We start from the raw sequence: 72,089 nt of genomic DNA, 5'->3' as shown, positions 1-72,089 counted from the left end.
AATCAAGCTTCCAGCCAGGAACTGACTGCCTGGAACCCTTTACCTGATTACTTACCTGGCATTGCTCTCGAGTACTCATCTTCAACATCTTATGTTTCCAGGGAAGATTCCGCATCTGCTTGAGGAACAGATAGGGCAAGTGCGAAGGATACAAGGAAGCATGTGGAGACAAGCGTAACAGCACACGTGCCGATACATTCATTACTCTGTCAAAAGCAAAAGTATCCCATATCAGCAGGGTGGAACGTACTCTAGATTTGATGGACTTGTTTTGACCCTCAAATTCTTCAGTCGGCCTTATACTCTGGAGGAAACCAGAAAACCCTCCAGCTCAGTTCAAGAATAAGCTTGTGGAAAGTTACTTCTTCAAAAGCAAAAGTATCTCATATCATCTCTTCTCATTTTTCTTCTCTTTATCCTTCATGCTGCTGCAAGATGGGGAGAAGGTGAACAATCAGTCGGAGCTCTGATTGCTTACCTTGTCTGTCACCTCTTTCAGCAGACCCCCTAGCTCGGCGACTTGGGGGACTCCTACTACATGGTTTGTATCGCGCTTGACCAAGCCTGAAACTACAAGTAAGCTTCAAGTGAAATTGATACATTACCTTGTGCATCTCCACCAGTTAAAGATACCACCCCTGGATGGAGGAAGAGTACTTCCAGAGAAGATGCCACATCTACCTATGAGACAGATAAGGCAAGTCAAGACGACACCACACTCCGATACTTAGAAGTTTCGTGATTACGAGATCATTCTCCCACAATATTTCCTAATGTCATTTGTACTAAATCATTCACTTGTACTCACTAAATGAGAGCTTGAACCTATGTACTTGTGTAAACCCTTCACAATTAATGAGAACTCTTCTATTTCGTGGACGTAGCCAATCTGGGTGAACCACGTACATCTTGTGTTTGCTTTCCTATCTCTATCCATTTATATACTTATCCACACTAATGACCGGAGCAATCTAGCGAAGATCACAAAAAGCGATCGTTTTCGCTACCTAGGATCTATCTTGCAAGAGAACGGAGAATTAGATGGAGATCTCAACCATAGAATACGAGCTGGATGGAAAGAGTGCATCCGGCGTGTTGTGTGACCGTCGTAGGCCACTGAAGCTCAAGGGAAAATTTTATAGGACGGCAATAAGGCTAGCGATGTTGTATGGCACAGAATGTTGGGTGGTGAAGCATCAACACGTACACAAAATGGGTGTAGCGGAGATGAGGATGCTTCGTGGGATGTGTGGGCACACGAGAAAGGATAAGATTGGGAATGAGGATATCCGAGGTAAAGTAGGAGTAGCCGAAATTGTAGGAAAGATGAGAGAAAATCGGCTCCGGTGATTTTGAACATGTGCAAAGAAGGCCGACTGACGCTCCGGTTCGAAGATGTGACTACGGGACAGAGGTTCAGGGCCGAAGGGGTAGAGGAAGACCTAGGACAACTTTGGAAGAGACTCTAAGAAAAGACTTAGAGTACTTGGATCTAACGGAGGACATGACACAAAACCGAGCGCAATGGCGTTCTAGGATTCATATAGCCGACCCCACTTAGTGGGAAAAGACTTTGTTGTTGTTGTTTATCCGTAGTATGATTCTTTGGAAGCTAAACAAATGTTATAGTGAGGGATTATATCGTTTAGAAGGTCTTTATTAAAGCTTTGTTTTTGGCCACTCATTATTATTTTTTTTTCCTCCAGGGCTAGTAGCAGAGCTTTCGTATCGACGAGGATTCGTGGCAAGTTTTAGTATTGGAGGTTACCTTCAATGGTATGATCTTCAATCCACTTAATTGGACCTTATTTATGCTCTAACGTCACGTGTGAAGTGGGTTCATTCCTGCTCACCAGCGCACTCTGGTGTTTAGGCACGTTTAGGTTTAAATTTATTCACATTTTTCCACATCATCATACTATATGGCTTCGTCACCTTCCAGGTGTCGACCAACATAGCTCGATTTGGAGTCTTAGTGGACATCCCGGTCGGGGTATGTCAAACTATCACGTGATCCTGAAGATTGTAATTTGAGGTAACCATAACTTTGAATTTAAATTTTCTTTTTCAATAATTTATTGTTAAACTAGGTTATTCAAAAATTTGATTCGCTAGTGTGTGTTGATTTTAGAAAGAACACAAGAGAACCACTTTGCGTTGTTGAATTATTATATTCGTCAATCAAATTTTATTGTTTTTTACTCTCTTGATCATCAAGTTTTATTGCTCTTCAATCTCAATCTTAGTGCATTTGCGTCTAAAGACATGTGACATGTAATATTAAGTAATGTTAGTATATCTTTTTTCTTTTGATATTATTTTTAATGATATTCGATGAAGAAATATATTTTTATGTAATTAGCGATTTTTTTTTTACTACATGCGAATATACAAATAGTCAGAGGTCCGAGAACTTTAGGGCCCCACTTTGAAGACTCACCTAGGGCCCCCAAATTCTTAGGGCCGGCCCTGGGCTATCGCATCATCTTGTTGCCCCACTTACTTTTTTATGCATCGGCCTAAAAGGCTGAATGGTTAAGAAAATAATTTATTTAATTTGTTTTTTTTTTTAGCAAAAGAAAACAAAAGTGGCCGAACCATAAAGTGGAGGAGGCCAACGATGTTTTATTCCTAGCCGAGATCTTTCAATACTAATATTGCTAATCAGATTTTGCACCAAGCCGAATAAAAAATGACCTCTAAATATTTTTGACTTGGTGAAATATTTTTCATTGGCCGCCGAATGTGTTGAACAATTATTATGCCCCCCAGGCACAATAATTTCGTCAATTTCGGCTTTTAACTCGAACAACTTAACCGAACGGGATTTCTCCATATCGGCTTTATAGCCAATAACCATATCGACTGTCATGATTTCGGCATCTAAAACCATGTTTTGGCCCTGTTCGTCATTAGAATACTCCTCTGATGAATCATTTTCTGAGTCAATTTTTGGCTCAGAAACTTGAACTTTTTCTTCTAGGCTTACCAAACTTTCAGTCTCGACTGAAAAAACAGGTGGCCTAGGTTCTTCTTCGGCCATCTTGACAATTTGCTTGGGACGAATTTTGATTGTGGCTGGAGTGAAAATTTGGCCCATGGTCTTTTGATCCAACCATTCTTCAAATGGAATTGATATAAACCTAAGACAAAAAGGCGATTTCTTATCGAGCCATTCATAAAATCGAGCACTATCTTATTTAACCATTGATCTTATAAGCTGTGATGAACCTTCACCTTTACCATTTGAAAGAAAGATTTTTGTCTTTCCTCATATGCTTCAAGGATCCGGTTAAGGAATTTTCCTTGCTTCTCGACACTTTCCTTGTATAGGTGCCAAATTTCACCCCACTGAAGCCTGATTGAGATCTTGATATATTATGTGAATTTCATAGTTTTAGCACCTGTCCCACCGGGCATGCCGAAATGTTGACCCTAAAAACTACCAAGCCTACGTGGTGCGTAGGTCGAGTAACTAATGAGCTAACTACGTCATTCGGTTGTGTGCGGGGCATGCCAACTCGACGGCCGAACTCGACCGGGGAGTAGAATGTATAGCGTGGCGTTGGGCGCGCTGCTGACTTCTTAATTTATGATTGCGGCCAAGGAAGGAACACGTCTCGGCCTTCAGGTTCTAGAGCCTGAAGACAAGGCTGCTAGTTCTGCGAAGTTCACAAATTGTCTGCGCTGGATTCAGTCATAATGATTATATTCGTAAGAGTATAAGCACGCTGAATTGACACCAAACTATATGGGCACAAGTACTCAGAGAAAATGTATGTCTTAATCATAAATGTAGTTCGGCCGTCAGAATGCCGAACTATAAATCCCACTTGAGAATAGCCAATCATAAAACAACTCGGTGTTCGATGTGCCGAGCCCAGTGATCTATAACACCTTACTTCGCCAAGAAGGCTAATGAGATGACCTCTGTAAAAAAGGATTCAAAAATCCTTCTCGACCGAGAGTTGGATAGATAATCAGTTGGCTTTGACGCAGTGCAGTTTATTCAAACTGAAGGTGCTTCACAGTCAGCTAATTCTATGACAACAGTGTTGTTTATCCAAACTGAAGGTGTTCGCCGGTTGCCTTCACAATGCTGTTTATCCAAACTGAAGATGTGTCGGCGAAAAAAAAAATAAAGATCTCAAGGTTGTTGAGAGGTTTCGCGTAGAGCGAGAGTTTGCATAAGGCAGTTCGTATGTTAAATTGGAAGGGTCTTCTCGTTGCCACTACCTTTGTTTTTATAGGGTTGATGTACTTGCTTGGCACGGCCAGATAATTTCCTAAAGTCCAACTGCAACTCTATTTCGCGGAACTGAAATTAATTCATGTCAGAGACCAAGACATATCCTTCAGATAGATGTTCGTGATTTTCCAAACCTCATAAAAGCCTATCTAACTAAAAGTTTTCTTATCATTATAGCCTAGCCTACGTAGGCTTGTCATCATTATCCAAGACGATTGTTTTCTCTTTAATTAGCCCCCTTATCTGTCTGAGTGCAGCCATGCATGCCACATGCTTTCTTCCAACTCACACGCAATCAATGCAAATCATATCACCCATTTACTGGAATATGTCGTTGCATACGGCGTCCTTCATTTTCACTCAGATGCATCCATGTAGCCAAAAACAAAACATCATCAAAAGGCGCACATCATTTGCACTTCTATGAAGATCATCCCACCTTGGATGCTTCATTATTTGAATTCAATTGGGATTTAGATAAATAGGTTTAGATAATTTAATATATTACTAAGAGATAATATCATGATTATCACAATATTATTTCTCAATATTAATTAAAAATCATTTCAACCATTTCATCATCCAACGGTCTAAAATTCTGCTCATTTAACGGCCTTGATTACTCGGGCCAATAGTGTAAAATCGGGTCCAAACAGAACTATAATATGATGCAAGACATCATGATGGAGTCCAAATTTTCTCGACTCCACCTTTTTACCGGTTCGCTGATAATCTTCCATCGTGCTTGTAGAATACCAAAAGCTTTCTTAAGATCTTTTCGATATGCCTCTTGGTGTAAGGTAAACAACTTTTCCGCGTCATTCCTAGGGTTTGGAATTGATTGGACAAGTGTCGCCCACTTTGGGTATATGTCATCTGCCAAGTAATACCTTATATTGTATTGAAGGTTGTTGATATAGTAGTCAAGTTGAGGTGCTTTACCTTCTGTCAAGTTATTGAAGAGGGATAAATGCCCAAGAACTGTAATGTCATTTTGGGATCCAGGGACTCTAAAGAAAGCATGCCAGATCCATGTGTCATATGAGGCAACCGCCTCTAACACAACAATTAGCTTTCTCGACCTTTCGCTAAAGCCTCATTGCCATCTGGTAGGACAGTTCTTCCAATCCTAATGCATGCAGTCTAATGACCCTATCATGCCTGGAAACCCACGGTCTTCAGCTTTGCGAAGGAGCCGATTCAGATCTTCTTGATTTGGCTTGTGGAGGTACTCGTCTTTGTAAAGCTGAACAATTGTGTCACAAAATTCTTCAAGAGTATCAAGGCATGTAGACTCAGACATACCATGTGTTTCATCCATCGAATCAGCTGGGGAGCCATAGGCAATTATTCGGAGTGCAACAGTAACCTTCTGATGAGGTGAGAAACTAGGGCGGCTTGCTTTGTCCCGCTTCTGTCGAAAGTACGGATGGACCTGCTGGACATCACAAAGTAAACACTCGAAGACATGACGCCTCATCCGGAAGCAACGTCTGAAATCCTCTTATGTGTACACTGAGTTGGGGTCGAAGTAGTTGTTCATCAGATTGGCATGCGTCATTGCTTTGTTTCGTGGTTTGTAAGAGCGACCAGCAATAGAGCCACCCCATTGAGGTTGTTCCTCAGTTGGCTGACACACCATGGCCATAGCCATGGCCGCTGCTCTTTTTTGTTTGTTGCGCCTTACTTGAACTTCTTCATCAGACTCCTCATCTTCTTGTCTCATTTGCGCCTATTTTGCTTCTCATTTGGAATTGGATGAGGACCCCCAGTTGGAATCTGAAGAGGATCCAAAGTTGGGATTCATTGCAAACTTGAATTGAAAGAGAATGTATTGAAATAGATTGAATTCAAAGTTGTGTGAATTATATCCCAATATCCACCCTATTTATAGCAAAAAAAAAAATATTCAAATCCAACGGCTAGCTGACGTCACTTAGCCGTTGGATTTGAATTTAAGTTGTAGTTTTTAAATAATAAATTATGTTTGGCCCTATGGTCTTTTGGCCCTCGGTTGGAGACCATTTTTTGTGATAGGGCTAAAACGAGCCCTCTGGCCCTCGGTTGGAGACGGAGGCAAATATGGCACTGTACTATTCATTAAAATATTAATATTTTGGAGAATCTTGGAGGACCAGAGGCCTAAAACGAGCTAATGTAAGGAAGTGAACACACTGCCTTAATTAATATCTCAATCTTCATTATTCCACATTAGTAATATCTCTTGATTACCAGCTAACATTTCAATATACAAACAGAAAGTGTATGGAATTGAGATTAAATTCAGTCCGGTCCTATAAAATCTCACTTTCTTCGACGAAATAATTGAGATTAATTCTGGTCCAGTTCTATATTGTCTCTCCATTTTTGAATGCACAAGTTCATTAAATATGCACGAGACCAAAGCTTCGTGCTTTAATTGTCAATATCATAGACAAATAGTTGCAGGCTAAAAACCAGCATTTCATTTAATTGGCTACGTTTCCTAATTCTCATTTATAACAATTATGCTTTGTGCATCAACAATGTCCAATTTTAACAAGCAAAAGCCTTCATGCATGTTTAATGAACTTATGTTTTCATTCCAGTTATAACAGGTGTGTGCTTTTGTGTTAATATACCTTAAAAGTGGAACATGTTAGTCACATGTAATGGTCAAGGGATCAATATTTGAAACTTATGATTAGGTGTTCAAGTTAGGGGTGGGCAAACGGGTATAGGAACCGCGGGTCGGGGCGGGTAATCAAGGTTTGGAGCAGGTATGGGCCGGTTCCAATTTTTTAATAATAGAAACGGGGTGGGGCGGGATGGGGCGATGAAATTTTAGGGGCGGGCCGATTCCAAATGTATAGAAAAACGGGGCCTCGGAAGGCCCGTTTGTAACTCCCCCCGAGACCCAACCCATTAAATGGTAGTTAGTAACTTAGTTGGACTCTAGAAAACTCCTACCATTCCACTCCCACCTACTCGCATCGAGATTCCCTCCCACCCACTATTCTCCTTCTCGACGAAACCACTATCACAAAAGTCACCGAGACCATCATCGTCGTCATGACCACAACGACTGAGCCGCCGTCACGATTCAAGACTAAAATGGACTCCCATGGCCAACATCGGCATCGCGCGTCTTAAGTTTCAATGGAACTGAAGTTGAACAAGGACTGGGGAAGCACTCATGCTGCAATCGACAATTGTTTGGCTGTTGGAGATCAATATGACGCTCAGGTCCAGGTGCTATATTCTTTATTTTTATGTTTGGTCTTATAGGCTAATTTACGAGTTTCATCTTCAAATATCAATTATGATCTTAATAGTTAACATCCATACAAACACCTTGAATGGGTATGGATTTGTAAAGCATACAATTGCTGCATTTAAAGGAAGAGAAAAGTGGGTTTTGATGAATTTTTATTGTTGCAAAAGAGGTGGTCTCTCGGAATTGGGAGGAAGAAACAAGGTGGATTTCTAGTGGATTTGCAGAAGAAACAGAGATGTCCCTCGAGTTGGACCCGTGAACCCGTCCCGAACCGGTCTGTTTCAAACGGGTCGGGTTGGGTCTGGTTCCAAATCTCAAAATCCTTTTACCCAGCTCGGCCCGCCCTGGTGTATTTTAAAACGGGTCCGGTCCGGTCCCTTCAAATTTGGGCCTGGCCTGGCCCGTGCCCACCCCTAGTTCAAGTTACACCACTTGCCACGTGGTGTATCTCCAAGAATGATAAAAAATTTCAAAATTTTCTTGCACACTTATATATTTTTTTCTTTAAAATAGTGAAGATATATTGCCATGTGGTGTATATCATAGTTGCGTGTGGTCCAATATTCTAATGAATAAGATGTTGAGTTTCTATCCATTTGTCCCAAGTGCAAAACTCCCTATCTTGTAATTTAATGAAAAAGTTCCGAATCATCTCTCTCTCCTTAATAATAATAATTTTTATTCTCCTAATTCTTGTCCTCAATATGTCCAAAATATATATGTTGTTTTTTAAAACACAAAACAACATCATTTTGAATACAAGCACGAAATCAACACAAAAGGGTAATCATATGATTCACATTATTAGGGAATGTAATAAAAGTTTTTTTCAAATAATATTTTGTTACATGAATTTGTCCATAATATGCAGTATTGCATTGTCGAATTGTATTATGACATGCATTGTCGAATTGTTCAAATACCCATGTAGCAAACATTTTGTCTTTTGGATTTTTCACTGCTGATCGATTTCTCTACCATACATGTCCTCAGTTGTATATATAACTATGAGTGTAGCGGTCTCTTTTACGTAATAAAAGAGATAAATTCATGGTTAGATACATGTTTCACCTACGATTTCTTGCAAATATACAGCCATAGATCACCTAGTGTGTGTGTTTGTGTGGGAGGGAAAGGAAAAAGATCATCTCCGGATCTCTTCCACCAAGGCCACCGGATCAAGTGATACGGGGTCTTTCAAATTTCATCCAACAACCCACTTGTTTTGACCCCTTAAAAGCTGTAATAATTTTTGGCCATTAGATGAAATTTGAAATGCCCAAATCACTTAATTTAGTGGCTTTGGTGGAAGAGATCTGGAGAGGACAGGCGTACCACCGGTTGAAAATTGGTATGAAAGGTGATGATTGATAGAAGAGGCAAACTTTTCTGGTTAATTTGTTTGCTGTTTGTTTGGATATTATGAAATCCTTTCCTTCATGTAGCTACAGGCCATCACATGTAATCTATGGAAAGCGCGATGAACATTCCAAGAAGGCCAAGGCTAAATTGCATTGCATGATTCTCTTGTACGTGCTCTACTCGGACTAGGGCAATGCCATACACACACAATTTACATGCATGTATACTGACTCTACTAGTCGATCGTATAATTTTGAACAATGAATATATAGTTCGTTCATCTATAAAAACTAAAAGAAAAAGGAAAAAGAATAGCGAAGTCGATTTTATTGTGGTTGTCATCACGAAGAAAACTTGCTAAACTATTCACACATATGCGTTGGAAGTCATCATAGATATAAGAAAAAAAGCATGATGATTATGAGAGAAAAAAAATTTGTGGTAAAATATATGTGATTAATTAGTGGCTTTAAAAGTGACTCTTGATGCATTTACTGAGGGAAGCTAAAGTTAGGGAGCTAAAACTTGAGACAAAAAAATGACGTTGTAAATGGATCCCCCCCCCCCCCCCCCCCCCCCGCCGCCGCGGGGGCGCCCCACAACCAGTGGTCACATGGGCTTTTTCTTATACAGACATTGAATTATCGAACTTTCCTCTTCATCCTTTTTCTGTCGCCCTGTTTGAACCATAATAAAACGTTGGATGCTTTATCAAGAGCTTTTTCTTATGCTGACATTGAATTATCGAACTTTCCTCTTCATCCTTTTTTTGTCGGCCTGTTTGAGCCATGTTGGATGATTTATCAGGAGTATACAAGATACCAAACTGTTTTTGGACTCCATGAACAGCAACATTGCATTGTACACATCTTAATCTTAGCTTATATTGGGAGATTACAAATTATCACTAAATAATCTAATTAATATTGTCCTTCTTCTGCAGCCACTTGATGAAATATGTATATTTGTGGATGTTTGGCCTAGGTTTCAGCTGTACAGCAGTGTAAAGAAGTTCGATTCATTGGATGCTGCATTGTATGGTTTTGTTTTGTTTACAGTATATGGGGCATAGTTCGATTCATTTCTGTTCGTTAGCTGTGTAATGAAGGAATCTCTCATATGACACTTGAGACTTCAAAGTTCTCCGCTTACAATTTTTTTAGCACATGAATTTCAGCTCAATAGTTTCTTGTTCACCCCTTAATCTTATGTAAAAGTCTTGAGTAGGTGACATTGAACACAATCCATAGTCTATTTTTTTTTTTTTAACAAATGATGTTATCCACACCAAGGAGGAAGAGGTGGGCTTAACCTCACAATGGGCAAGCAATAGTGTGGATCAAAATTCGCTATTGGCGAGAATCGAAACAAAGACCTTTCACTTACAAGTGAAGAGAAATACTATTAGACTATAGTACTAAGTGGTAAGTCTAAAAACTTTGGAATGATGAATATATATAAGGATTGTTAACAATCAAACCCTTAGCCAAAAACTTGACAATTTAACATTAAATGATAACTACTGCAATTATTGCAGTATCATGCATGCAACAATGACAACAAACAATAGGGGTTTACTTAACTGTAGTAGAAGATATTGATAGCAAGTTAATCACTTGTCTTCTCTTCTCTTGATTACGAAATTGAACACTCAATGGGACTGTTTATAGCGTGAAAGATCATACATACCCGAGAAGAGAGGCCAAAGTGATATATATATGTACTGCAACTCATCCTCCCATCATGGATGCAGTTACAAGCATTTTATCAATTTAACTGCTAATTAATTTAAATAATTATAACTTCAAGTGAGGCTCTGATCCTGTACGAGTCACACATCAACAACAACAACAACAAAGCCTTTTCCCACTAAGTGGGGTCGGCTATATGAATCCTAGAACGCCATTGCGCTCATTTGTGTCATGTCCTCCGTTAGATCCAAGTACTCAAGTCTTTTCTTAGGGTCTCTTCCAAAGTTTTCCTAGGTCTTCCTCTACTCCTTCGGCCCCGAACCTCTGTCCCGTAGTCACATTTTCGAACCGGAGCGTCAGTAGGCCTTCTTTGCACATGTCCAAACCACTGGAACCGATTTTCTCTCATATTTCCTTCAATTTTGGCTACTCCTACTTTACCTCGGATATCCTAATTCCCAATCTTATCCTTTCTCGTGTGCCCATACATCCCACGAAGCATCCTCATCTCCGCTACACCCATTTTGTGTACGTTGATGCTTCACCGCCCAACATTCTGTGCCATACAACATCGCTGGCCTTATTGCCGTCCTATAAAATTTTCCCTTGAGCTTCAGTGGCCTACGACGGTCACACAACACGCCGGATGCACTCTTACACTTCATCCATCCAGCTTGTATTCTATGGTTGAGATCTCCATCTAATTCTCCGTTCTCTTGCAAGATAGATCCTAGGTAGCGAAAACGGTCACTTTTTGTGATCTTCGCTAGATTGCTCCGGTCATTAGTGTGGATAAGTATATAAATGGATAGAGATAGGAAAGCAAACACAAGATGTACGTGGTTCACCCAGATTGGCTACGTCCACGGAATAGATGAGTTCTCATTAATTGTGAAGGGTTTACACAAGTACATAGGTTCAAGCTCTCCTTTAGTGAGTACAAGTGAATGATTTAGTACAAATGACATTAGAAAATATTGTGGGAGAATGATCTCGTAGCCACGAAACTTCTAAGTACCGGAGTGTGGTATCGTCTTGACTTGCCTTATCTGTCTCATAGGTAGATGTGGCATCTTCTCTGGAAGTACTCTTCCTCCATCCAGGGGTGGTATCTGTAACTGGTGGAGATGCACAAGGTAATGTATCAATTTCACTTGAAGCTTACTTGTAGTTTCATGCTTGGTCAAGCGAGATACAAACCATGTAGTAGGAGTCCCCCAAGTCGCCGAGCTGGGGGATCTGCTGAAAGAGGTGACAGACAAGGTAAGCAATCAGAGCTCCGGCTGATTGTTCACATTCTCCCTATCTTGCAGGCAGCATGAAGGATAAAGAGAAGAAAAATGAGGAGAGATGATATGGGATACTTTTGCTTTTGAAGAAGTAACTTTCCACAGGCTTATTCTTGAACAGGGCTAGAGGGTTTTCTGGTTTCCTCCAGAGTATAAGGCCGACTGAAGAATTTGAGGGTCAAAACAAGTCCATCAAATCTAGAGTACGTTCGACCCTGCTGATATGGGATACTTTTGCTTTTGATAGAGTAGTGGATGTATCGGCACGTGTGCTGTTACGCTTGTCTCCACATGCTTCCTTGTATCCTTCTCACTTGCCCTATCTGTTCCTCAGGCAGATGCGGTATCTTCCCTGGAAGCATAAGATGTTGAAGATGAGTACTCGAGAGCAATGCCAGGTAAGTAATCAGGTAAGGGGTTCCAGGCAATCAGTTCCTGGCTGGAAGCTTGATTCCAAGTGTTGACTGATTGCTCTCTTTCTCCTTGTCTTACAGGTAAGAACAAGGCCAAAGGAAAAGAGAGGGAAAAAGCATGATATGGGATACTCTTGCTTTTAACCCTGATGATATGAGATATTCTTGCTCTAGTATAGCTTGTTTACAAAGGTATTATCGGGGGGAAAGAAAGCTGAATATTTCGAAAGGCTTTGTTGGGAGTGCCCTCTCAGATAAGAGAAAGGGTTGAGCATTTTTGCAGGTCTGCCTGTCCGTTAGGGATGGAAGTCGACATATATAGGAGTTTCCCTAACATCAAGTAATAATGCTATTCCTTTACCCTGCTTGGTTATAGCACGGTAGTGGGAGCTACCAGCTTCACATGTTTTAACTCTGTCAGAGCACTTTGAAAAAGTGGTTTGTGGTATCTGGAAAGCTGATGTTGCGTGTGAAGATTACAGACCTGTCGGGGGTCTGGCTCTCGAGATTCGGAGAACGATGCCTCTTCGATTTTTGAGAAAGCAATCCTACTAGGGGTCTGGCTCTCGAGATTCGGAGAGCGGTGTCTCTTCGATTTTTGAGAAAGTAATCATGTTGGGAGTCTGGCTCTCGAGATTCGGAGGGCGGTGCCTCTTCGATTTTGGAGCAAGCAATCTTGTTGGGAGTGTTTTCTTGAATGTGAGTAAAGGTTGGGCATGTTTGCTAGTCTACCTTGCCACGAAGCACAAAGGTTGACACACAGGGACTTTCCAATTATCCAGCAGTGGTACTGTTCCTTTACCCTCTCTTCGATTTTTGAGAAAGTAATCATGTTGGGAGTCTGGCTCTCGAGATTCGGAGGGCGGTGCCTCTTCGATTTTGGAGCAAGCAATCTTGTTAGGAGTGTTTTCTCGAATGTGAGTAAAGGTTGGCCATGTTTGCTAGTCTACCTTGCCACGAAGCACAGAGGTTGACACACCGGGACTTTCCAATTATCCAGCAGTGGTACTGTTCCTTTACCCTTGTGGGTAATAATATGGTAGCTAGACCTTCAAAATTTATGTGTCTAAACTTTGTTAGTGTTGTTTCTTTGCAATTCTTTTACCCTTCTTGGTCAGAGCGATGTAGTGGGAGCTGCAAGCTTCACGTGTCTCAACTTTGTCAGAGAACTTTGGCAAAGTTATCTGTGGTACCCATGAGCTACTGTTGCGTGTGGGAAGTGGGTGATTGAACAGTACGATTCATGTGCTTTCTACTTCGCCAGAAATCTTCGACAGAATGCCCATAATTTCCGCAAAGCTGAGTGTGCGTGTGACAGGTGCTGACAAGGCTGGAAAAGTAGGTGCCTCTTCGATTTCTAAAATCGGCCCTCGTGGTCTCTGAGCAGCCCAGCTTTTGAGAAAGCAAGCCTCTTCGATTTCTGAGATCGGCCTTTGTGGTCTTTGAGCAGCCCAGCTTTTGAGAAAGCAAACACCTCTTCGATTTCTGAGCTCGACCCTCGTGGTCTCTGAGCTGCCCAGCTTTTGAGAAAGCAAACGCCTCTTCGATTTCTGAGCAGGCGCCTCTTCGATTTCTGAAGCTTCGTCGAGTGCAGATTTTTATAGGGGCTGACATTAAGTTCCAAAGCACACTTGAATATCCACCAGTAGAAGCTCCATTCTTGCACTTCTAAGATCTTGATTTGTCCGACCTCTTCTCTCTTCAACACCTTTGAAAATGTCTGGCCCCTCCGACCGTCGTTTTGACTTGAACCTTGTTGAAGAGGCAGCCCCGCCTTCTCCAGACAACATATGGCGCCCATCCTTCGTCTCCCTTACTGGTCCTCTTACCGTTGGGGATTCCGTGATGAAGAATGATATGACCGCTGCGGTAGTGGCCAGGAACCTTCTCACTCCCAAAGATAACAGACTACTTTCCAAACGGTCTGATGAGTTGTCTGTTAAGGATTCTCTGGCTCTCAGTGTTCAGTGTGCAGGTTCTGTGTCTAATATGGCCCAACGCCTATTTGCTCGAACCCGTCAAGTTGAATCATTGGCGGCTGAAGTGATGAGTCTCAAACAGGAGATTAGAGGGCTCAAGCATGAGAATAAACAGTTGCACCGGCTCGCACATGACTATGCTACAAACATGAAGAGGAAGCTTGACCAGATGAAGGAATCTGATGGTCAGGTTTTACTTGATCATCAGAGATTTGTGGGTTTGTTCCAAAGGCATTTATTGCCTTCGTCTTCTGGGGCTGTACCGCGTAATGAAGCTCCAAATGATCAATCTCTGATGCCTCCTCCTTCTAGGGTTTTGTCCAGTACTGAGGCTCCGAATGATCCCCCTCCGGTGCCTTCTCTTTCTGGGGCTCTACCGACTGCTGAGACTTCTCCTAAGCAACCTTTGTGAAGGCTCCCTCTTGTTTGTTTATTTTGACTCAAGTATATGTACATATTTGTAACTTATCGGGGATATCAATAAATAAGCTTTCCTTCATTTCAATGTATTGTGTTAAATACACCAAAGCCTTCTTCGCTAAGTTCTTTGAATTTTCTTTTGTTGAAGCTTGTATGTTGAAGCTTTGTGAGTGGATCATATAGGTTGAGGTAGTGTTCCCTTAATTTCCCGAGTGAGGAAAACTTCTCGGTTGGAGACTTGGAAAATCCAAGTCACTGAGTGGGATCGGCTATATGAATCTTAGAACACCATTGTGTTCTGTCATGTGTCATGTCCTCCGTTAAATCCAAGTACTCTAAGTCTTTTCTTAGGGTCTCTTCCAAAGTTTTCCTAGGTCTTCCTCTGCCCCTTCGGCCCTGAACCTCTGTCCCATAGTCGCATCTTCTAATCGGAGCGTCAGTAGGCCTTCTTTGCACATGTCCAAACCACCGTAACCGATTTTCTCTCATCTTTCCTTCAATTTCGGCTACTCCTACTTTACCCCGGATATCCTCATTCCTAATCTTATCCTTTCTTGTGTGCCCACACATCCAACGAAGCATCCTCATCTCCGCTACACCCATTTTGTGTACGTGTTGATGCTTCACCGCCCAACATTCTGTGCCGTACAGCATCGCCGGCCTTATTGCTGTCCTATAAAATTTTCCCTTGAGCTTCAGTGGCATACGGCGGTCACACAACACGCCGGATGCATTCTTCCACTTCATCCATCCAGCTTGTATTCTATGGTTGAGATCTCCATCTAATTCTCCGTTCTTTTGCAAGATAGATCCTAGGTAACGAAAACGGTCGCTCTTTGGTATTTCTTGATCTCCGATCCTCACCCCTAACTCGTTTTGGCCTCCATTTGCACTGAACTTGCACTCCATATATTCTGTCTTTGATCGGCTTAGGCGAAGACCTTTAGATTCCAACACTTCTCTCCAAAGGTTAAGCTTTGCATTTACCCCTTCCTGAGTTTCATCTATCAACACTATATCGTCTGCGAAAAGCATACACCAAGGAATATCACCTTGAATATGTCCTGTTAACTCATCCATTACCAACGCAAAAAGGTAAGGACTTAAGGATGAGCCTTGATGTAATCCTACAGTTATGGGAAAGCTTTCGGTTTGTCCTTCATGAGTTCTTACGGCAGTCTTTGCTCCTTCATACATATCCTGTATAGCTTGGATATATGCTACTCGTACTCCTTTCTTCTCTAAAATCCTCCAAAGAATGTCTCTTGGGACCCTATCATACGCTTTTTCCAAATCTATAAAGACCATGTGTAAATCCTTTTTCCCATCTCTATATCTTTCCATCAATCTTCGTAAGAGATAGATTGCCTCCATGGTTGAGCGCCCTGGCATGAACCCGAATTGGTTATCCGAAACCCGTGTCTCTTGCCTCAATCTATGCTCAATGACTCTCTCCCAGAGCTTCATTGTATGACTCATTAGCTTAATTCCCCTATAGTTCATGCAATTTTGTACATCGCCCTTATTCTTGTAGATAGGCACCAAAGTGCTCATTCGCCACTCATTCGGCATCTTCTTCGTTTTCAAAATCCTATTGAAAAGGTCAGTGAGCCATGTTATACCTGTCTCTCCCAAAACTTTCCACACTTCGATTGGTATATCGTCTGGGCCTACTGCTTTTCTATGCTTCATCTTCTTCAAAGCTACACCCACTTCTTTCTTCCGGATTCTACGATAAAAAGAGTAGTTTCTACACTCTTCTGAGTTACTCAACTCCCCTAAAGAAACACTCATTTCATGTCCTTCATTGAAAAGATTATGAAAATAACCTTTGCATCTGTCTTTAACCGCGTTCTCTGTAGCAAGAACCTTTCCATCCTCATCCTTGATGCACCTCACTTGGTTTAGGTCATTTGTCTTCTTTTCCCTTGCTCTAGCTAGTTTATAGATATCCAACTCTCCTTCTTTGGTATCTAGTCGCTTATACATATCGTCATAAGCCGTTAACTTAGCTTCTCTCACAGCTTTCTTCGCCTCTTGCTTCGCTTTTCTATACCTTTCACCATTTTCATCGGTCCTATCCTTGTATAAGGCTTTACAACATTCCTTCTTAGCCTTCACTTTTGCTTGTACCTCCTCATTCCACCACCAAGACTCCTTTTGGTGTGGGGCAAAGCCCTTGGACTCTCCTAATACCTCTTTTGCTACTTTTCGGATACAACTAGCCATGGAATCCCACATTTGGTTAGCTTCCCCCTATCTATCCCACACACACTGGGTGATTACTTTCTCTTTGAAAATGGCTTGTTTTTCTTCTTTTAGATTCCACCATCTAGTCCTTGGGCACTTCCCAGTCTTGTTCTTTTTTCTCACTCTTTTGATATGTACATCCATCACCAACAAGCGATGTTGATTAGTCACGCTCTTTCCTGGTATAACTTTGCAATCCTTACAAGTTATACGATCCCCTTTCCTCATTAGAAGAAAATCTATTTGTGTTTTTAACGACCCACTCTTGTAGGTGATCACATGTTCTTCTCTCTTCTTAAAGAAGGTGTTGGCTAAGAAGAGATCATATGCCATTGCAAAATCCAAGATAGCTTCCCCATCCTCGTTTCTCTCCCCAAAACCATGGCCACCATGAAAACCTCCATAGTTGCCTGTCTCCCTGCCCACGTGTCCATTTAAATCTCCTCCTATAAATAACTTCTCCGTCTGAGCAATTCCTTGCACCAAGTCTCCAAGGTCTTCCCAAAATTTCTCCTTCGAACTCGTATCCAACCCTACTTGAGGTGCGTACGCACTAATCACATTGATAAGTTCTTGTCCTATTACAATCTTGATTGCCATGATTCTATCTCCTACCCTCTTGACATCTACAACATCTTGTGTCAAGGTCTTGTCCACGATGATGCCAACACCGTTTCTCGTTCTATTTGTGCCCGAATACCATAGTTTAAACCCTGAGTTTTCTAGATCCTTTGCCTTACGACCAACCCACTTAGTTTCTTGTAGGCACATAATATTTATCCTTCTCCTCACCATAACTTCTACTACTTCCATAGATTTTCCCGTCAAGGTTCCTATATTCCACGTTCCTAAACGCATTTTGCTCTCTTGAACTCTACCCTTATGTCCTAGCTTCTTCACCCTTCCCCGTCTAATAGGATCAAAGTACTTCTTTTGTGTGTCCCGTGTAAAGTTGATAGGAGCATATGCTCCCAAACAACTTTGAGTGGAGTCGTTCGAAAAGAAGTTTCTATAGCCCCCTTGTTCATTTAACACTGTATCCGGGTGCCGATGGAGATACAGCGACCCTTGCTTACTTATCACTGTGCTCAGGCCACACAGCGCGCCACTTACGGGTGACGCCCTAGCTTTAGCGCGATTTCGTTCTGGATTCATTTTCATAAAGATTCGACGTGATCATGGAGTGCCGGCTGTCGACTACCTGACGCCCTCCCCCTCCTCCTTTATCCGGGCTTGGGACCGGCAATGTAAGATAAACTTACACGGCGGAGTTTGTACGAGTCACACATATAAGTCCTAAATGAAATACAAACATTTTGTTCTATATAATTACACTAAACTTAATTGCTAATATACATACAAATGTGATCGCTGATTGTATTTTCTCAATGACTTTAACAACTATATATTGAAAATTCACTAGTTGAGTTTTAGAGCTATTCAACATTGGATACAATATCAGAACTCTAAAACCACAAACTGATTAACCTTCAATATATCTATGTTGTATTCGAGAGAAAAAAATTCTTGGGACATGATTGCATGCAAGTCAAATACTCCCACATTTCTTTGGTCACAAGGTACTGTAGATACCTTGAATACTTGAATAATCATTAAGCATGTTAAGAACATTAATCTTTAACATTACAACACATGTATTAACATTATTACTTTACTGATGGCTAACACAATACATACAGATTTGTGTAGCTTACTCCTACATTTAAAGAACATCAAATGTTGACTGCAAACCCATTTTCTGTACATGTTTAGTGAAGATTGTAACATTCAAAGCCTTTGTCATTGGATCTGTAACCATGTCATATGTGCTGATATGTTGAATGTCAATCACACCCTCTCTAACTTTATCTTGAACTTTCAAATACTTAATATCCATAAGTCTTGATGCCTCTGATCTCTTGTTGTTTTTAGCAAAGAATACTGCAGATGTGTTTATCACAGTAAAGCTTGAGTGGTCTTTCAATGCTTCTCACAATCTTTATCTCATAAATTAAGTTTTTTTTTTTTATCCAGTTACGCTATTTCATTGCCTCAAAACAACCAATATATTCAGACTTCATAGTGGATATTGCTCTTGTAGTTTGTTTTTGTTCCTCTATGAGACAGCACCACCACACATTAGAAAAATATAGCCATTGGTAGATATTCTGTCATCTATACATCCACCTAAGTCTGCATCAGTATAACATACGAGTTCCAGATTGTCTACATAATGATAGCACAACACATACAACTGAGTCATTTTCATGTATCTCAACACTTTTTTTCCCTGTATACCAGTGAGCCAACCCTATATTCGATTGAAATCTTCCAAAAACACTTAACATAAAAGACAAATCAGGCCTGGTACAAACCTGTGCATACATCACACTGCCAATTAAGGAAGCATAAGGCTTATCCTTCATTGTCTGCACTTCATAGTCAGTTATAGGATACTAAGATAATGACAATTGTTGATGCACAAAATCAGCAAGGACTTTGGTACAACAGAAAGTGTCAAGTTTGTGACCTTCGCTAGATTGGTCCGGTCACTAGTGTGGATAAGTATATAAATGGATAGAGACAGGGAAGCAAACACAAGATGTACGTGGTTCACCCAGATTGGCTACGTCCACGGAGTAGAGGAGTTCTCATTAATTGTGAAGGGTTTACACAAGTACATAGGTTCAAGCTCTCCTTTAGTGAGTACTAGTGAATGATTTAGTACAAATGACATTAGGAAATATTGTGGGAGAATGAACTCCTTTTATAGAAGAGAGTTTCTAGCTTTGTTCTGACATTGACATGTGTCGTATTGTGATTGGCCTCTGATGTTGACACGTGTCGCACTATGATTGGCTTCTGATGTCGACATATGTCGCGCTGTGATTGGCCTCCTGGTTAAAGGGAAACTTTTCTGGGTCCTTGACAATATAACATTGACTGGTGCTCGGTAGTTTCGGGATTAGTCAAGTATGGTACAAACAACAACTTATCACCTTTGCCAAGTGGTAAATCTCCACCACTACAATTCTCCATGTTAAACCTTTTGAGAACCTTATCAATGTAGGCTCTCTGTGACAAGCCTAACCATCTTTTAGACCGATTTCTAGCAATCTCAATGCCTAAAACATAGTGTGCTTCACCCAAATCTTTCATGTCAAAGCTACTGGAAAGCATGCTTTTGGTTTCTTTAAGCAAATGAACGTTAGAACTGGCAAGTAAAATGTCATCCACATAGAAAACCATAAAGATAAAAGTGGACTTTACCATTTTGAAGTAAATGCAGTTGTCAATCTTGTTCTCTACAAAACGAACTTTTTATACCATTGTCTAGAGGCATGTTTGAGTCCATATATTGATTTGTTAAGTTTACAAACCATATCTTCCTTCCCCCTTTCAATGAATCCACTTGGTTGTTTCATATATATCTCTTCATCAATACCACCATTTAAGAAGCTGTTTTAACATCCATCTGGTGCAATTTAAGATCAAAGTGAGCAATGAGTGCCATGATCACTCGAAATGAATCTTTGGTTGAAAGTGGAGAGAATGTTTCATTATAATATAGACCCTCCTTTTGTGTAAAAACCTTTGCCACCAACCTTGCTTTATGTCTCTCAATCCTTCCCTGTGAATCTCTTTTAGTCTTATACACCCATTTACATCAAATAGGTTTAGCAGTTGTTGCAGGCATAACCAATGTCCAAAAATTGTTCTTGTGCATTGATTCCAATTCATCCTCCTTGGCAGCTTGCCATTGTGAAGACTTTGAACTCTCCATTGCTACTTGGTATGTGGTTGGAGGTATGTGGTTGGATCATCATGATCACCAATGTCAAATTCTACTTCCTGCAAGTAACATAGATAATCACTGGGAATAATAGACCTCTTAGGCCTACTAGACTTTCTTGTTTGAATTGGTAAAGTCTCTAGCACATGTGCTAAAATGGATGCAGGTGCAGGTACTTGTTGAGAAGAATTGGAAATTGATACAAAAAGGGATTGTTGTAATGTATGATCATGAAAATCGTGCTGCAATGGATTTGTAACAACATCTTGCACTGTATGACTTGATGAAGAAGGCACACGTGCAATATTCCCTGTTTGTGAACTCACCATTGGCATAGGTATCAAAACATTCATAATGGCATTTTTAGTCAACTCACTCTCAGTGATAGGAGGTTCTTCATTTCTCTTCAAACACATATGAAGTTTTGGAATAAGAATGCACATCACTGCAATCTTCAATGAATTTGGCATTGTTACTCTTCACTTTCCTAGTAAATGTGTTAGGACTGTAAAACTTGAAGCCTTTGGACCTTTATGCATAACTCACAAAATAACAACTAGTGGTTCTTATGTCCAATTTTCTTTCAGTTGGATTGTAAAGTCTAGCTTCACACCTACATCCCCCAGTGTGAAAATAAGATAAACTAGGCTTCCTACCTGTTCATAATTTGAATGGTGTTGATGCCACTGCTTTTGTTGGAACCCTATTCCAATGTAATTAGCTATTTTCACTACCTCTCCCTAAAGAAATTCTAGAAGCTGGCAATGAGAAAACATGCTTCTGACCATTTCCTTCAGTGTTCTATTTCTTGTTTCAACAACACCATTATGTGATGGTGTCCCAGGAGTTGTATACTATGTTGCAATGCCTTCTTGTTCCAGAAATATGGCAAATGGACCCTTTTGTTGTCCTTTCTCTGTGTACCTTCCATAATATTCATCTCTACCATCAGACCTCACAATCTTAATTGATTTTTCCAATTGTTTTTCAACTTCTAATTTGAAATTCTTAAAACAAGTTAAAAATTGGGACTTCTCAGAAATTAAATATCTAAAGGTATATCTTGAAAAGTCATCAATGATGAGAACAAAGTATGAATTTCCACAAATGGTTCTTGTTGGAAATGGTCCACATACATTTGTATGTATGATCCCTAAGAGATCATTGCTTCTTGTTGTTGCACACTTGTTTGTTGAGGTGTTAGTTTTCCCTTTGAAATAGTTAATGCATTCCACAGTATCATTAGTATTCAACTTTGGCAATATTCCATTCTTAATTAACCTTATCATCATTTCTCTCGAAATATGTCCAAGTCTTTGATGCCAAAGCATGTAAGACTTGTCATTTAGGGACATACGTTTTGAAGCAGAATGCTTAACACTGAGACATTCCTGGTGACAAGAACATTCAACTTGTCAAAGATCACCATTTGGAAATGCATAACCAAGTAGATTGTCAAACTGATTTTGAAAATAAAACTTAATTTGATTAATATCCCCTACAAATGAAAAACCATCTTTTACAAATTGTATAATAGAAAACAAATTCCTTCTCATTGAAGGAAATAAAGTACATTACTTAAAGTTAAAACACATCCAGTTGACAATCTCAGTTTGACAGAACCAACATATTCAACTGCAACTTTATTCCCATTTCCAACATAAACATTGTAGATCTCATTACTTGTTCTCTTCTGGTTTTGAAATCCCTGCAAAGAATTTGTTATATGCATAGAACAATCTGTGTCAAACCACCAAGAATTCTGGGGAATAAAAATCATATTTGACTCTACTGTCACAAAAACATTTATTGTTGTTTTACCTTTCTTGATCAACCAAGCTTTAAAGCCAGGACAATCCTTCCTCAAGTGATCTTCAGAATGATAGAAATGACATTTTTAACACTATTCTGATTGTACTTTGGTCCAGAAGCAATAGAAAGTGCATTTGTCTTCATAGTTAACATAGTGGATTTGCAGTGCTTCTTGGAACCAGAAGTTGTTCTAGCAGTTGATACTGACTTTTTGAATGCAAGCAGTTTCTTTCCTTTGTAAATCTCATTTCTGTTAACACCAATGACTTTCCTCTTGCCTTTTCCAGCATGCACAAAGTTAGCAAACTTACTGGTATGAGACCTCATTTTCTTCAATCTTTTCTCCTTTTGACAACAGATGGTTATCAATTCATTAATGCTCCAAATCTCCTTTTGAGCGTTATAGCTCACTTTCAGTTGCTCATAATCATTGGACAGTGAGTAAAGAGCCATGTGCACAAGGAAATGATCAGTGATACCAATATCCAAGGCATTTAATTTGTTGGCCATGTTAACCAATTTCAGTAAGTGTTCACAAACACTCCCTGATCCATCATGTTTATCCATGATGTTTAGTGTTTATCAATGTTGATAGATAAATACCAATCCCAACCTTGTCTGATCTTTTGAACTTCTCCTCTATTTTGTCCAAATAGTTCTTAGCCAAGTCACAACTAGGAATTCCTCCCCTCACATGCTCTTCCATTGCATTCTGCATTATGAGCAAAGACATTTGGTTGCCCTTTCCCATTTTGTGAAATGCTCATTTTCTTGTGTAGTACTTTCATCTGTCAAGGTTGCAGGTTGAGGAACTTTGAATATTAATGAGATAGTAAAGTTCTAGACTTAAGCTAGCAAAAAACAAGACTGAGGTCGGGCATTACTGGTAATTGCTAAGGTGTTTTATGAAGTATTAACCATTGGCTAGCGCTTATCTCCATCTCTGTTCCCATGCAATACTAAACTCTAGCATGCCAAGATTCATCTCGAGTTACTGCTTCCATGTTTTGAAATTGTTGCCATTCAATTTCTCCATATTTACCAGGCTCATCATATTGAAACATGTTTGAAATCAAAAGGAATTTGGAAAAGATCTCATAAATATATGACCAAGAATGAATACTTAACATCTTGTCACACTTCAATTATGGTTTCAGTTACACCTTTGGGCAAGAAACTGACTATACATAACTATGAGTTCCAAAATTGTTGCATTACCAAATCATGAAGAAAAAAAAAATCCAATACTAGATGTAAATCTCACCTTTGGGTGAGTTTGAGTACACAAATAGCATGTTTTTCATGACTCCCTATACACTGATTATACAAATGAACCCAACAAATTACTTATTTGGAAGTGTTTAACTTGTTAATATTTGCATATCACCATGATCCATGATACTACGTATCCTAAGATGATAATTTATATCCTGAGATGATAATTTAGTCCTACACTTTGGTGTTATACTGAATTAGTCTCAGAATTCATTTGTCTGATATGTTTGCAGATGCATATTTCACAGAGTTATTATCATAATCGTATTCAATTGCAAACTAGACACATTACTAAAAAGTGATAAGAATATTGTTTTTGAATAATATTTTAAACACATCATGTTAACTCAAGTAAAAATAACAGATCCAAATTTACACAAAATTAAGAAATACATGCATGCATAGTACATGTAGCAGTTATCTGAGCAGTCAATGTGTTGAACTTAATCGTATTAGCATGCAGTCACCAACGAATCAGGAGGTTATAAAAATGTCAACTTTGCATAGCGGAATACTTGAAACAAGTATGAGTTTAGATATGGTTTAAATTGTGTGGCTCTGATGACACATGATGAATATATATAAGGATCGTTGACAATCACACCCTAAGCCAAAAACTTGACAATTTAATATTAAATGATAACTACTGCAATTATTGCAGTATCATGCATGCAACAATGACAACAAACAATAAGGGTTTACTTACTTGTAGTAGAAGACATTGATAGCAAGCTAATCACTTGTCTTCTCTTCTCTTGATTATGAAACTGATCCAAGAACACTCAATGGGACTGTTTCTAGCATGAAAGATCATACATACCCGAGAAGAGAGACCACAGTGATATATATGTGTGTGTGTGTGTGTGTGTGTACTACAACTCATCCTCCCATCAAGGATGCAATTACAAGCAATTTATCAATTTAACTGTTAATTAATTTAAATAATTATAACTTCAGGTGAGGCTCTAATCTTGTACGAGTCACACCTATAAGTCCTAAATGAAATACAACCATTTTGTTCTATATAATTGCACTAAACGTGAACTGATGAAGGTCACTTCATTTTAGGGTTTCTTAAATGGAATTCCATGATTTCCACAGTAATTTCATCCAAAAATTTAGCCCGGTCCTATAAAATAGAAAGTGTATGAAATAAGATTGAGATTAAATTTAGTACTGTCTTATAAAATCTCACATTTTTCGACGAAATAATTGAGATTAATTTCGATCCAATCATATATTGTCTCTCCATTTTTTGAATGTATAAGTTCATTAAACATGCATGAGATTTGACCAAAAAAAGGTTAAAACATTGAACTCTTCTCTTCAATGCACTATACAGGATTCTCTAAAATTCTAAATATTTTTGTGTGTTGTATTGGCCAAAGTTTTGGATATGAAGAACGCGTAGCAATATTAAAAAATGTATGTTTTAAGGCCCAAGATGGTTCATCCTCATGTAATTTAGTGAATTGTTATGGAGAGAGTTCTGAAATTTGTTCATTCTTAACAAGTTTTTAATTTTTGACAATAATCGGTATTCTATTTAAATCATTTTAATTTATGTGAGAGTTAGCGAACTCGAATGTAAGGAAGTGGACACACAACCTTAATTAATATCTCAATCTACATTATTCCATACCAGTAATATCTCTTGATCACCAGTTAATAGTTCAATCATACAAATAGAAAGTGTATGGAATAAGATTGAGATTAAATTTAGTCTAGTCCTATAAAATCTCATTTTCTTTGACGAAAAAATTGAGAATAATTTCGGTCTAGTTGACACACCCCGACCCGGAATGTCCACTTGGACTCCGAATCGAGTTGTGCTGGCCGACACCTAGAAGGTAACGAAACCATAAAGTGTAGTGTAGTGAAATATGTGAATAAATTTAAACCTAAAAGTACCTAATTTAAAAGTGCGCTTGTGAGCGGGAATGAACCCATTTCACACATGATGTGAAAGCATAAGTACAGCAGAGTAGGATGAGAATTTAACCACTTATGCCAAGATTTGCTAAGAATCCTCGTCGACAAGAAAGCTCAGCTACTAAAACCTGGAGGGGCGAAAAACAAGGGTGAGTGGGCCTAAAAATAAAGTTTTGTACAAATTTTTTCGAAAACATAATAACCCCTCGCTGTAAAACAAGTGTAGTTTCCAAAATATACATACTACGTATAGTAAGAAAATACTTACTATAGCCTACAATATCTCAAGAATTCATTTCGGCACAATATCTCGTAAATAAGTGCATGACGACCATAATCACAAAATCTCGCATAAGCAAACATATTATATTGAGTGCTCATTGACACATGCTAACACACAAGTTCATGCAGAGGTATTCTGACATGAACATGACTGGGTGTAACAATGATATACGCTCTAGTACTACAATCATGTGAAGACTGGCGCTATGCGCAACACATACGAGTCAGAGTTGCCTATGGCAACTTGTACGAAAGGACTGGCACCTACAATGGATCCAAAGTGAGTGTACGGTGCGATGTGCACATCAAAGTGAAAGACTGGCCCTGGCTCGAGAAAGTACCAACACTGGTGCAGCAAACGATAAGCTGATAACATCAATATAGTCATGCCTTAGTAATTCAATAATTCTAGTCAACATAATAGTAATAAATAAGATATTACTCATGGCCGTAATTAAAACCCCATAAAAGTGCGCATACGTATGCATCCTAGAGGATTTCTAATAATTTTGAAATTTTTCCTATTTCGCTAATTCTTATAAGCATTAGTCTAATTTAGGCATGTGTAGGAAAGTTTTTTTCAAATGTATAATTGGAAACTAAATAAATATATAATATTTAAAAGTAAAGACCCAGTCTCAGATCATGTTGTCGAGTCGAACCCGTTTAAACTAGAATAGCTGAAGTCACCAATAATAATCGCACCTAAGCATAATATTAGGACTCATTAGTAAAGCTCCACTAAAATAATTAAATTTGGGAAAACGGAGTGTGGATTTGGAATCGGGGCGTCGAAATACGCTAAGGAGGGTCCCCAACAAATTTTACAAAAAGTCAACAGTCAATCCTAAAAAGTCAACCGAGACGCCTCGATGGTCAATTACATTAAACTTTAGAATTTCACAAAATGGATGCCAAAAATGGACTTAGGGCATCGAAATTATCCTAGAAGGGTTTCCGAGAAATTTTCGAAAATGCCAACATAAGGAATATTCCAAGAATATTCCAAACCTAACTCAGAAATGGGTCTAGGCCGGATCTGGCCCACGAATCTGGGCTTGGGCCATTGGCCAACGACCCAAAGGTTTGGGCTGGGTTTTGGGTTTAAGGCCCCCTTTTTTTTTTCTTTTTTTTCCCTTTTTCTTCTTCTCCGGCCGGTTGTCGCTGCAATAGTTGAGTAAAGCCCAACTCCGACCACCTAATTTCTTCACTAAACCTAGCCTTCCAATTTATCAAATCAAAGCTCGAAGAACAAGAAATCAAAATATACCTTTGGTTTCCTCAATCGTTGCCGGAAAACGGCTCGAAACCGTTTAGCTCTCTCCAGAAAATCTGGAAAAGTACACCCGAGGTGTTTCTGTGCCAAAACATTACCAAAAGTCCATAAAATTACTAGAATCACACACCACATCACGATCCACAACAATTTGAGGTGGTTTTTGGAACTTACAATCGTCGGAAATCCAAAAACTCGCTGGAGAAGGAAGATAAAAAGTGGCAGTGGCCATTGATAGTGGAAGTCCTAGTTTTTGGGCTAAAAACTTGCATATCTCTTCAGAGCAACCCAGTTAGCAGCGATGATGGAGCTAGCCGGAGTGGCGTGATGTTTGTGTGGGGGTGGTGTCTCGGTGGTTCATGGGAAGGAGAACGAGATAGATGAGGGTGCGGGAGAGATAAGAGAAAGAAAGAGTGAAAAAATGTTTTTGAAACAGAAAAAGGTTCAGGAGAGTGGGAGTGAGAGGACGTGGGGACAAGGGTGATTGGAGACCCACGTGGGTGGGTCCCATCATGCAGAAAATCTACACATAAAAATTAATAAAATAATGAAGGATGTTTATCTAGAATAATTCCAAAATGCCCTTGAACTTCGTAAGTCCATAAAATTTTTATCGTAGCTCCAAATTCAATTCCGCTTGCACCCACGCGTTTGTAGTGACGAGCACTAGGATGATTCACTAAAATAATATTTCACAACACGTTGGTCAACCAAGGTCAACATCATTGCCTATAAGGGCATTTTCGTAAATTCACTCTTTTAAAATTAATAAAATTGTAAAACTAGGGACGTGTCGTCACACTAGTCCTATATTGTCTCTCTATTTTTGAATGTATAAGTTCATTAAACATGCATGAAATTCGACCCAAAAAAAAAGGCATGCACGAGACACCATATTGATAAGAACATTTGAGCAACTATTGTGGGGAGCTTTTCATCAACCATTTGTGTGTCAAACTTTTGTTTCTCATAAATGATTTAGGTTGTGTTTTTGCTCACTGTCCTTAAGTGATAGTAATGCTCACTATTCTCTTTATCATCGTTGAATGTGTTTAAATTTTGAAATTTGTGTCTATCCACTGCACAAATCTCGAATTTTAAACTCATCTGACGATGATAAATAGGATGAGTGGTGAGCATTATCAGAGCAGTGAGTAAAAAATATTCCCAATGATTTGGGTCTTGTCTAGCTAGGACAAAAATTATAAAGCAAAGTCAATATATAATGGAGCAATTAGCCATAATATACATATTTTGACATTTAGTTGCACTTTTGATCACACTTTCTAAAAATTGATGATGATTTCGTCAATTATGCCTTTGAAAAGTCCATAGCGTCCTTTATATTGTAAAAACTTGCGTGCAATTTTTTAGAAAGGGAACAAACGCAGCAAAAAGGGAGAGTGTCGTTAGAACGACGATGTGTTTTTGTTCTTTTTCTGATTAACGAAGAACAATACGCACTTCTCACAAGCAAATTTGATTAAAAGAACAATTTTAGAAAGTGTGATCAAAAGTGCACCCAAATGCCAAAACATCTTTATTGTGACTAATTACCCTATGTAATAATATTAAGGCATGTCCCCTGTTTGGACAAGATATTCGGTGCTTTTCATTTATATTTGTTGTCTTGTTTATTGGTAGTGAGATTGTATATCAAAACAATTTTCCAAACTATGAGAGTTTCTTGAAGGGTTTGATAGTTTCTGTACAATTTTTTTTTTCTTAAAAAGAGACCAGTTGGTGGCTTCGTCATGACAATCCATTATTTCGGAAACCGGGAATACTCACATAGGCATTTCAACTTTTCTCTAGCCACTATCGTGCGATTCACCAATGATAAGAATCACACTTAGGACGTGCTGTGTGAAATATATGCTTACATTCGTTTTTAACCACTAAACCACTCCGTGGTGGTTAGTTTCTACACAATTTGATTCTTATGTTTTAGCAATGGATTTTTTCGTCGTCCTGAAAATAGAGCAAGAAAATGTAACTCAGCTCATGGGCCTTCAAAGTCGCAGGCAAAAATGTAGGTGATGGGTAAGCCCAAATTTCAGCTGGCTAATCCACAAGTATCAGAACGCAAAATCCCTGGAGCATAATTCACTCTCAAATGTCGATGAACAAAAATAAGAAGAGGAAGAGAAAGGAGGAGCGACCTGCGACCCACCTGAGAAACAAATACTCCGAGAACACACCCGACTTCGCTCACTTGGCTTCTTTGTACCCCTCTTTCGAGCCCTTCGTCTTCTTCTCCCGAGACGATCGGCCCAGAGTTGACTGGACCGACTTCAACGCCACCCGGGAACTCACTCGGGTCCTCCTCCTCCACGACCACCGCCTCAATTGGTAATTTTTTCTCATCCAATTCTGCATTTGCTTAATTGGGCAGCTCATAGAACTTGGAATACAGGGGTTTTGACTTGAAAGTTTGTATCTTTTTCGATTTTTGAGGTTACCCAGTTTCTTGTTTTAGCTGAATATTCTTTGGTTTACTTGTTTTGTGTAGCGGCTGTGTCGAAAACTTCTGATTCTGTCACTGAATTTATAACCATGCCACCTTAATTAGCTTCAAAAGTTTTACTAGGATCCCAGTAGGCATGAAAGTATGAAACATTGCAGCCTGTGAGGTTTACTTGGACGATCAAATTAAAAAGGTTCCTAATCTTGGTACCATCTTCGTTACGCAGATAAAATCGTAGGTTTAATGTTACATTGAGGACACAATTATACTTAGCTTAGTAATGTGATAAAGCTATTGCGGCTTTAGCTTTTATATCTCCAAGTCCCAGCTTATTGTAACTCCTAACTCATTGTATAGTTCCCTCTCAAGTCTCGCCTTTTTGTTACGGTGTGTAAACCCAGTTGAATACTTGATTCCTGAAGTCTATTCAGTTAATGAAGAAGCATTTTCATGGGGGTTCATAATGTAGGACGTTCAATGTGAATTTGATTTCCCAGGTGGATTCCAGATGGGCAGCTGTGCCCTACTGTGCCCAATAGATCGAATTACATTCATTGGATTGAAGATCTTCTCTCATCTGACATCATTGTGAAGACTACAAGCAATGGTGATAAAGTTAGGGGCTTTGATATTGGAACTGGAGCAAACTGCATATATCCGCTTCTTGGTGCTTCTCTTCTGGGTTGGAGCTTTGTTGGGTCAGGTTGCTTATTAGTTGTTTTAGTTAGCGTTTTCATACTTGGTTTTTTGAATACATCAATACTTTACAACCTAACAAAGCTTCATTTTCACCGACCTTGGTTGTAGATGTGAGTGATGTAGCACTAGAGTGGGCAGAAAAAAATGTTAGAGATAATCCACATATTGCGGAACTTATTGAAATTAGAAAGGTTGAAAGTGTTAAAGAGACCCTTCCCCTGGAAGGATCGCCAAATGGGATGTTGGATGGTACTGAAAGAAAAATAGAATTGACTGAGAATATGGAAAGTGAAGCAGTGACTTTGCCCTCCTCTTCATCCACATATCACGGGCCACCTATTCTCCTTGGTGTGGTTAAGGATGGTGAGGAGTTTGACTTCTGCATGTGTAACCCTCCATTTTTCGAGACCATGGAGGAAGCAGGACTAAATCCAAAAACTGCATGTGGTGGGACCCCAACCGAGATGGTTTGTCCTGGTGGAGAAAAGGCTTTCATCACTCGCATTATTGAAGATAGCGTCACATTGAAGCATACTTTTCGGTAATGTTCTTTATTACCCATTATGTTCTTTCCAAATCTCTTCTGTCTCAGGGTAATCTTCTCAGAAACTTAGCTCTTATGTCTCTCCATTGACTTGCAGGTGGTACACATCAATGGTTGGTAGGAAACTGAATGTCAAAATCCTAACATCAAAGCTTTGGGAAGTTGGAGTCACCATGGTAAAGACAACTGAATTTGTCCAAGGCCAAACTTCTCGATGGGGGCTGGCCTGGTCCTTTTTGCCTCCTGCCAAGCAGTTAGTGTCATCTCATATGGCTGTGAAGAACAACCTCTCTTTCATGCTTGAGGTTTGTTTGTCTTTCTTTTATATTGTTTCAACGATCTCTATTTTTCCAATATAAAAAATGTACCTACCTGATATTCTGAACGTTGCAAATCAGAAGTTGTGAGTTATCAACAAGAGGTCAAGGATTCCCTTAAACCCAATGACCCACCCTGACAAATACCCATCCATTTGATTGTTTGAATGACAAACCTGCTTTTAGAGAAGACTAGGAACTATTTTGGTATAAAGGTCGGTGGCAATTATGCCATTATTCTAATGTCAATTGGAGACCTACAAGATTGATATTCTTGAGTTTTTTTACGAACAATTCAAATTTTTGAAAGATGAATACTTCTTAGTCCTTCTCTGCAATAACTAGTACAACATTGCGGCTTCCCTAAAGTTGCAATTCCAGGAGCAGTGAGCTGAAAAGATTTTAAAATTCCTTCCATTTTTTATGCCACATTTTGCACTAGCATATATCGTTTGTTTCTATAATATGCAAATTCGTGCTTATTTAGGAATACAGTAAGCATCTATGAGGACCGAGAGGACTGACTTACATAGTTTCATCTCATAATTTCCATTATCTCTTGCATTTTGTCATTGTCTTGTCTGCTTTGCAGGGCCTCGACCGAAAATTTGGTGCTATACATGTATTGGAATCAACCAAATCCTTTTTCAGCTGTAGCGGTGCATCGTGTAACTTGAACACATCCTCATTTACACTCGACGTATGCTTATCTGTTAATTTGTTTTTTCGGTTTATTTATCAAGTGATATTGGTGTGTACTTACAAGCAGCACTTTCTAACTTTTAACAGATCACCGTGACAAAAGATCACTCAGATGCAATCTTGAAGGGTGGGCCACAAGATTATGATAGAGTTTTCAGTTGTGAAGATAAGCAACAGGCATCCACAAGCTCAAGCTGTTTGAACTTGCATTCAAATAATCTAGGTTTTCGTGTTTCGGTACGGTGATGTCATTAGTTGGCTTGTATATGGTGACATTGTCTTTAGAATTTGTGCTTGACTTTTACAAGTTTTCTTTCTTATAGGTCTTTCAGCAAAACCCAGGGACACTTCTGGTGAAAGGCTCACTACAGCAGAGAGATTGTCAACTTTCAGGTTTTCGCCTACCTATTTCTTAAATTTTGTTTATAAATTTTATTAATATAAACATTTGTACTACACTCTGGTGATGCTTTTACATGTTTTTTTACTAGCTTTGAGCTGTCACCAACATTAGTGCAATCTATCTTTCCTTGTGCGTGTGAATGATTTGGATCGCCAAAATGATTGACCTACAGATGTCTCAACTGCCTTGTTGCCTTGCATTCATACTGTTATGAATTATCGCCATAACTTTTTCATATGTTACTTGTTCTCATCCACTTTAGTTTCCGTTATAATCGGTTGGATGTCGCTAAATTTTTAAAGTTGTATTTTTTCAACTTGGAGGCAGCTCAAAAAAAATATGCTAAACACTCTCATTAAGAATGATAGTGATGATCACAGCATTATGTTTTTTTTTTCACCATTTGGCCAGCAAAACAACATTCGTATCTTTCGTTTACTTTCCCAAAGAAAGAATAGTTCATTACATCCAACACAGTTAACTTGCAGGAACTCTCTCCAAATGTTTTGGATGTAAAATGTATAAGATATGGTTCTATTTTAATTGCAGGAGCATTCTCACCAATATTCCAACGACTTGAGGAAGATCTGAAACAGAAATTTTGTAGAAGGAAGTAGACCACGGTAGAGCTTTCCTTGTCTAATTCCAGCAACATAGCAGCATCGGATATACAGGCATATCTGAAGTGGTTTGTTCTTAACTAGAAGATATTGAGCAGAGAATATTTTTGTTTTTGCATGCCCTGCTTTTTCCCTTGTAATCTCCGGTCCATTTTTCACATCCCCTTGTAGTTTTCCCATTGTTTTGTATGCCCCCAAACGCGTAAAACATACCTGCAATGATGTGTATATCGCACTCGTAATTGATGGTACTGACTTGAACACATCTTGTGCCGCTCTTCACTTTGTGTTGTATTGTATGCCATACTCCTAACATGAATAAATTAATGTGGCAGACATTACTTTCTTTCTTTTAGAAAAGTGATAAAGTTTTCTTCTTGGCAACCAAGTGTTTCTCAAGATGCCAATGAAAGGGGAAGCTGCATCATTACCCATCAATGTCGTCTCTTTGGTAGGTCAAATCTGATATATATTGTAGTCATGTTGAGAGTGAATCCCGGGAAAAAGAAGGACCCGCATTTTTGTGTTTTATTTTTATCATCGTGGAAGAGGGGATTCGGAGCTTCTTATAATTTGGAAGGAGGATTTACTACTAGATCAAAAGTTGGATGGTCGGAAATAACGAAAAGCTAGTGGGTGGGAAGTTTTTCTCACATTTATTTACCTCGGTTAATTATGATTCATGTAGACGAAGAAATTTGGCCTTGATTCATGTCATCAATTTTTCAAATGAATGATTATCTGAAAGCGTTTTTAGCCATTCAAAATACAGGCCTGGGCTAGTCGTGAACTCGAAATTCTTATTTTGAAGATCTTTATGCTGTCTTTGGACTCCTTGGCATGCTCAAGCTTACATGTTGCAGCTGATTAGATTCATTAGAATATTTAGCTTTACTGCAGAGACATATCAACTTTTATTCACAGAAAAGGTTTCTTCTCCAGCAAGAATGTGCGATCACTACATCTACTTTACACCCTTCATATTTTACATTACAAACACATAAATAAACCTGCAGATAATCACACTAACAGCAGAACGACGCGTGATACGTTTGGAACTCCGCCACCTTGATATTCCCGCTATCCCTTAAGAATAACAATCCAAACTCTATGGATGTAGAAAATAGTAACAAAGTAAAAAGGATCGAGTTACTGTGGGATGGAAGATTAATCAACCGGAAAACAAGAACAAGACTGCACAGACATGGAAACTTCATGCTTTCCCTTCAACTCTTGCATATGTAACCGCAACGCAAGCGTCCACGAAATCCTCGTCTATAAAATCTGTAGAAAGGATCTGCAACCTATCCGCAATACCTCTAGAGAAGCACTGAGTTATAAACAGCCTCGCGTATCCATGAATCCGTCCCGTCACAGGCTTGACACACAAAACCGGGTTATCAGCCTTGGGCGTGACCGTGTTCTCCACCCTGTAAAAGAACTTCCTTGATGAAACCGGCGGCTGATTACTCAAATGTTTCAGGTTGCTCTCGAACTTCGTGGATGGCAAGTCAGTGTCGATCCAGTTGTCCTTCAAATGCCCTGCATTCCACAGAGGACTCCCTGCCTTCGGCTGAGGTGACTTCCTCGGCTTCCACACGCATATCACTCTCTTCGGCAGCAGTTCCGAAATAGTCTTGTCGAAAACATGATCATCTTGGGGGATTAAAAACTCGCCGAGCTGATCAACCAAGTACTTATCAAATTCAGGAGGATCTTCGTGGCCGAATTCAGTTCGGATTTCGAGTATTATGATCTCATACTGCGTTTCGGACAAAAACTTCTTGACGTCGCTGATCACAGCATCAACGTTGTAAGTGAGGAGGACTCCGTGGCAGACTTTTCGGTCCTTCTGGATTCGAATATCGAGAACTCTGGCGCCCTTCTCGAGCTGCTGGTAGATGGACAGATTTTGACACTGAGCAAAAGGCCTAGTGATGAACGGAAATCCAATCTTGTTGGTTGCAGAGTCATGAGTTCCAGGCCATACAATCTTGTTTATGTGAAGTTTCTCAGGGTTGATCCCAGCCATCCAGTTTTTTTTGTCCGAAGGCTTGTAGGCACATGATGGAAACTCTTCACCACAGCTCTGGTGAAGATCACACAGTGTGTGTTTTTCCACCGCGATCGCCTTCCGACGTTCTACCTGCTTCGAGACATGGGAACCCATCTCCAATATGAAAATTGAAGAAGAAGAAGAAGAAGAAGAGAAGAAAATTTCTTCTACCCTTTGGTTGTAAATGGAGGAAGTTGTGCAGAAAAGACTTTATTGTTGCAGGACCTATTGATGTGTATAAAAACTGATTATTGTTTATATTAAATGATTTTCATCTTTAATTCTTTTTTTTTTCTTTCAGTACAGCTGTTTATTTTTTGTTTTTTAATTTTTTTTTTAATTTATTCAATTCGAAAATATAAAAATAAACAGTGAGAAAAAGGTTTTTGGAAATTATTTTCTTTGTTTTCGTGCATAAATAATAATAAAAAATATATCTTCAAGGTTTGATTAAGAAGAGGGCGAAATGTAATTATCTTTATCTTGGTGGGTCCCTGGTTTGATTGAATTATTGGTGGAGAGTCATGATCGATGTGTCTGTTTTAATTGGTTTGTACAATTGTCTGGTTGTCCTAAGCTGTATGAGCTTTTCGCTGTTAGGTTTGATATCTTTTGTTTATCTGTTGACAAGAACCGTAGTACCTAAAACATTTCTAGAACGTTTTTGCTCATCATTCTTAATCACGGTGTAACATTACTATACCACTCGATTATGCGACCTATATATATAAAAGTTACTATAACTTCATACTTTAGTTCATGAGATTGTTGACCGTCAATTATTTTGATCATTAAAAAATTTCGTTAAATTGAAGAAACCACCAGTTCAAGGAGAGAGGTTGATTTGACAACTAACCCCTCAACTTAACAGAGATTTTTCATCAAATGACCAAAATAATTGACGATGAACAATTTCATAATCACTTCTATCGATTTTAAATATTAGAGACCAAACTGAGAATTTATGCCAATCTCAGATATCATTTTAGCTAAAAAAAGCCTTATACCGAGTCGAATAGTAACATTAGGACATCTTTGTAAGTTTAAGAACTGTCTGGATTAACCATAAACTATGGCCTAGAAGGATACCCACCTGATAAAGTCAGAGCACCAAATTCCAAATAATTGAAGGAAATTGCAACAATTGCGGATTTAACACCACCGAAATTGACAAAGATAATCACTACATCTGTTGAATGTGAACTCTAAACACTGATTTGAAGGTAAAAACAATGTTTACTTGTCATCTAATCAGAAAAGACATGAATGAACTGGAAGGTCATCTGAACAATTCAATTTCAATGGTCCGCAACCACATTCCTAAATTAGACAAGCAAGAAAATTGACAAGAAGCTAAAACCATGAAGTTTCATGGGGCCTGCCGTGTGAAAATAGTTCCCGTTAGATCCGAACTCTATAGAGTAAGTTCGTATTCAGGATACGGATCACTTGTAGTCTCGATCGAAATAGAAACGGTACAGAAGCAATGAGCAAATGTTTAAAGAAATTATGAGACTTTCTTGAGAGGTTTAGCATAACATGAGCTGGCACAGTTTTAGCAGCATTAATCCAACCTAATAGTTTCCACCCATGTTCACTTCTTGTGATCGGAATGAGAAATAAGCAAACTATGCAAGTTCAAGTGTGGCAGTCCCTTATGAATAAAGAGAAGTGAATGATGCAAAAACTAAACATAATACCTTCCATGCGATCAGAAATTTAGATTTTATTGAACAATTCTCGCACGTATATCATTTTTTGAGATTCAAATCTAAAGAATCTGAAAACGGTAGCTTACAAAAATGCTATGAACTACAAAAATTGAATGGATATGTTATATCACCAGTTCTCCCTATTAAACCCCGCAAAGTAACAAATCATCAAACTTTTACCTCAAGGAATTAGGTACTGAAACATCTTCTTCCATCTGGCCAGCTAACTGTTCCAAAACTGAGTATATTTCTTCTTTCAGAGGATGCAACCGATCCGATACAGTGAAAGCATTCACTCTATTTTCAACTTCTATCCAACTAAGGGCTCGCTCTTTCCTCACTTGTCTCTCATCCATAAGCTGTCTCACCTTCTCTACCAACTCCCATTTCCCATGTTCGGCATATATACTTGAAAGTAATACATAGGCACCAGAAGATTGAGGCTCCATCTCAATAAGGTGTTCAGCCACTTTTCTTCCCATCTCTGTGTTTCCATGAATTCTACTAACACCAAGTAATGCATTCCAAACTTGATCCCCACCTTTACCTGGCATATTCTTGAGCTGGTTGATTAACTCGTCAAAACGTCCAGCTCGACCCAAGAGATCAACTAGGCATGCATAATGTTCTACATCAGGAACAATGCCATGATCACTAGTCATGGACTCGAAAAAAGTAAGCCCTTCCTGCACTAGACCAGAATGACTACATGCATTGAGAATGACCACAAAGGTGGTCCTATCCGGCTTCATTCCTGATCTGACCATGTCCTCAAACGTCTGCATTGCCTCTATACCTTTACCATGCTGTGCTAAGGCAGATATCAACGTGTTCCATAATACAGTATCTTGCTTATCACCCATGAGCTCGAAAACTCGCCTTCCTGCCCCTAAATCCCCACATTTTGAATACATGTCGATAAGAGAGCTCACAACAATTGTGTTGGGTCTAAAATTATTTCGTACTAAAGACGCATGTACTTGTTTACCATGCTTAAGTGAAGCTATACTAGCACAAGCACAAAGGCAACTACTAAACGTAAACTGATCAGGTCTAACTTGATAGAACATCATCTCTGTAAAAAATGCAAGGGCTTCATGCCCCAAACCATTTCTAGCATAGCCAGAAATCACAGCTGTCCACGATACAGGGTTCTTCTCGGGCATCCGATTGAACAATTCACTAGCTGATTCCATATCACCAAATTTTGCATACCCCGAAACCAGTGTTGTCCAAACAAGAACATCCTTCACAGGCATGTTATCGAATACTTTCCTCGCGTCTCCCATCTCCCCGCATTTGGCATAAGCATCAACAACCGAACTAGAAAGCACAACATTTGACAAAAACCCGGCAACCAAAACCTGCGCATGAACTTGCCTAGTAAGCCCCAATTCCCTCAACTTCACACAAGCAGTCAAAACACCCGCAAAACTAAACTCATTGAAACCAATTGACAACCTTCTCAACTCTCTATAAAACCTCAAAGCCTCATCACAAACTCCACTCTGGGCATAACCAATGACCATGGTGTTCCACGACACGACGTCCTTCTCCGGCATTTTATCAAACAAACTCCTGGCCTCACTCAACTTCCTCATCTTAGCATACCCAGAAAGCATATTGTTCCAAGAGTACAAATTCCTCACAGCCATTTTATCAAACACCCTGCGGGCTTCTACATCATCGGCACACTTAAAGTACATATTTATCAAATGGTTGGCTAAAAACGTAGAGGGGTGCTTGAATCCAGTGAGCTTCATATGGATGTGAACCCATTTGCCTTCTCGGAGGGACCTGGCGGCGCCGCACTGTTCCAAGAGGAAAGCGAGAGTCTTGGCGGGTAAGCGGATACCCTTTTGGACTAGAAGGTCGAGAGTGGAGAGGGCTTGCGAGAGATTTCCCTGAGAGCAGAGCTTGAGGAGAGACTGGACGACGCAGGGAGGCTTGGTGGTGGCGAGGCGTTTAGGCTTGGTCAGAGGAGGGAGAGAGGGGGAGGAGAAAGAGGGCATTGCAGAGTGAAACCATGAGAGGTTTGGATTGAAGTCTTCATCTATGGTGGGTTTGTGGCGGTAGTTGTTGGATCGGTGGGTCTTGAGGGTTCAGCTCCGGCGAGCATTGCCGATAGTGGATAGTGGTGATGATTGAATCGACAGTGACAACTGACAATGGGCTTCTGGACATTGATCCGACCATTGTTTTTTTATCCGTCCCGTATTAACTCAGTTCGGCCTTACCCGGTGACCCAATTGCTCCTTTATTTATTTATTTATTTATTATTATAATGAAAAAAAATCAATCAGACATGAATTAAGCCGGCTGGATAACACAACCATTTCATCCGAGTAAGTTAGAGTAGTTTTAAGATAATGATTGTTAAAAGACTAAGGATAGAAATCAAATATACGGGAATTACATTTGCAAATGTAGGCCTTAAACATCTCTAATGGGCATTTTAAATAAGCTCCTAGCCAAAAGACGGTAAGAATTCAGAAAATTTCATGTACGTTCACACTCCCTATCTTACTTCTAGGATAACAAAATCTCTATGAGCTCATAAATCTGTAAAATGTAAAAAGAGTTTTTAGAATTGATTACTATTGTTTTAATAATATTTTAAATAAAAGCTTAAAAAAACATGTATATGCACCCTGGTGCAGATTCGATCTATGTGCCTTCTAATAACTGACAATTTAACTCAATAACACTATTATAGGTAAAACACAAAACATATTAGAACATACATTTGACTACTTGTATTTAGTCCAATTAGTACAACTTAACAAATGACTTCCAACTCTCTGTTATTAGAAGTTCACGCTATGAACTGATTTTGACTTTCAAATGAAAAATGCAACATATATGGGTCCTGAATGACGACTCAAAACTTACAACCTACCATGCCATGGACTCACTATATAAACTTACAACCTAACATGTACATGCTTCATATGAGCATGAATGTTAGAATTAGATGCTAATCTTATGGCAAACTGATAGTTATACCATAAATCATAAGGAATTGAAGGAAAAGAACCACGTCTGGAAGATATAAACTCTTGCTTCTTAGCATACAAGAACATAAGATTTGGCACTAGAAACCACACAAATATCACTTGGGGTTCTTCTGTCAGTGGGACGCTTAATCCAGTAAGCATTGGAGAAAGCTTGAATCCCAGAAGTTGCTTTGTGAAACCAATTATCATGATCCATAATCCCTTTGAAATATTATAGAATTCGTTTTTTTAGTTCCTAAATGACATTCCTGAGGCATGTTCATATGTTAACAGGCTTGATTGACTGCAAATGAAAAATATGGAGTTGTCCAGTTGAGGTATGGCAGTGCACTTATTGTTAACTTATAAAATGTCGAATAAACTAAGTAATCTCTCTGAGAGTTTTAGAATCCCGTAGGTATAAAACATACTTTAGCTCCAAAAACGCAAGTTACTTTCAACAATCCGTATTCATATACTTGACTTGTGAAATGAAAACACCTTTATATGATCTCATGACCAAGGAAGTAATGGATTGGTTTAAGGTCTTGAGGGGGACATAATTTACCCAGATAACGGATAACCTCTTGGCAGTATTCATCATGGTAGTCGGAGAACTAGATTGATCAGCACGTCGTTGCTAACTACTAAGGCAGTGGATTTAGATCTTGATATATTTAGATTTCAATTTTCTCCGGTATCTCCACACACACACACACATATATAGCATACAGTTTAGTAAATTTCCTAAATTGTTTTGGGAAAATAGATAGACCAACATATCCATATGTTGACATTTGTAATTAGTTTTATTTTCCTTATTGTCCGATATTATATTACCACCGAAACCAAGCCTTTCGCTGCTCCAGTTGTTGTTCAGTCTGACAACTTCAATTTTAATATTGGAGTGTTGTTAAATGAACACAACTATGACAAATGGGCACCTCTCATTGAGATGCACATAGCCAGACGAAAGGAGATGGGATATTTTTTGTGGCTCGAGTAAGGTTCCAGCCAAAGACGATCCCAAGAACGATGATTGGTAATTTGAGGACCAGAAAGTCAGGAGTTAGCTTCTATCCTCCATGAAGCTGGAACTGAGGAAGCGATATATTCGTTTACTGACTGCAACTAACATCTGGAAAGCCTTGAAGACTGCCTTCTTTGATGAAAAGAAAGAAGTGCGATTTTATACCTTGAGTTAGAAGGCATCTCGCCTCCGAAAAAATGGATGACCTGTGTCTACCTACTTTGGTGAACTCACTTAAATTTTTCAAGAGTTAGATCATTACAGTAAGGTTAAGGTATCCATGCTTTGTGAAAAAGATATTAAGATTTATCATGAATCACATGAGTGGTAGGATGCCTTGCTGATAAATTTGAATAAGTTCCGAGTGAGGTTACACGCAAAGAACCAACTCGGGCCTTCAACCATCATATGCCTATGTACGTTGCAAGTCAAACATGAAGGATGTTATGAAGGGTGAGAGGGAGAAGACTGAAGCAATGGTTGTTCCTAATCGCCTCAGAATCAGTCTAATTCATCTGGTTCAGGGGGTCGACTGTACACTGATTCATCTGAACGCACTGTGCGTAGCAAGTATGCCCATTGCAATCTTCCTTGTCACTCAAAAGCTATATGCTACGAGCTAATTGGTTATCCCGAAGGGCGAGTTAAAAATTGTGATCCTCACCACAATCAACAACGTGCTGCCATTGCTGAGACAAAGGATGAACCAGAACTTATGGCTGGGCTAGCCACGACCTTAATCACTTCTATAGGTAACAAGGGTAAGGCTTTAAAAGCTTTTTATTCTGTTGAGAATAATACTTAGATAATTGACTCTGGTGCTACTGAATATATGTATGACATTTGATTCTAAACATGTTTAAAACATAAGACCATCTATTCAGACTGTTACCATGACTGATGATGGCGCCACCCCTATTTTTGGAGAGGTACGGTATCCCTTACTAATAATATTAACCTTGATACAGTTCTCATGGTTTCGTTACTTGCTTATGATTTTTTTTTTTTATTTTTTTTTTAATTTTTTAATTTTTATGGCTCAAATTGCCTCATTTTGTGTGTTTAAGGACATTCAAACTTGGAGGACAATTGGTTATGGCACTAGGAAGTGGAAGTTGTATTATCTGGACTTGACATTGGAGAGCACTCGTCGTTTGACTCAAGCTTTGTCGATTAATAGTTCTCTGGGGGAGCCAAAGTCTTATGTCTGAGATTTGGTTGTGGCATTATCATTTAGGACATGCCTCGTTTGATTATTTACAGAAACTATTTCTGAATTTGTTTTATGAAATGTGATGTTTCCAACTTTAAGTTAATGAAATTAAGGTTCCACCATAAAATCAATTGGCAATATGGAGAGTAGCCCAAGATCATATAAGCACATAGCAAACTTTGTCCCTCACCAATGTGGGGCAACTCTCAACACGCCCCTGCACGTGTGGCGGATTTTCAAGCTACACGTGGACAACAACTGGGTGATGTGGAGCGCGTGTGGTCATTGGGCTTCACACGTGGACAACCTTGCTCTGATACCATAATGAAATTAAGGTTCTACCATAAAACCAATTGGCAATATGAGGAGTAGCCCAAGATCATATAAGCACATAGAAAACCTTGTCCCTCACCAATGTGGGACAACTCTCAACATAAGTGCGATGTTTGTGAACTGGCTTATGGCCAATGTGATGTTTTCAGTTTCACCCAGTTTGACTAAAAGTTTGGTACCATTTATTTAGTTCATTACGATAGTTGGGTCTGTTTAAGCTTGCTGCTTTAGGAGGTGCTTGTTCGCTTGTAACCTTTATTGATGATTGTACTCGCATGGCGTGGGTTGTTTTGATGAAAAACAAGAGCAACATGTTTTCTGCATTTCATAAATTCCATAAAATGAGATATTTCAATATAAAAGCACAGGTACAGGTACTTTGTAATGATAATGGCTGAGAATATGTAAATAATGATCTTCGAACCTTTCTTAATGATCATAGTACTGTTCATCAGACAACTTACCTGTTTACACCACTAGTATTCCCTAGCACAAACATCGAGGCGTCATGAACGATATGCGCCTAGAACAATTATCAAAGCACATCTCAGAATTCTTATCGATAGAACATGTAATTTACATATCCTATTTGGGAAGATTCATACATCAAATTTCCAATCCATAAGTTTCTAATATCCTCAAATATTACGTAGTACAACGTATCAAAGTTTTGTGACGATCCAACGGTCGGATCGTCAATTGCTATAATAATCAACCGGCGAACCTTAATGGAACTTCGTTCAAACGACGGAAATTTGTCAATCGGACTTCACCAATGGAATCAGGGTATTCAAATTTAACCTAGGAAGGTCAAGGGACGTCTCGGCCCACGCATCGCCGCAGGTGGCAATTGGCCGCCCTAGACTCGTCAGAAAAATCAACTATTTCTAAAAATTCTCAAACTTCACATAAATGAATATCTTAGTGAGTGGAGCAACTTTCATACCTATGACTAAGGCCAATTTGGCCGGCAAAAGCCCAAATTTCATAAAAACCTGCCGGAACCCTAGATATGGGTGGTTCTTGATTCGTCCTCAAATGAACTCTAATGCTCCAACCATTAATTGGGCTTTGTTCTTGACCTCTTGTGGGGTGTTTTGGTGGTGGTAATTGAATGGAAACGCTTCAGATTTGATGGATCTGTGCCATGGGTCTCACGACACCTACGGGTGCAAAACCCCTCAATTCCAAACCCAATCCTCTCAAATTTGAAGTGGAAATGGTAAATGAGGAGTAGAATTGATGAATGGGATTGATGAATCGGCCCAATTCGACTGGAAAATGGTGAAATTCACTGGAGAACCCACCGTTTACAACCCGGGTCGCGGGTCGAAAGGAACCCGGCTGGTTCCTCCGTTTTTCCCTTTCTCTCCTTTCTCTCCTCACCCATTGGTCACCCTCTTCTATCTCTTCTCCCCACTAGTTGGTTCCTCCCTCCTTTCCCTCCTTTTTACACCATCTCTACCGCCCATTTCATATTTCTTTAAATCTGGGCCACACACGTGGCTTTCCATATTTTGCTCCAAAAATCTAGAATTTTATAGATATTAACCAATTTACTAAAATGCCCCCAACTTTAAACGTTAATAACTTCTTCGTTATAACTACAAATCACGAACGGTTTGTGCCTACGCGTCCATGAGGTCAAACTCTATCCAAACATGTCAAGAAACATGACAAAATATATGAGAATCATATATGTCCTCGAAAATCACGCTTTGCCCCCTAGGGCATTTCCGTAATTTCACGTATTAAAACTATAAAAACTATAACTTTTAGGGACGGGCTGTCACACACCATGAAACTCGTGGAAAAGAATATGAAATACATGAAATAATTATTTTTTAAAATTATTTTAGCCATTGGATTTAAATTTGAACTGTTATATTTTTTTCGTAATCGTTAGATTTGATCATATTAGATTTTAGCGGTTGAATTCAATGAATTTATAATCTCTACTAATTAATAAAACACTCATTGTCAACCAAAACCCTATGAAATTACCAATTTAACTCTCTAATTAAAACAGAATATGAATAAGAAATATAGGGCAGAAATGTAATTTCATACAACCAATTTTTTTTTTTCAAAGCATCATTTACATGTAATACTAACATATCTCTAATTAAAAAATAATAAATAAAAAAAAAAAAAAACTTTCCACTCCCACATTCTCCATCACTGTCTTCCTCTCCCCTTCTATTTCAAAACAAAAATAAAAAAATTTCACACACACTTTGTGTGTGCCTATATGCTAGTATAAAACCAAAAAAAAGTACATATACATGGTGGACTAACCTACTAACCCGGGGTGAATTCTAGGCTAAATTTGCCCCAAAAATGATTTTGGGTTAAAACTCATATTTGACTCATGGGTTGGATTGTTGGAGCAAGTTTAAGTAGATTTATAATCTAAAATTTGAGTTTTACTCTAAGAGTTAGAATATGTCTTAGCATTATCCTCTTATAAATGTGAACGGCCCAAACTCCAAAGCATATTCTTGAAAACGGAAAAGGATCCTCACCGGATTTTGTTTTTAGGGATTTGTTTGGACCCGATTTTACACCATCGGCCCGAGTAATCGAGGCCGTTGAGTGAGCATGGTTCTCAACCGTCGGATGGAAAAATTGAGATATTTTTCCTAAAGGATAATATTATGGATTTTATCATAATAATTATCTTCTCAGTATCTTCTTAAACCAGATAAATAGGATGCGATTTATATCTCAAATAAAGCGGCACAATTCAAATTAATGTGGATGTTTGGATGTGGATGTGCGGCACAATTCAAAATGAATTTAAAATTCATTTAGTTGGGGTCAGGATGCATGCAACAATAAAAATAATGGTTTTGGGTGATGGATGAGACAGGAAGTCTAGGAAAGCTAGGCTTTTGGTGATGATGTGATTCCTAGATAGGCTTTTCAATTTGTTTGAAAAGTCATAGATGACAAACGGATCAGTTTTCTTCCTAGAGTTTAAGTCGCAGTTGAACATCGTTAGCCAAGGAAATATCAACCCAGAGTCCATTTGAGATAAATACGTCTTATTAAACACGTGATCTCATCATGAAATACTGTTTGGCTTCGCATAGGCACATGATAAAGATGCGTGCGGATTATACTAAAGAGATTAAGATTTGACCAATAGCTTGAACGGTGGAAGAATTTTAGTAGTATGGTGGAGCTTCAGAACTTATCAATTGTGTACTCATCCCTATAAATATGAGAAACCGTGCAACACAAATGGGTGCTCCAATTCAACACACAAACTGCCCTACGTAAACCCTTGGTTTCGCAAAACTTCTCAACAACCTTGAGATTTTTATTTCCTTTTTCCGTCGACACATCATTAGTTTGGATAAACAGCAATGTGAAGGCAACCGGCGAACATCTTCAGTTTGGATAAATAGCACTGTTGCTGTAGAATCAGCCGACCGCGGAGCACCTTCAGTTTGGATAAACAGCATTGCGTCGAGGCCGACTGGTTATCTATCCAAGTCTCGGTTGAAAAGGATTTTCGAATCCTTATTGGTAGAGGTCATCTCATTAGTCTTCTCAATGAAGTGGGGTGTTACGAATTACTGGGGTTGGCACATTAAACACCGAGTTGTTTATGATTGGTTATTCACAAGTGGGTTTTAGAGGTCGGCATTCTGACGGCCGAACCACTTTCACAATCAAGACGTACATTTGTTTGAGTACTTGTGCCTGTATAGTCTGATGTCGATTCGACGTGCTTATACTTTAACGAATATAATCACTGTGACCAAATCCGACGCCTACGATTTGTGAACTTCACAGAACTAGTAGCCTTGTCTTCAGGTTCTAGAACCTGATGGCTGAGACATGTTCCTTCCTCGACTGCAGTTGAGAGATCAAGAAGTCAACAACGCACCCAACGCAACATCAACACATTTTACTCCTCGACCCAGCTCGGCCGATGAGTTGGCACACCCCGCAAATAGCTGAAGGACGTGGTTAGCTCATTAGTTACTCGGCATGCGCGCCACGTAGGCTTGGTAGTTTTTAGGGTTAACATTTTGGCACGCTCGGTGGGACCAAGTGCTAAAATTACAAAGTTCACATGATATATCAAGATCACGATCAGGATGAGATTTGGAACCTATTCAAGGAAATTGTCGAGCAACAAAAACTCCTTGACCGAATCCTTGAAGCAAATGAAGAAAGGAAAAAAATATGTCTCTCAAATGAGAAATGTGAAGGTTCATCACAACTTACAAGATCAATGGTTAAAAGAAGATAAAGCTCGATTTGATGAGTGGCTCAATAAGAAAACGCTCTTTGGATTCAAATCAATTCCATTTGAAGAATGGTTGGATCAAAAGGCCGGGGGGCAATTTTTCACTCCAGCCACAACCAACATTCGACCTAAAAAGATTGTTGAGACGGCCAAAGAAGAACATAGGCCACCTATTTTTTCGGTCAAGATTGAAATTATGGTAGGCCTAGAAGCAAAAGTTCAAGTATATGAGCCACAAATTGACTTAGAAAATGATTCGTCAGAGGAGTGCCCCAATGACGAGCAAGGCCGAGACATAGGCCTAGCCGAAAAAACCACGCGAATCGATATGATTATTGGTGATAAAGCCGATATGGAGAAATCCCATTCGGCTAAGTTATTCGAGTTAAAAGCCGAAATTAAAATGCCCAGGGGGCTTCATAATTGTTCAATGCATTCGACGGTCGAAAATTAAAAAAAAAATTCGCCAAGTCACAAGTATTTGAAGATTATTCTTTGTTCGGCCTAAAGCGAAATCAAATTGAGACTTTTGATATAAAGAAATCTCGGCTTGGAATAAAACATCGTTGGCCTCCTCTACTTTATCGTTCGGCCACTTTTGTTTTCTTTTGCTAAAAAAAAAAAGGAATAAATTATTTTCTTAACCATTCGGCTCCTCGGCCGATGTAAAAGAAAATAAGGGGCAACAAGCATCTTGACCATGGACCTGAAGGAAGGTAGCTTACATCAGGATGCCATTACCAATAAAGAAGGTACTAGGCTTTAGCCTATGAACGTGTGGTTGCAGGTGGGGAGTCATGACCAATTCCAAGTTATGTCAGAATATCATTGGTAAAGATAAAAGTTTCGTCGACACCTGTTCCAAGTCGTGACAAGACAGTGTGGCAATCCAGAAGATAATGTGTTCGGTTTAAAAGTTGTTTCTAGCCGAGCCAATTTTGGACTTATAAGTCCATCTGGTATAATCGACGATTGCTCGCCGATAAAGATTATTCGCCACATGCTGCGTATAAGAAGATAAGGGCTATGTCGTGATTTTTGGCACACCACATGATGCCGATTCTTCTTCATTCCCTCAGGTGGTATTCATGGAAGGCCTTATTTGAAAAAGAGGAAAAAATGACTGGCATGGAGCCCATTAATGGAAAACTGATGAATTTCCTTAAAGCCAAATGATGGTGGTTTTGATGGTGTGACTTCGGCCCAATGCTTCTTGAACTCAGCTTTTTTTTTTCTCAGCCCCATATGGTTCAGCCACTTTTATTAGTCGCTAACATATATATACACGCACACACATATCAAGCTCGATGAGATGGTGCTCGGCACAAGTTTGTTTTGTGTGTGTGTGTGTCTATATATATATATATACACACACCAAAGGCACAACATACAAATCACATAAGTCAGGCTACCTATTTAGTCATGATTGCTGACAATGGGTTATATATATATATATATATATATATATATATATATATATATATATATATATATATGTATGTATATGTATATATATGTATGTATATGTATATATATATGTATGTATATGCATGGAAGAAAATGCCGATAATATCGGCGAAATATTGCCGATATTATCGGTTTTTCGGGGAATGGATATTTTAATTGGTATCCGAATGGTTTTTGTCCAAATATCGCGATATTATAATATCGATAATATCGCGATATTTTTTTGAACGGTGCAATCGGACTCCGAGCCGAACGTCGGAGAAGAACGCCGGAGATGGTGTGCCTATTCCCGAGCCGATTTTGTCCCAAAAACCTTGCAAAAACATGATTTTTAACTTCAATTTCACATATAAACTTCAAATTTCACGCATGCAAGAGGTAATAAACGATTCAACATATGTGATGTCGGTTTAGGGTTTAGGGTTTCAATGGAATCTCACCTGAAAGTTTGTTTTCTTCGAGTCGAAGACGAACCAGATGACTGAGCCAACTCCTTGCTCAGCGGCGCACCGCCACAGACGACTAAGCCAACTCCGACTTCGCCAGAGCCACGATCAACGGCGGTGACACCCAGATATCGAGAGGGATTCGAGATTGTCGGACTGAGGAGCAGAAGGCCGTGGTGTGTGTGTAGGGGAAGGGAGAAGAGAGATCGAGAGATCTCTGTGTGTGTGTGGGGGGGGAAGGGAAAAGAGAGATCGGAGAAGGGAGAAGAGAGATCGAGAGATCTGTGTGTGTGTGTGTGTGTGTGAGAAGGGAGAAGAGAGATCGGACAAGGGAGAAGAGAGATCGGAGAATGGAGAAGAGAGATCGAGAGATCTTTGTGTGTGTGTGTGTGTGTTTGGGAGAAGAGAGATCGGAGATCTCTGTGTGTATGTGTGTGTTTGGGAGAAGGGAAAAGAGAGATCGGAGATCTGTGTATGTGTGTGTGTGTGTGGGAGAAGGGAAAAGAGAGATCGAGAAAGATCGAGAGAGAGACTGAGGTCGTGTCTGCGTGTGTGATGTTTGTGTGCGTGCGTTGTGTGCGTGTGTGGTTGCGTGCGTTGTGTCATTTGTGTGTGTGTGTGTGGGTTCCTTCTGTCAGGAGGACACATGACTCACTCAGTATTCCCGACAAGTTTTACAATTATTTTGACAATTTCATATCACTTTTACAATTATAATTTGTATTCTTTTCAGACCATGGATGGTGGTTTCATTCAAAACCGTGTGCCGATATTGTTTTAAAAGGTGGAGTATCAGAGCCATTGTGATATTCTTTCAAAGCTGCCATTGTGATATTCTTTCAAGAGGTGGAGTATCAGAGCCATTCAGAGCCTTTTCGATTATTTTATTTCCCTTACCCCTTTCAAAGTCATTCCAGATCCATTCCAGAGCTTGAACACAGAGGGTTCCATATTTAAAGTAAGTTTACAAACTTATATTTATATTCTTATAATTTATACAACAACAAAAAAATTTGTGTGAACTCGTATGTTAATTTTTTTAAGTAATTAATACTTGCATGTTAGTTTTTGTAAGTAATTAAGTAATGTTAATTTTTTTAAGTAATTAATACTTGCATGTTAGTTTTTGTAAGTAATTAAGTAATGTTAGTTAACAATTACATGTTAATTTTTTTAAGTAATTAAGTAATGTTGTATAATTATTCCCTAGGATAATTTTAATATGTTTAATGTTATTTATTATTTTATTTCCCTTACCATTTTCAAAGTCATTCCAGATCCATTCCAAAGTTTGAACACAAAGGGTTCCATATTTAAGGTAAGTTTACAAACTTATATTTATATTATTGTAATTTATACAACAACAAATAAATTTGTGTGGACTCGTATGTTAATTTTTTTAAGTAATTAATACTTGCATGTTAATTTTTTAAGTAATGTTAACAATTACATGTTAATTTTTTTAAGTAATTAAGTAATGTTGTATAATTATTCCCTAGGATAATTTTAATATGTTTAATGTTATTTATTATTTTATTAATATTAGGTTTTATTATCAAATAGGATTACTATTCATTAATATTAGGTTTTTTTTATTATCAAATTGGATTATTATTCATTAAATTAGATTACTATCAAATTGGATTATTATTCATTAAATTGGATTATTCATTAAATTGGCTTATTATCAAATTGGACTATTCATTAAATTGGATTATTATTAAATTAGATTATTATCAAATTGGATTATTATTCATCACTATGTTTTATATTAGGATTATTTTTCATTAAATTGGCTTATTATCAAATTGGACTATTCATTAAATTGGATTATTATTAAATTGGATTATTATCAAATTGGATTATTATTCATCACTATGTTTTATATTAGGATTATTTTTTTTATCAAATAGGATTTTTATTCATTAATATTAGGTTTTTTTTTATTATCAAATTGGATTATTCATTAAATTGGATTATTATTAAAGTGGATTATTATTAAATTGGATTATTATCAAAAAGGAATATTATTCATCACTATGTTTTATATTAGGATTATTTTCATGAAACATAATTATCATCATTTATAGTAGGATTATTTATATTAGGATTATTATCAAAAAGGAATATTATTCATCACTATGTTTTATATTAGGATTATTTTCATGAAACATAATTATCATCATTTATAGTAGGATTATTTATATTAGGATTATTATCAAAAAGGAATATTATTCATCACTATGTTTTATATTAGGATTATTTTCATGAAACATAATTATCATCATTTATAGTAGGATTATTTATATTAGGATTATTATCAAAAATGAATATTATTCATCATTTATATTAGGATTATTTTTTTATCAAATTGGATTATTATTCATTAATATTAGGTTTTATTATTCCATATTATTTTTTTAATTACTTAAATTTTTACAATCATTTTCTTTACTTCATATTTAATTCTTCTGTAGAATAACTTTATTATTTAGGTTCTCTTATATAATCGTCATCACTACTATATTTTTTGGCCAAAAAATATTTGTCTAATTTTCATGAAAAATAAATGTAGGTACATTTACGATGTCCAGTGGAGCTACTAAACGTGATCCAGCTTGGGAACATGGATACCCAATAGACGGAAACAAACATGGCACAATTTGCAAATATTGTGGTCGGGTAATGAAGAGTGGTTGAGTGACACGACTTAAGTACCATCTTAGTGGATTAGATCCAGCAAAAAATGTCCAACGATGCGATAATGTCCCTCCAGAAGTGAAGGCATTCATTAGCACATTATTAAAAAATAAAAAACAGCAGAAGGAAAAGATAACACAGGGAATGGAAAATATTCGAGCTGGGCTACGGGGAGAAGTCTATGGCCAAGAGCTTGATAGTGATGATGATGACGATGAGGACGAATGTGATGATGACATGGGACCTAAAGAACGACGCAGTTTGAAACAAGCATTACGTGCCTCCAAACAGTCAGCATGGGAAAGAGAACACCTTCATAAAATTCCTAATATAGCACAAGGTTCCGGGACAAGTGGTGGTGCACAAATGAGACGGGGAGGTAGTCTTAGAGAATCACAACCAACACCACCAATAGCCCCAAGTTTATATAAGTCATCCAAAGCACGTCAAAAGAGTGTTTGGAGTTATTTCACTGGAGGTAATGTGAATGAAGGAATGGGGCGTCTAATTAGCAAGTTCTTTATCTATGAAAATGTCCCTGCTGCGAAGGCATCATCACATCATTTCAAAAATATGGTAGTGGGATGTCAACATGCCGGTGTTGGAGTATAACCTCCCACTCCCTATGAGATAAGAAACAAATATTTGGATATGGAGTATAAAGACATTGGCGAGTATGTTAACAAGTTGAGGTCAAAGTGGGAAACTAATGGTTGCACAATCATGTGTGACGGATGGACCGGCCCGACCAGATTGTCTATCATCAACTTCATGGTATACTCCAAGGGAAAGACAATTTTTTTGAAGTCTGTTGATGCTTCAGACCATATAAAGAATTACAAGTACATTTACAAATTATTGATGGATGTAATCATGGAGGTGGGAGAGCATAATGTTGTCCAAGTCGTGACCGACAACGGTTCTGCATTTGTCAAAGCTGGAAAAAAGTTAATGAAGCATCATAATGTGTTTTGGACATCATGTGCAGCACATTGTATTGATCTCATGTTTGAGGCAATAGGGAAGAGAGAGAATGTTGCTACTGTGGTCAAAAGAGCTAGAACGATCACAAATTATATTTACAATCACGGTTGGTTGTTGGCAAAAATGCGTGAATTTTGCAAAGGAGAAATTATTCGTCCAGCTACCACTCGATTCGCCACCAACTATATTGCATTAGACAGCCTACTCAAGAAGAAAGCAGGATTGAAGCAACTATTCACTAGTGACGATTGGGCCAACCACAATTTGAGCCGCTCAAATACAGGTCGTATGGTGGAAAGTATAGTGCTTGATCATGCTTTTTGGACTCAATCAGAACATGTGTGTCAAGTGTTTGAACCTCTTTACAAAGTTTTACGGATCGTTGACACAGAAGTGTATCCTATTATGGGGGCAGTATATGAGTTGATGCGTGTAGTGAAGGATGAATTGGAAAGAAAACATGGTGCAAGGTGGGTCATAAAGATAATTGAAGACCGATGGTATAAAACATTATACCACGATTTGCATGCAGCAGGTATAAATTATGTCATAATTTGCAATTCATTTCTTTAGTTGCATAAGTATTATTTCTCTTATTAGAGTGTGTTTCTTTGAACAGCATATTATTTGAATCCCCGATACCAATACAGACCCGGTGTTGGAGATGATGGTAACCTTATACGTGCTGTACATAATGTATACTCTAAATTAGACCATGCATCACCAGCAGTTGGCCAATTTGGAAATGAGGTACACAATTACTTAAATTATAATAATTACTTTGTTGGATTAAACTAACACAATTTATTGTATTCAGCTAACATGGTTTAAAGATGCAAGAAGAACTTTTGGAGAACCAACATCAGTTGCTGCTCGAACAAATATGTCTCCTAGTGAGTATAAACATATTTCACTATAAGTTTATAATAGAATTTGTTGGAGTTATTAGGCTTATCAACATTATTTTTCATTGTAGCTGAATGGTGGATCATGTATGGGACCGATGCACCAACTGTGAGAAAGTTAGCAATAAAAGTATTATCACAAACAGCTTCCTCATCTGCTTGTGAAAGAAATTGGAGCACATTTGCACTCATACACACAAAGCAAAGAAATAAGTTGGCTCATAGTAGCTTGGAAAAATTAGTTTATTGCTACTACAACATGAAGCTTCAAATTCGAGATAAGGAAGCAGAAATAGATCATGTCGACCGTGGTGACCCACTAGATGTGTTTGATATTGTTGGTGAAGATGAAGATACAGAGGGTAACCAACTTTTTCAATGGATTAGACCTCTTCATTTAGATGATGATGAAGGCAACCCAGCTCCCAGAGTTGCTGAAGAAGCACGTAATGAAGGGATAAATGTAGAAAGAGTATTAGATGAGGAGGTGGGATCTAGCAGCGCTGACTCTTTAGATGAACTTTTGCACCCAAGACCAAGAAACACTGGAATTCCACCTTTTTCCAATCCTACACAACCACAACATCGTGCTGATACTAATGATAGCTCTAGTACAAGATCAGGAGACTCACCTACCACCGGAGGTGGGAATGATGAAGGACATAGTGGAGCTGGAGGTAGTGGTGGTGGATATGGAAACTATTATGGACCACCACCTCCCGGATTTATAAGCCCCTTCACTGGTGAGGCAAACTTCACGCATGCAACACAGGATGATGACCATGGTAGTAGGCGGGCAGGACCAGGAATTGGTGCCATAGGGAAGGACTATACTCGCAGAGAAAGAGGCAAGGGGATTTTGTCAAGTCAAGAAGATGACTCGTTATCTAGAACTTCGGACTCTGTTGGAGTGGGAAGTAGTAACTATGGTAATACTCATAACCAACCATTTCCCTACCTTTCATATCCCATTCATTTTGGGATGGAATCGAGCGACTCATGGAAACAATCCGAGACTCAATCTTCAAATGATTTTGCTTATGGACAAGGTCAACCAATCTCAGATCCATATGGGTGGCATGTTAACAATTACATGCAAAATTATTTTGGGGATTTATCAGTTGATAACTACTCTTCACAATACACTCACTCTACACATAGAGATGATGAAGATAGTCAAAATTTTGAACCTCGTAGGAACTCTATGTGGTACTAAGTCACTCATGTATCTTACCATGCAATGTATCAAGTGTAAAATATTGTACTAATTCATTATATATAAATGATTATGGTGTGTTTAGACTTTTTTAATTAATTACTACATATTTTCTACACTCACAATGTTTGTCAGCTCGCTATATAATCAACTTGATAATGTTAAATCCATCATGCAATGTATTTCCTTTCAATTTTTTGTGATAAACTAATAGATAATTGACTAAATAAACATCCTGCAAAGTTTCAATAAAAATTTCCAAGTTTTTCTTACAATTTCCGTGGTTTCCATGTAATTTTTATCGATATCGATATTATCCCGATATTTCCATCGATATTTCCGTGTTCTCGGACTACCGATATTTCCGATATTACCGATATTTTCTTCCTTGTGTATATGTATATATATATATATGTATGCTGCCAAGGAAGATTTTTCCCTCCGCCCTTTGCCCCTAATTCTTCTCGACCTATATCATACATGCCGAGCTAGGCGAACTGGTGCTCGGTACATGTTTATATATATATATGCATGGCCGACAAATTATATTAGGTAATCAGGTTACCTATATATCTCGACCCTTGACACCATTTGGTTTTCCTCGGTCCAAATTTTTCAAGATGGTCGAAGAGGTTATTTATTAAAGTGGCTGAGCCTTGTATAGAATTGTGGCAGCCAAGGAAGATCATAGCGTTGGCAATACAGAGATGTTGTTGCCGAGTAAAAAGTTTCATTATCGGCGATACGAGAGTTCTTCGATTGCACTAATTTCCTTAACCATTCGGCTTATGAGTCGAAGTTCAAGGAAATTGGGGGGTAATGTTTGGACCCGATTTTACACCATTGGCCCAAGTAATCGACGTCGTTGAGTGAGCATGGTTCTCAACCGTCGAATGGAAAAATGGAGATATTTTCCTAAAGGATAATATTATGGATTTTATCATAATAATTATCTTCTAAGTATCTTTTTAAACCAGATAAATATGATGCGATTTATATCTCCAATAAAGCGGCACAATTCAAATTAATGCGAATGTTTGGATGTGGATGTGCGGCACAATTCAAAATGAATTTAAAATTCATTTAGTTGGGGTCAAGATGCATGCAACAATAAAAATGATGGTTTTGGGTGATGGATGAGACAGGAAGTCTAGGAAAGCTAGGTTTTTGGTGATGATGTGATTCCTAGATAGGCTTTTCAGTTTGTTTGAAAAGTCATAGATGACAAACGGATCAGTTTTCTTCCTAGAGTTTAAGTCGCAGTTGAACACCGTCAACCAAGCAAATATCAACCCAGAGTCCATTTGAGATAAATACATCTCATTAAACATGTGATCTCATCATGAAATACTGTTTGGCTTCACATAGGCACATGATAAAGATACATGCGGATTATACTAAAGAGATTAGGATTTGACCAAAAGCTTGAACGGTGGAAGAATTTTAGTAGCATGGTGGAGCTTCAGAACTTATCAACTGTGTACTCATCCCTATAAATACGAGAAACTGTGCAACACAAATGAGCGCTCCAATTCAACACACAAACTGCCCTGCACAAACCCTCGCTTTCGCGAAACTTCTCAACAACCTTGAGATTTTTATTTCCCTTTTTCGTCGACACATCTTCAGTTTGGATAAACAACACTGTGAAGGCAACCGACGAGCATCTTCAGTTTAGATAAACAATATTGTTGCCGTAGAATCAGCCGACTACGGAGCACCTTTAGTTTGGATAAAGAGCACTGCGTCGAGGCTGACTGGTTATTTATCCAAGTCTTGATCGAGAAGGATTTTCGAATCCTTATTGGCAGAGGTCATTTCATTAACCTTCTCGGCGAAGTGAGGTGTTACAAATTACTGGGCTTGACACATTGAACGCTGAGTTGTTTATGATTGGTTATTCACAAGTGGGTTTTAGAGTTCGACATTCTGACGGCCGAGCTACTTTCACAATCAAGACGTACATTTGTTTTGAGTACTTGTGCCCGTATAGTCTGGTGTCGATTTGGCGTGCTTATACTTTAATGAATATAATCAATGTGATCGAATCCGGCGCCGATGATTTGTGAACTTCGCAGAACTAGTAGCCTTGTCTTTAGGCTCTAGAACCCGAAGACTGAGACGTGTTCCTTTCTCAACCGCAGTCGTGAGATCAAGAAGTCAGCAGCACACCCAACGCAACATTAACACATTTTACTTCTCGGCCAAGCTCGGCTGACGAGTTGGCACGCCCTGCATACAGCTAAAGGACGTAGTTAGCTCATTAGTTACTCAACCTGCGCGTCATGTAGGCTTGGTAGCTTTTAGGGTCAACATGATTGTAGGGATATAGTGATCGTGTCCTTTCATCGGACATCATGCGATCATAAATCATTTAAACTTTAAAATTAAATATAAATAGTACCTAATAAAAAATGACTATACGATGTATGATGAACGGACATGATCACAAGATTTCTAGGATCCAAAAAAAAAAAGAATTGAAAACTACATAAATTTTTAATGCAAAGATCTGATTGGAGGGACTTTTTAGATAAATCTTTTCTTTTTCTAGTATGTAGGAGAAATCATTTCCTCAACCACAATTTTTTATTCAAAAATCCAAAATCGATCCAAAGGAAGAGAGAGGCTCGAGCAACATGCTTGGGAAGTAGTGCCCTAAATTTACCACGTGACCGTCACGTGATATCACTCGTAAAAATTGGACAAGCAAACGAACATTTACCCACATCCGTCATCGTGATCAATCAAAAAAGAGTTGATGATGATCGTCATCTAGTCGTCGAATCGGACGGTGGGCACAAGTCACTTGACAAATCAAGGAGCCACCAAACCCGCCGCTGATCCACACGTGCGAAAAGCCCACAGGGCAAATAGTAGACCCAACAGAAACCCTTTTTCCAGTTTCCCGTCCACGTCATCCTGTTTGACGACTTTCACGATGATACCGATGAAAAACTCTTGACCGTCAGATGAAATCCCCAGAATCATTTGTGACCGTCCATCAGACTCTTATCCTTTAATTACTCTGCTGTTGAAGCAATGAAGCGTAGTACAGATATCGGATTCACAAACTAGAAGAAAATCCTCGAGCCTCAATCTCTCTCTCCTCTCTCTCTCTCTCGCTCTCTCTCTCTCTCTCCTCTCTGAATCGAAGCGAGGCGAAAGGCAGAGAGCCTATATCTCTGTTAACCCAGAAAACCTGGTAAGCTTTTTATCTGCTATTTATTATTTTATAATTGCTCTCCTTTTCTACATTATTTCTAATTACTCTCCTTTTCTGTCTCGTATTGGTTTTTTTTTTTAAATTCTTTTTTCTGCATAAACCCTAATAAAAAATAAAGCTAGGATCTGTGGTTTTTCGTTTCAATTGGTTTTTGTTAATAGTGATTGATAGATACATACTGGAAATGTTAAATTTTTGGGGATATAAGTTGAATAATCTGATGCTAAAATGGTTTTTATATGTTCATTCCAAAGTTTGATAATTGGGTTTTTCCGGGTTTTTGTGAATCTAGGGTTTTGAGGCTGCATTTTGAGGATTTGGGGATGGAAAATGGTGATAAGGTTGCTGGTGGGTCTGAAGTGGGGGAGAACAAGAGTGTGGAAGTTGAGGTTGTTGAGGGGTCTAATGGACTCAAGGATGACGCCGAAGATGAGGTTTTCGAGGAGGCAATAGAGACACAGGAAAATTTGCAGGAGCAGGGGAGCAAAAATGATTTAGTGGATGCTGCTGCTGTTGGTGAAGAAAGAAAGGCTGAGATGGTTGGTGGTTTGGGGTTGGACTCTCTTATAGAGAGTCCTAATGTCGAAAACTTTGAAGAGGCAATTGAATTTCATGATGAGGTTGGGAAATCTGATGGTGATGATGGGGAGGAGGCAATCGTGGCTGGTGAAGTGAAGGTGGAAAACATGGTGGGTAAGAACAGCGCTGATGAGGGTGGAGGGCCAGGCGGAATTGATGATGGACAGACTATAAAAGAAGTAGTCAGTGAGGAAACAAATGGATTGACAGATGATGAGTTGGTGGGCAGCCAAGAAGATGGAGTAAAAGAGGTTACTCAGGTTGGGGCTGGTGGAGGAATAGCAGGATTGACAGGTGGGGATGAGGCTGATGTAAAGTCTGTAGTTCTTGAGAATGTGAAGTTTGAAAAAGTCAATTTTGAATCAAATGGACTTGCGGATGATGGATTGGTGGGTAGCCAAGACGTTGAGGTGAAAGAAGTTTCTGAGATTATTACTGGTGCGGAAGTAGCAGGTTTGACAGATGTGGATGAGGTTGATTCAAAGCCCAATGCAGTTCTTAAGAATGAGGAGCCTGAGAGGAATGATATTGAATGTTCAACTTCAGAGCCAGTGCCTGCAGATGAAAAATTAGATACTGAAGATCTTGATTCTCCTCAAGTAACTGAATTTACTAAGGAGATTTTGAAGGAAGCTGCTAATAGTCAGGAGTTAGAGGATAATTCCTTGAGCATTGAGAATCAAGATGAGAAGACTGTGGACCTAGCAAGTGCTTCAGATGGCGTTCCTTTGAAGCTTCAAGATGATAACAGTGTGGAACTGCATGATAGAAACATGGATACAGTGCATCAGGAAGGTCATAGTGCTGAATCAAATGATGCCACCCTTAGCATTGAAGAAAAGCAGGAGGAGGATAATAAGACTGAAAAACCGAAAGATACTTTGACTGTTACAGATGCAGAACATCAAGGTTTCAGTAATGGGGAAGTGAAGGATTCTTTCACTGTGCCAGGTTCAGAGCATCACGAGGAAAAATCTGAACCAAAAAGCGTTTCATCTGCTAAACAGCTGTCTGGGGAGGGTGGTGAGGAAAGGATTGTGACATCAGAAAGGGAGATCTCAGCTCTTTCTAAAACATCTGCAACTGAGAAAACAGAGAAGATTCAGGATGGGGCCACTAATTTGAGAACAGAAAGTAACAAAGTTCATCAACCTCAGCGAGCTGGTGAAATTGCATGTGAAGTTCGCGACAACATTGCTGTGCCTGAAAAGAAAGAAAACATTCCGGGGGAAAAGGGAATCACTAAAGTGAACAAAGAACAAGAGATTCGGCCTGCACCAGCTCTTTCTTCATCTTTAAATTCTACACAACGAAGTCCCCCTCCTGCTCGTCCAGCTGGCCTTGGGCGTGCTGCCCCACTTTTGGAACCTTCTCCTAGGGTGGTACAACATCCTCGAGTAAATGGTACAATATCTCATGTGCAAAACCAGCAAATTGAGGACCCTGTTAATGGAGAGGCAGAGGAGTCTGATGAGACTCGTGAAAAGCTTCAGATGATAAGAGTGAAATTTTTACGTCTTGCACATAGACTTGGGCAGACTCCGCATAATGTTGTTGTGGCTCAGGTTTTGTACAGATTGGGATTAGCTGAGCAGCTGCGTGGTAGAAATGGGGGCCGTGTTGGTGCCTTTAGTTTTGACCGTGCAAGTGCCATGGCGGAACAGCTTGAGGCATCGGGGAATGAACCCCTTGATTTTGCTTGTACCATTATGGTTCTTGGAAAGTCAGGAGTTGGTAAAAGCGCAACTATCAATTCTATATTTGATGAAAAGAAGTTCACTACTGATGCTTTTCAGATGGGAACAAAGAAAGTTCAGGATGTTGTGGGTACTGTGCAAGGGATTAAGGTACGGGTCATTGACACACCTGGACTTTTACCTTCCTGGTCAGACCAGGGACAGAATGAGAAGACTCTCCTCAATGTTAAGCGCTTTATCAAGAAAACACCTCCAGATATTGTGTTGTATTTTGATAGGTTGGACATGCAGAGCAGAGATTTTAGTGATATGCCACTCTTGCGCACCATCACAGACATTTTCGGGGCCTCTATTTGGTTCAATGCAATTGTGGTTCTGACTCATGCTGGATCAGCTCCACCTGAGGGCCCAAATGGTGCCGCTTCTAGTTATGACATGTTTGTCACTTCACGATCTCATGTTGTTCAGCAAGCCATTCGTCAGGCAGCCGGGGATATGCGCCTCATGAATCCTGTTTCATTAGTAGAGAACCACTCCGCTTGCAGAACTAATAGGGCTGGGCAAAGAGTCTTGCCAAATGGTCAGGTTTGGAAGCCTCATTTGTTGTTGCTCTCCTTTGCATCCAAGATTCTGGCCGAAGCAAATGCATTATTGAAGTTGCAAGATAGTCCACCTGGAAAACCTTTTGCAACTCGAACTAGGGCACCTCCTTTACCTTTCTTGCTTTCATCACTCCTTCAGTCAAGACCACAGTTGAAGCTGCCTGAGGAGCAGTTTGGTGAGGATGACAGTCTAGATGATGATCTGGATGAATCTTCAGATTCTGATGATGAATCAGAATTTGATGAATTGCCCCCATTCAGACGTTTGACCAAGGCCCAGGTGGAAAAACTCTCCAAAGCACAGAAAAAGGCATATTTTGATGAGCTAGAGTACAGGGAAAAGCTCTTTATGAAGAAACAATTGAAGGAGGAAAAAAAGCGACGGAAGTTGATGAAAAAAATGGCAGCTGCAGCAAAGGAACTGCCAAGTGATTATGTCGAAAATGTTGAAGAAGAGAGTTCTGGTGCAGCATCTGTACCGATTCCCATGCCAGATTTGGCATTGCCTGCTTCCTTTGATTCTGATAATCCAACTCACCGTTACCGGTACCTAGATTCCTCCAACCAGTGGCTCGTAAGACCTGTTCTGGAACAGCATGGTTGGGATCATGATGTTGGTTATGAGGGTATAAATGCAGAAAGACTGTTTGTTGTTAAAGAAAAGATACCCTTATCTTTTTCTGGTCAGGTTACCAAGGATAAGAAGGACGCCAATGTCCAAATGGAAATTGCTACTTCAATAAAGCATGGAGAAGGGAAAGCGACTTCATTTGGGTTTGATATGCAGACTGTTGGAAAGGACTTGGCTTATACTCTACGAAGTGACACAAGGATCAGTAATTTTAGGAAGAATAAGGCTACTGCTGGTCTCTCAGTTACTCTCCTGGGTGATGCTTTATCGGCTGGTATGAAAGTTGAAGACAAATTTATTGCTAATAAACGGTTCCAATTGGTTATGACTGGTGGCGCAATGACTGCCCGTGGTGACGCTGCCTATGGTGGTAGTTTGGAGGCTCAGTTGAGAGACAAAGACCATCCTTTGGGTCGTTCCCTATCAACCCTTGGGCTCTCTGTCATGGATTGGCATGGAGATCTTGCCATAGGGTGCAATATACAGTCTCAGATTCCAGTTGGACGGCATACGAACCTGATTGCTCGTGCCAATTTGAACAATAGGGGGGCAGGACAACTCAGCTTGCGCTTAAATAGCTCTGAACAGCTTCAGTTAGCTTTGATTGGCCTTGTTCCTCTGCTCAGAAAGTTTTTCACCTTTCCTCAACAGTTGCAGTATGGACAATGATGAAAATTAGAATAATAAATGTGCCGTGGCAGCGTTGAGGTATAGGTCGTCATCAAGAGTGAGTGAGGAGTTCATCCTGTGATGGCCATCACCACAAGTGAGTGATTCTAAGCTGCTGGTTTCAAGGCCTTTCAATCTAGTATTTAATTGATCATAGTGAGGTTAGCTTCGTAATTAAATATTGGCAGTTGTTAAATTAAGGTACTGGACTCGGTGTTGCTTCTATTTCACTCAGGCCTTTGTCTTAATTATCTATATAAAGGTGGTACCCGGTGCACAAGGCTCCCGCTTTACGCAGGGTCTGGGAAAGATGAATGTCGGCTAGCCTTACCCCCATTTTATGGAGAGGCTGCTTCCAAGTCTCGAACCCGAGACCTACCGTTCATGGGCGAAGGCACTTACCATCGCACCAACTGCGACCTCTGTCTTAATTATCTATATGAGTGTGAAAATTCATTTATATTGCCAAAGTTGTTGATTGCTTGGTATCTCTTCCAATCTCTGCTTATTTAGGTTCTTGTGCTTGTAATTCATTACGCATTTCATTTACCTTATATTGTTCATTACGCATTTCATTTACCTTATATTGTTTATGGATGGTTGAGGGCCTTGAATATGAAACCGAGTGTTTACTTCCAGTCATTGATATTGTTTGTGCATGGCAGAGGGCTTTGAAAATGACCAAGTTTTTAGTCTTTTGCTGTTGGTGTTTGATCAATGTGAGCTGCGCCTAAAGGAAGCCTGGAGTATGAATAATTTTCTGCTTAACCCTGTCCTTCCACTCGTTTTTGGGAGGGAAGGAAGAGAGCAGCACCAATAGCATCCCTCAGATTCTCTTCTAGTAGGGGGAGTCATCCGCAGGATGGTGGAAAATAACGAGGTTATCTTTTGCTCAACGCTGTTTTTCTTGTTCTCGTGTTTGTAATGCAATTTTGACAGACTTAAGAATCGTGCATCAGTTAGACTATTGTAAACTCTTCTTTGTAATGTACCGGGACTTATTTTTTTCCGTGTAGATTTCTAAGAGTTGTGCCATTGCTCGAGTGATTAGATCGGAGTTACGAGGTTTCATTTTCTTCTTTAGAACACAGGCAGCGCAGAATATGTACTTACCATTACTGGTCTTGGTAATGCTTGCCTTGCCTTGCCTTGGCTCGGTTTTCCTGTCGCAGTGTGTGGCTCATAATTTAGAATTTACTGTGATATTAGAAGCCTGCCAATTGCTAGGTTCTACTCGCAAGGTGCCAAAAGGTTTTTTCATACTGTTTTGAAATTTTGTACACGTCATTGAAGGCGACGGTCTTGGGGGTGGGGAATCGAACGTAGCACATCAGATGCTTGTAAATGCTATTAATTACTTGAGCTCCGAGCCTTTTAGTTTGTCTTGAGGAATTACAGTTTAATATTCAAACTTCGCTGGTCTGCACAACATTTCTTTTATTTTGGAATTTTATTTTCTGAATTAGTGTAAAGATAAATTTACATACTGAATTGAGTTGCGATGATATTTTAGGTAGTAAATTTGGTTTAAATAGAAGTTGATTCTTGAATTAAAAATAATATGGGTGTAAAAGGTAAGTTGGGGATAGAAAGATGTTATATGAGTTAAATAAAATTTCCTTTTGCATTATCATTAGAAATATTAAGATTCTGATTGTAGTGTCTTGAATTATCCCACGAAATTATTTTGAGCACTAACGGATAACCATTATCACCGTCACCTCCGCTACCACCGCATTACCACGGCCATCACCACCACTCTCTCTGTTATGCCGCCACCATCACCATGACTACCGCTTTCCCATCACTACCGTCGCCGTTTCCACAACCTTCATTGCCGTTTCCTCCACTAGTAAGTCAACAACACAACCGTACTCATTTTCGGCCTATTTACTTCTCACACTCTCTTAATTTTCGACATTTGGATCAAATGAATTGAAAAAGATCAAAATACATAAATTAATAAAATGTATGTGAGAAGTAAAAAATGATGTGAATATCACACCTCGTTCTTTATTAGTGTAAAGAGCAACGTTAAAGGTCTACGATTTCATTTTCTAATTTGGTTCAACTTTCAACCCTTATTTAATTTTAACAACATACATCCAACTCTGCTGCCATATCATTTTTATTCAAAAAAAGAAGTTGTGATGATTATAGTATTTATTGTCTTATAAGTATTTTATATCGCCGGCAAAGAATCAAAAGTTTGCCCACCAAATCCAAACACAAAGTACAAAATTTCGGCAGCATAAACCACAAGGCTAGCTACTTGTCATTTGGCAAGGTCCTACAACTTCTTGTGTGCGGAATATTTGCCACATTTTGTAACATTTTACGTGTATTATACGAGAGTAATGTGCTTAAGTGTAAAATACAGAGAGCTTTAATGAAAATAGGTTTTATATTTTTCTTTACCCAAATAATTCTTATATACTTATTCTTTACCCAAATAATTCAACATACTTCTTCTTTCCTTCCACGAGAGAGCTTTCACTCTATTGTGAGAGTTTTTCCCCTCTTTATGTAAAGGTTTCCAATCTTGCTTAAAATTGGTGGCGCCAACTCTAGTTTTGGCTGGAGTCGGTTGCCAATTTCCCTTTTCTTTTCTTTTTTGTCTTTTTTGTTCCCCTTTTATGCTGTGTTTTCCTCCTCCATCTCAATATGTCCTCCTCTTTTTATCTTTGTGACATCCCTTGCTCTTGTTCATTTGGGTTTCGATCTCCTTCTTCTGATATTCATATATCAGCCATACTTTCCGTCGACATGGTGTGTAGAGTTCCGGTTCTTCAACCAGCCACCTTCTCTCTATTGTCTACCGTTTCTGGCATTGTTGCTCATGGTTTTCCATGGGCTTCTTTCTCTTGGTAGCCGACTGATTTCTTTTAGTTGGTTATCCCTACTTTGTGGCTGTGCTCGGAGAAGCTGTTCAAGTTTGGATGATGAGTTTGGTGAGGCGATGCTCAGTGATGGGCGTGGATTTGTGCAGATCGAGATATACTGTTTCGATGGAGGCGGCTACAGTAGATTTCTTGGTTTTGTGTTTTTTTGTCGTTGGGCCTTAGTTGTTTGGCTGTGTTCTTGTTGGATTGTCTGGTTGACCCCTTTTTTTCCCTGTTTATGTTTCTCTGTTTGTGGTCTTTTGTATGTAACATGTGTCTTTGATGTTAATAAAATCTTCCTTGACCATAAAAAATAAATAATTCAACATACTTTATTTAATGGGAATGACAAAATAAACACAAATGAACTAAATATGAAAAATTCACGGTCTGAAAGCAAAGTCCAAACACAAACCCACGATTTACACCACAAATCTCATTCAATAATGCAAAATTGTAACATTATATTCAACAATGGCACCACTAGTATCAAGGAAATAAGTCTTGACCAATGCAAATCCACGCGCCAACCGGAAAACACCGGTTCCGGCGACGATGGGCAACTCTCTTACCGACTGCCCAATCGGGTTCCGCCCCAAAACGGTGAGACTGCTGCCGCTGTGCTTCCCACTCGTGAAAACAAAGTTCATAGCCGTAAGCAGGCTCACTTCCTCCTGTGAGCTAAACCCATATAGCCCTTGCGCCCGACCCACCAGCTTGGAACCGGGTTTGGGTCCCTTGGTCAAGGGGTTGTCGAAGATGTTGACTAGGCCGAAGTAGGGTAGTGATGTGGAGGTGTTGGATGCGTTGGCCACCGTCACCAAGGTCGGGTGCGGGCCGAAAACGACCTCGTGCAAGTAGAAGTGCAGCATGGTCAGCTTCTGTTGTGCATGGGAGAGGTTTTGATACCATTGGTCAATGTTCTCCCTAGGGTTTTCAATGGCGCTCTGTACCATTAATGGCGTGGACAAGCATGCTATGAACAAAAGGTTGAGAAATATTATTGTACCGACCCTTGCCATTGTTCGCTGTATATATCAAAGCTTGAAGGGCAGGGAGGCATTATATAGTGGAACTCTTGAAGCATCCAAAATATATATTTTGTTTTCTATAGCTATATTTTAATTGTTTTGCCCATTGGTGGAGGCCCTTTTTTAAAGTTTTGTATTTGTTCAAATATTATGGTGTTTAAGATTTTATATGTCGGACCAACATTTTCATCCCTGAACGATAAGATCCCAACTTCCCACAACCGGCGGAGCCATGTTAAGGGCTGTAACACAAAAGACTTCAATTCAACTAGAAGTAGAAATGTTTATTTTGTATTATAATTTGTGCTGTCAGTTTTTTGATGATGTGAGAGGTTTTTCTTTCTTTAACAAATATTGCATTAATTGACACCTGTTGCATGACCAATTAGAATTAACAAGGGAGTTGATTGATAACCATTTTCTTTCTCCTTTTCACTTTTTAAAAACTTGAAGTTAAAACTAAAGGAATGTGTAGAATTGTAATTGTATGATTTCCCAGTCAAAACAATGTCATCAATGTCATCCACATAAAGTGATAAGATGAGTCGTAAAACAATGAAAAGTGAAGAGAGAAGGATCGGTCATGCTTTGGACAAAACCATGACAGATGATACAAGTACTTAGCGCTGGAACTAAGGACGGGGAGCCTGATTGAGACCATAGAGTGCCTTAAGGAAGTTACAAACCTTATGAGGGCGTTGAGGATCCACAAAACCCGGTAGTTGGACGAATGGACCACCATGAGTAACTGTTAAACGAGAACAAGGTGAATGGTAGTGGGCTTAACAACCAAACTAAAGTCTCATCATAATCGAACCCATGTTGTTGATGCAAACATTTAGCAACCAAATGGACTTTATACCTCTCAATAGAACCATCTGCATTATGCTTAATCAGAAAAAACTATTTGCATCCAACTAAATTTTGAAAAAACTATTTGCATCCAACTAAATTTTGAGAAAGATGTGACAGAATAAGAAACAACGTACCAGTTTTAAGTTAAGCATTAAATTCCTCTGTTATTGTTGTACGCCATTCAGGGAAATGTAGGTAGGCTTGACAAGATCAGAGACAAAAGCAGTGAGTGCATGTGGAAGTGGATAAGGGACGACATGATCTGGATGGGGCACGCCATGGGATAGAGGGAATGACATGGTCTGGATGGGGCACGGCATGTGGAAGTGTACAAGAGCGGATTGCCATGGGATAGAGGGAAGAAGGCACGACATGGTCTGGATGGGGCACGCCAGTGGCTGGATTGGGCTAATGATGAATAGGCATGTGGCTGGGTTGCTGCAAGCCAGCGGCTGGAAGACTGGGGATGGTAGTATGGTGGCTAGAACTGGACCAGGCCTAAGGAAGTGGGCTGGACAGCAAGGGCTGAGTAGCAGCTAGGCTACATGAGGAGAAGCACGGCAGTAGACAGGGCTGCAAGGGTAGTAGGGCGAGCAAGACGAAATGTCATTTCGAATGTGACATGGTGGGAGATGGAAACTCGATTTGTCTTTGGATCAAGGCATCAGTATCCCTTATATTGCAATTTGTAACCTACAAAAACACATTCTTTGGAACGAGGTCCCAGTTTGTCAGTAGTATAAGCTTCTAGGTGCAGGTAACACGCAAAACCAAACTTACAAAGAGAAGACAAATTTGAGTGACGACCAAACTCAAGGGTTTTTTGGATTAACATGACGCAATACAAGCTATCGCACCTTGTGAATGTGGAACCATAAGGGAAGTCAAGCAATACCGCCAGAACCAGAAGAGTATGAAGTCCTCATGGGATTAGACGATACATATGCTGCTGCCCGTGGCCAAATTCTTCTAACGGACCCGCTTCTTCCAGTTAATCAAACCTACCCACACATCCTACAAGACGAGAAGCCACGCAATGTTTCATCTGCTACCACAGCCACACTCGATATGACAGCAACATTTGCGGTTCGACATGGTAACTGTGGATTTGGTAGAGCCCCACGCAATCTCCATCTGAAGTGTGACAAATGTGACATGATTGGACATTTCGCCAAGACCTCTCGATCACATCTCAAGTGTGGCTTTTGTAATTTGAAAGAACACATAATTGATACCTGTCAGAAACCCAAGAAGACCAAAGACACACAATTGATACCTATCAGAAGCCCATGGATCTGCGCACACCCAAAGTGAATCATGCTCCTCAGACCAACGAGGCCTCATGCACACAATCTAGTCCTTTCACTATAGAACAATACCAAAACCTTTTGGTTTTACATGGCAGCAATAAGTCACCAATCACGGTCAATCTTGTAGGTGCTTCCTCCAGTCCCCATAGCCTCTCAAGTAAATCATTTCGAGGTATCGCTCTTTGGAAAGATTTAGTATGGATCCTTGATTTATAGGCGATTGACCACATATCGTTTTCTCTTGCTTTGTTCACTACATGCTCACCAGTACAAAATCGGACTGTGCAATTACCAAATGGCATAGCTGTTGCCATGACTCACATTGGAGGCATCCGTTTTTCCTCTAACCTAATATCGCATAATGTCCTATGTATTCCCTCGTTCAAATTGAATTTGATTTCTATCAGCAAGCTGGTCCAATACTCCAATTATGTTGCCATATTTGCTGAAAATCTGTTTGTATTACAGGAAAAATTAGTGTGGTACAGTAATACCATGTAACTTGTAATACTCCCACTTAAAATTTGACTGTGTGTTCCTATTTTGTACAGTTGGAAATGAACTGATTTTACTTTTTTTAATTTAAATAATTAAAAATTAAAAAAGGAAAACTAATGAAAAAGGCTTGAAAACTTTGAGTTTTAACGATAAGGACAAAATAAAGGGTAAAGTGAATAGTATCAGGATTGACTTTTTAGTATAAAAAAACGGTTTTTTCATTAAAATGAACAGTATTAGGAGCTTTCGTTAAAGTTCCCAGATAAAAACTATCCAAAGTGACACTGGTCCTGAGTCCCACAAAAGAAAATCTGTCTCTCAGTAAAGACACAGGGAATGCCTACCTGATGCCTCATCGTATCAAAGAGTAGTTGGGCTACTCATCTACGTAACCATCACACGTCCCGACCTTGTCTACTCGATTCACGTACTCAGTCGCTTAATGGACAAGCCACGAACAATACACATAGAGGCATCACATCAGGTGTTACACTATATCAAAAGCACACCTTGGCAAGGTCTATTTTTCCTTCACAAAGCTCCATCCAATTAAATGTTTTCTGCGACGCATATTGCGCACAATGTTGTGACACTCGACGATCAGTCACTAGGTAAAGCATATTTCTTGGGAGATCATTAGTTTCTTGGAAAACCAACAACCAAGCCACCATATCTCAGTCAAATGTAGAAGCGGAGTGTCGACCTATGGTTGCTGGATGTTGCGAAACCGTTTGTTTAAAATACATCTTAAGTGACTTGGGGATCTTGCACACAGCATCCCGTCAAGCTATATTGTGATAACCAAGCTACACTCCCCATTGCCTTGAATCTTGTATTTCATGAACGGACCAAACCCATAGAGATATATCGTCATCTTGTTTGAGAAAAGGTTCGAAGCGAAATGATCAAGACAGCTCACATACCAAGATCACAACAAGCAGCTGACATGTTCACTAAGCCCAAATTTCCCATTCAATTTCTAGAATCTTAATTCATCTATGTATTGTATATAACCTTGTATTGATTCAATAGCAGAGATACAATTTTCCCATTCAATTTCTAGACAATAAGCCCAACCCTGAAGCTAAATGGCGGAAAAGCGGATTCGAATTCATGTATATAGATACATTTACTCTATCCTATACGTCTATGTGTTGAACTTATATAGCCAAGAACAAGATTAAGCTGCACAATCAAGAAAGCACAAATCCCATTGCATGTAAAACACTGCAATTACACTAATCTGATGTACCTCCATTCGAAAACATGGCTGCTGTATTCCAAACTCAGTGCACTGCAATCCTTCTCCTCTCTGTCAGATTACTTAATGCTCTAACCAAGAATAAGACTTATGTTGAAGTAAATATGTTTTTATTTAAATATTTAAATATATTTATGTTTTGTTTTATTACTAATATTATATACATAACGTTTTGTATTATTATCATTATTCTATGCATAACAGCCAATTGATTTTGGCTTTTCAATGAGATAAGGAGTTACAGCTTTTTAAGTTTGAAAGGTGCCATTACTTCTCTGAATAGAGATGAAAATTCTGACATGATACACAATAAAACCGTTTTTATTTGACATACGTTTTGATTTTGTCCTGCTTTCATTTCTCTCAAACCTTCAACGTCTCTTTATTCTAAATGTATCTATAGTAGTTCCTGGAATCATTGGAGACATACGAAAAATATATATATTTTTTGATACATAGTTTTGGTAAGCAACATATTGAGAGGGTGTGAGTTCAAAGATTCTTCCAGTGTACAAGGAAGAATCTTATGAGAAGGAGGTTCTTGGCTGTTTTATCCTGGAGACGACGTGGTGTTTGTGAACTGCTTGTACACTTTGGGCAGAGCTGCGAAACGTCTTAAAGAGAGCGACTTAGTCCGCGACTCATCCCAAGAATCATTCACCACTCAAGGCTTCTACATTTTTCGGGTAACTTCGTCCCTTTCTATTTCCGTTTTCAACAACTTAGTTCTTAATCGAGCGCACATCTGTGAGAGCAGAGGTCACAATATATATAGGCATATATCTCTCATAAACTAATAAGGATTCCCTATTAAAATCCTTATAGAAAACAGATTATGTTTTCTAATTCATATCAATTTAATACCAAACACAATACTTCATACATAAGGATTGATACACCATATCTCATAATGCTTTCTCATACGTATTGGACTTAATCATTCAACGTCAAAACATCCAATCTCATGTTCATATTCTTACATTCTCCCACTTGAACATGAGATCGACTTTTGACAAGAATGTCTCCGATTATAAGAAGTGATCACTGTTTGTACCATACTTGACCAATCCCGAAACTCCTGAGCACCGGTCAACATTATACCGTCATGGACCCAGAAGAGTTTCCCTCCAACCAGGAGACCAATCACAGCACGACATGTGTCGACATCAGAAGCCAATCATAGCGCGACACGTGTCAACATTAGAAGCCAATCACAACACGACACGTGTCAATGTCAGAATGAAACTAGAAACTCTCTTCTATAAATAGAGATCATTCTCTCACAATATTTCCTAATGTCATTTGTACTAAATTATTCACTTGTACTCACTAAAGGAGAGCTTGAACCTATGTATTTGTGTAAACCCTTCACAATTAATGAGAACTCCTCTACTCCGTGGACGTAGCCAATCTGGGTGAACCACGTACATCTTGTCTTTGCTTCCCTGTCCCTATCCATTTACATACTTATCCACACTAGTGACCGGAGCAATCTAGTGAAGGTCACAAACTTAACACTTTTTGTTGTACCAAAGTCCTCACTGATTTTGTGCATCAACATTTGACGTCGTCTGTGGGAACGACACTTATTCCCACTTTCTTCAGCTTTGTCAAGCTGGTTTCCACCATTCGTACACTCTTTTTTGACCAGGCATCCCTCTCCAACATGGGGAGCGAAGGAAGCCATAGCACACAGAATGACACCCCTCTTACACATAGTGCGAAGCAACGAAAGAATGAAGGAAAAAGGGTTGCTCTTCAAGCTAAAGCCGATGAGCTAGAAGCTCAGAACAACAAGATAGCAATGAGGTCCTCCCGAGCAGTATGAGAAGCTCTTTGAGACGTTCCACGAAACTAGGCATACTCAAACATGCGAGCTTGTTGCCCCTGTGGATATCAACCATCATCTGGGTGCCCCCCAACACGGAGGGTTACCTTTCTTCGAGATAGGTATCCCTGACGAGGAGCGAGATAATCATCAAAACATTGATCAACGCGAGACTTCTCTCAACCCAGCTGCTTCGACCTGAAGCAGGAGAAAGACACCTCTTTGCAGAAGGGTTGGAATGATCGAAAGCCGTTTATCGTGACTGCCGAGACTTCCTAAAGCAACGTCGAAAGAATCCCCTCCACATATGCTCGAAGATCAATGACCCAAGGGTTTCTGAAAGACTCGGTCCCCTCCCACGACCTAGGCCAGCTGCCAATCTAGGGAAGGAATGACAAGTCCCAGAGGAACATGAAGGTACATGAGACTCTGAGGTATTCCGACAGACTCGCCCTAGAAGTCAGTACGGCGAGTCCAAGGAAAAATCACACGCCCTTGCTCAAACTTTCCTACTTCCAAGAGGCGATGGAGACTTATGAAAGAAAATCCCAGTGGTATATGACTCCACTCAGGACCCCCTTGTCCTACGGCTCCTTGAGGAAGTAAACAAGTTGAAGGCCGAACATCAAGCCGAGATACCTGACTGGAACCAACCCAGGCCTGGCCC

General features: G+C 39.2%; 5 protein-coding genes and 2 long non-coding RNA genes across 15 annotated transcripts; 2 read left to right on the top strand and 5 right to left on the bottom strand.

Annotated features, from left to right (window-relative positions):
• Window positions 1-22,166: 22,166 nt before the first annotated feature.
• On the bottom strand, window positions 22,167-27,687 carry LOC114824845 (uncharacterized). The gene is made up of 6 exons (XR_011581372.1): window positions 27,454-27,687; window positions 27,274-27,360; window positions 24,496-25,849; window positions 23,399-23,508; window positions 22,524-23,302; window positions 22,167-22,410 (listed from the first exon to the last, which is right to left on the bottom strand). It is a non-coding gene; the product is annotated as an uncharacterized lncRNA (long non-coding RNA).
• A 1,637-nt stretch (window positions 27,688-29,324) lies between these two features.
• On the top strand, window positions 29,325-33,391 carry LOC103409315 (uncharacterized). The gene is made up of 8 exons (XM_029102189.2): window positions 29,325-29,631; window positions 30,244-30,449; window positions 30,554-30,986; window positions 31,087-31,294; window positions 31,899-32,006; window positions 32,096-32,245; window positions 32,332-32,401; window positions 32,961-33,391. Exons 1-8 carry the CDS (start codon window positions 29,396-29,398, stop codon window positions 33,026-33,028), a joined length of 1,479 nt encoding a protein of 492 aa, XP_028958022.2. The 5' UTR covers window positions 29,325-29,395; the 3' UTR covers window positions 33,029-33,391.
• A 512-nt stretch (window positions 33,392-33,903) lies between these two features.
• Window positions 33,904-35,474, bottom strand: LOC114824844 (uncharacterized). Its single transcript, XM_029102191.2, has one exon. It carries the CDS (start codon window positions 35,199-35,201, stop codon window positions 34,245-34,247), a length of 957 nt encoding a protein of 318 aa, XP_028958024.2. The 5' UTR covers window positions 35,202-35,474; the 3' UTR covers window positions 33,904-34,244.
• Window positions 35,475-36,793: 1,319 nt separating this feature from the next.
• On the bottom strand, window positions 36,794-39,035 carry LOC114824843 (pentatricopeptide repeat-containing protein At2g21090). Its single transcript, XM_029102188.2, has one exon. It carries the CDS (start codon window positions 38,809-38,811, stop codon window positions 36,976-36,978), a length of 1,836 nt encoding a protein of 611 aa, XP_028958021.2. The 5' UTR covers window positions 38,812-39,035; the 3' UTR covers window positions 36,794-36,975.
• Window positions 39,036-57,396: 18,361 nt separating this feature from the next.
• On the top strand, window positions 57,397-63,186 carry LOC103420056 (translocase of chloroplast 120, chloroplastic-like). Of its 9 annotated transcripts, XR_011581374.1 has the most exons (5): window positions 57,397-57,558; window positions 57,872-61,854; window positions 62,020-62,242; window positions 62,423-62,637; window positions 62,774-63,186. XR_011581374.1 is itself a non-coding variant. In XM_029102186.2 (2 exons), exon 2 carries the CDS (start codon window positions 57,903-57,905, stop codon window positions 61,755-61,757), a length of 3,855 nt encoding a protein of 1,284 aa, XP_028958019.2. In that variant the 5' UTR covers window positions 57,397-57,558; window positions 57,872-57,902; the 3' UTR covers window positions 61,758-62,399. The 9 variants fall into 9 exon arrangements, 1 of the variants encoding a protein (XP_028958019.2); XR_011581373.1 differs by lacking the exon at window positions 62,020-62,242; XR_003773230.2 differs by having other exon boundaries at window positions 57,872-62,242.
• A 1,893-nt stretch (window positions 63,187-65,079) lies between these two features.
• LOC103420057 (dirigent protein 1-like) lies at window positions 65,080-65,595 on the bottom strand. Its single transcript, XM_070821810.1, has one exon. It carries the CDS (start codon window positions 65,593-65,595, stop codon window positions 65,080-65,082), a length of 516 nt encoding a protein of 171 aa, XP_070677911.1.
• Window positions 65,596-66,138: 543 nt separating this feature from the next.
• LOC139196456 (uncharacterized) lies at window positions 66,139-67,507 on the bottom strand. The gene is made up of 3 exons (XR_011581371.1): window positions 67,383-67,507; window positions 66,660-67,233; window positions 66,139-66,418 (listed from the first exon to the last, which is right to left on the bottom strand). It is a non-coding gene; the product is annotated as an uncharacterized lncRNA (long non-coding RNA).
• Between the last annotated feature and the right edge of the window lie 4,582 nt (window positions 67,508-72,089).

The sequence above is a fragment of the Malus domestica genome, chromosome 05 (assembly GCF_042453785.1).
Source record: "Malus domestica chromosome 05, GDT2T_hap1".
NCBI lineage: Eukaryota > Viridiplantae > Streptophyta > Magnoliopsida > Rosales > Rosaceae > Malus > Malus domestica.
The sequence above is the reverse complement of the archived record's forward strand: the minus strand, read 5'-3'. Positions and strand labels throughout refer to the sequence as shown.

Excerpts from the sequence above, each read along its gene's own strand:
- LOC103409315 (XM_029102189.2), top strand. The coding sequence starts at position 29,396 with ATGTCGATGAACAAAAATAAGAAGAGGAAGAGAAAGGAGGAGCGACCT. Across the intron at positions 30,450-30,553 it reads TTGGAGCTTTGTTGGGTCAG|ATGTGAGTGATGTAGCACTA; the intron begins GTTGCTTATTAG and ends CCTTGGTTGTAG. Across the intron at positions 32,007-32,095 it reads CATCCTCATTTACACTCGAC|ATCACCGTGACAAAAGATCA; the intron begins GTATGCTTATCT and ends AACTTTTAACAG.
- LOC114824843 (XM_029102188.2), bottom strand. The coding sequence starts at position 38,811 with ATGCCCTCTTTCTCCTCCCCCTCTCTCCCTCCTCTGACCAAGCCTAAA.
- LOC103420056 (XM_029102186.2), top strand. The coding sequence starts at position 57,903 with ATGGAAAATGGTGATAAGGTTGCTGGTGGGTCTGAAGTGGGGGAGAAC.
- LOC103420057 (XM_070821810.1), bottom strand. The coding sequence starts at position 65,595 with ATGGTACAGAGCGCCATTGAAAACCCTAGGGAGAACATTGACCAATGG.
- LOC114824844 (XM_029102191.2), bottom strand. The coding sequence starts at position 35,201 with ATGGGTTCCCATGTCTCGAAGCAGGTAGAACGTCGGAAGGCGATCGCG.